This window comes from the organism of the source record quoted next, unplaced genomic scaffold (genome assembly GCF_019419815.1).
Source record: "Pyrus x bretschneideri cultivar Hongxiangsu unplaced genomic scaffold, Pyrus_bretschneideri_v1 Contig74, whole genome shotgun sequence".
Taxonomy (NCBI): domain Eukaryota; kingdom Viridiplantae; phylum Streptophyta; class Magnoliopsida; order Rosales; family Rosaceae; genus Pyrus; species Pyrus x bretschneideri.
Window position 1 is genome coordinate 575,153 of NW_025999814.1, and position 69,457 is coordinate 644,609.

The 69,457-nt window shown below is 37.6% G+C and overlaps 8 protein-coding genes, 1 long non-coding RNA gene and 1 pseudogene across 12 annotated transcripts in view; 7 read left to right on the forward strand and 3 right to left on the reverse strand.

The window, feature by feature from the left end:
• Positions 1-4,218: 4,218 nt before the first annotated feature.
• On the forward strand, positions 4,219-9,332 carry LOC103950404 (histone-lysine N-methyltransferase, H3 lysine-9 specific SUVH4). 2 transcript variants are annotated; one of them, XM_048574689.1, is made up of 17 exons: positions 4,219-4,368; positions 4,461-4,855; positions 5,299-5,328; positions 5,539-5,637; positions 5,753-5,809; positions 6,300-6,354; positions 6,520-6,626; positions 6,731-6,910; positions 7,133-7,231; positions 7,371-7,469; positions 7,590-7,639; positions 7,732-7,820; positions 7,920-8,079; positions 8,201-8,306; positions 8,390-8,572; positions 8,705-8,938; positions 9,030-9,332. In XM_048574689.1, exons 2-17 carry the CDS (start codon positions 4,487-4,489, stop codon positions 9,141-9,143), a joined length of 2,031 nt encoding a protein of 676 aa, XP_048430646.1. In that variant the 5' UTR covers positions 4,219-4,368; positions 4,461-4,486; the 3' UTR covers positions 9,144-9,332. The 2 variants fall into 2 exon arrangements, with proteins under 2 accessions (XP_048430646.1, XP_048430647.1); XM_048574690.1 differs by lacking the exon at positions 5,539-5,637.
• Positions 9,333-14,471: 5,139 nt separating this feature from the next.
• On the forward strand, positions 14,472-17,322 carry LOC103950405 (trihelix transcription factor ASR3). The gene is made up of 3 exons (XM_009361607.3): positions 14,472-15,430; positions 16,054-16,113; positions 16,757-17,322. The coding sequence occupies exons 1-3, from the start codon at positions 14,740-14,742 to the stop codon at positions 17,041-17,043; spliced, it is 1,038 nt and encodes a 345-aa protein (XP_009359882.2). The 5' UTR covers positions 14,472-14,739; the 3' UTR covers positions 17,044-17,322.
• A 5,599-nt stretch (positions 17,323-22,921) lies between these two features.
• Positions 22,922-30,565, forward strand: LOC103950406 (ADP-ribosylation factor GTPase-activating protein AGD3). The gene is made up of 19 exons (XM_009361608.3): positions 22,922-23,611; positions 24,472-24,548; positions 24,898-24,998; positions 25,085-25,155; positions 25,650-25,712; positions 25,792-25,836; positions 25,956-26,021; positions 26,137-26,184; positions 26,272-26,367; positions 26,448-26,489; positions 26,561-26,776; positions 26,921-27,052; positions 27,162-27,386; positions 27,532-27,618; positions 27,705-28,040; positions 28,603-28,748; positions 28,843-28,936; positions 29,760-30,250; positions 30,418-30,565. Exons 1-19 carry the CDS (start codon positions 23,567-23,569, stop codon positions 30,530-30,532), a joined length of 2,496 nt encoding a protein of 831 aa, XP_009359883.2. The 5' UTR covers positions 22,922-23,566; the 3' UTR covers positions 30,533-30,565.
• Positions 28,947-29,285, forward strand: LOC125472830. The gene is made up of 2 exons (XR_007254740.1): positions 28,947-29,046; positions 29,146-29,285. It is a non-coding gene; the product is annotated as an uncharacterized LOC125472830 (long non-coding RNA).
• A 2,223-nt stretch (positions 30,566-32,788) lies between the features above and the next one.
• On the reverse strand, positions 32,789-37,318 carry LOC103950407 (transcription factor TFIIIB component B''-like). Of its 3 annotated transcripts, XM_048574731.1 has the most exons (11): positions 37,218-37,318; positions 37,076-37,146; positions 36,658-36,995; positions 36,151-36,550; positions 35,965-36,065; positions 35,821-35,864; positions 34,837-35,020; positions 34,257-34,413; positions 33,884-34,017; positions 33,197-33,349; positions 32,789-33,096 (listed from the first exon to the last, which is right to left on the reverse strand). In XM_048574731.1, exons 2-10 carry the CDS (start codon positions 37,104-37,106, stop codon positions 33,200-33,202), a joined length of 1,539 nt encoding a protein of 512 aa, XP_048430688.1. In that variant the 5' UTR covers positions 37,107-37,146; positions 37,218-37,318; the 3' UTR covers positions 32,789-33,096; positions 33,197-33,199. The 3 variants fall into 3 exon arrangements, with proteins under 3 accessions (XP_048430688.1, XP_048430687.1, XP_048430689.1); XM_048574730.1 differs by having other exon boundaries at positions 32,789-33,349; XM_048574732.1 differs by having other exon boundaries at positions 32,789-33,349; positions 37,076-37,151; positions 37,218-37,295.
• Positions 37,319-42,313: 4,995 nt separating this feature from the next.
• LOC103950409 (inactive leucine-rich repeat receptor-like protein kinase CORYNE) lies at positions 42,314-45,226 on the forward strand. The gene is given in 3 exon segments (XM_009361610.3): positions 42,314-43,139; positions 43,141-43,907; positions 44,694-45,226. Coding segments are annotated over 3 exon segments (1,173 nt in total). The 5' UTR covers positions 42,314-43,043; the 3' UTR covers positions 45,004-45,226.
• Positions 45,227-51,503: 6,277 nt separating this feature from the next.
• Positions 51,504-52,325, forward strand: LOC103950410 (light-regulated protein, chloroplastic). The gene is made up of 3 exons (XM_009361611.3): positions 51,504-51,758; positions 51,843-52,004; positions 52,106-52,325. Exons 1-3 carry the CDS (start codon positions 51,571-51,573, stop codon positions 52,179-52,181), a joined length of 426 nt encoding a protein of 141 aa, XP_009359886.2. The 5' UTR covers positions 51,504-51,570; the 3' UTR covers positions 52,182-52,325.
• Positions 52,326-62,130: 9,805 nt separating this feature from the next.
• On the reverse strand, positions 62,131-62,745 carry LOC103950411 (annotated as a pseudogene).
• Positions 62,746-62,774: 29 nt separating this feature from the next.
• Positions 62,775-64,860, forward strand: LOC103950440 (F-box/kelch-repeat protein At3g06240). The gene has a single exon (XM_018648206.2). The coding sequence runs from the start codon at positions 63,676-63,678 to the stop codon at positions 64,858-64,860; it is 1,185 nt and encodes a 394-aa protein (XP_018503722.2). The 5' UTR covers positions 62,775-63,675.
• A 2,089-nt stretch (positions 64,861-66,949) lies between these two features.
• The window catches only part of LOC103950412 (aspartokinase 1, chloroplastic), a 4,228-nt gene continuing 1,720 nt past the window's right edge, over positions 66,950-69,457 (reverse strand). The window contains exons 7-13 of the mRNA XM_009361614.3: positions 69,138-69,254; positions 68,624-68,743; positions 68,419-68,511; positions 68,177-68,293; positions 67,576-67,692; positions 67,409-67,471; positions 66,950-67,319 (exon numbers count right to left, since the gene is read on the reverse strand). Of these exons, the coding sequence (XP_009359889.2) occupies positions 67,164-67,319; positions 67,409-67,471; positions 67,576-67,692; positions 68,177-68,293; positions 68,419-68,511; positions 68,624-68,743; positions 69,138-69,254 (783 nt within the window). The 3' untranslated portion in view covers positions 66,950-67,163. The remainder of the gene's footprint in view (positions 67,320-67,408; positions 67,472-67,575; positions 67,693-68,176; positions 68,294-68,418; positions 68,512-68,623; positions 68,744-69,137; positions 69,255-69,457) is intronic.

A 69,457-nucleotide genomic window follows, 5' to 3' on the forward strand; every position in this document is an offset into this window, starting at 1 on the left:
TTCCTCTTCCTAACAGGTTGAGATGCACTATATGTAGCAATAGAAGAAGATGGGGTAGGTAAAGGTGGAGGCATCTCGGAAGTCTCAAAATCCTAACTTTCCAAACCCATATTTTCGATTGCATCCGCTGCTGATTCAGCCATACTCTCCATGGCTCGGTCTCTCCCAAACACCGTACATAACCGTGGATACAACGGGAATGACTTATTTGGTTTGCAAGATGCATTGGGATGTTTCTACAATAAGAACCCAAAGAAATCAAGGTTAAGACTTTCAAAGCAACTAATTGATAAAGAATAAGAAACAAAATTTACCTTCACTCACTCTTGTAGTATTTCGTCACTATCCATAACAACACATTTTTTTCTCATCATCCCAACCAAATCCAGATGTATTCATCATTTCATATGCAGATGAATACTTTTATTTCAGACGCTTCAATTTGTTTTGTATATGCTTCGGCTCTATATTAATGCCAGGAATCTGTTCCCTTATCTTGAAGGCAACGATTACAAAAGTACCAGCCTTAAAATTGCCAGTCTCACACCTAACACCATCAACAACCATCTCCTCGAGGATAGTAAGTAGTACATCCTCCTCATGATCAATCCAATTACGTGAGGTGACTATATAATCTATCAAAGAAGCCATATATTACATAAGTAACACAAATAAACATATTAGTAATTCATTCAACACTTAAACAATATAACTCCTATATACAAGGAGGAAAGATAAGCGTATATGAGAACACCAAATAAAAGACACCAGGCTTTATCAGCCATAACATCCAGATAACTCCCAATTACCACATTACAATAACAAATATCTTAATAGTCTTGATGTTACGAATTTTCAAGCCAATTACAACAACTCCATTAAGTCCACATCTCAATAAAGATAATTACAATAACTACCATGTCAACCAATTTTCAAGCCCTTATTCTTCTCCACTCATCATATATTTCTCTTGCAAGATCATCCCTTCATTGAGTCCATGTTTGGCTTGACTCAACGGTTTCAATGTAGGCTAATACTTCTGGTAAATCTTCCCCTATAGGTAATTCATCAAATGCAAGCCTTGCATTTTCCTTAGGATCAACCGCCATATACATTCTGATAAAATTATGAAGTAAACTACATGCGGTGATCATTCGTCCCTAAATCTTGATTGGATAGTGGGAAGGATTTCGTAAGATAAACCAACATCTTTTGAGGAGGCCAAAACATCTTTCAATGACATTCCTAGCACTTGAGTGTTTCCTATTAAATTATTCTTCATGATTCCTAGGTGCATGTGAATTGTCTTCCCACTCTTGCAAATGGTATCTAGTGCCTCTATATGGTGCTAGAAAACCCTCATCGTTCGTATATTCGGAATCAACCAAATAATATGTACCTATATTAGTTGATAATAAATTTTAGTTGTTGGCCAACAAAGGTAAGGAAAAATACTAGGTACTTGTCTATCTTACCAGTTGGGACCTTGAGGCCATTAGCTCTAGTAACAACGTCAACAAGAACTCTCGAATCAGTAGTTGATCCTTTCCAACCGGATAACACATATTCGAATTTGAGGTTGTGTGTGCATACGCCTAACACATTAGTTGCTATATGACCATTCCTTGTTCTATATTTTGGTTTATCGACATCAGGCACAGTGACCCTATGTATGTTCCATCTAGCGCTCCTAAGCAACCTAGACAAAAGAAAAACTTATATTAATTAGCAACTACAATAATTATGTTATTAATGATTTTACTGTGATGTTTACCTTAAAGCATTTCCATCTTGATTCCGTGCAATCCTCTGAGATATGGGTTGGTTTTGCAAACAACACATCTTGCAAACTAAGCAATGCACACAATACTCTTCAGACATACCGACTAATAGTTTCACCATACCTAATGAATCAAACTTGCATTGACCTATTTTTATTGTGGTGGGCCAATATGTTAACAAAAGTAGCTACTTGCTCCTCTATCGTAACATGGCCATCATCTACCAATCCACCACGAGTTTGTAGTAAATCACATAAAACTGCAAATGCATTGCTATCCATTCGCAGCTCCCATAAACAATTAGTATCACTCAATCGCGTGATACGATTTATTTCCTCTCTCCTAACATGAAGTCTAACAAATGTCCTCTGCTCTAAACTAGCTATTTCTTGTTGTCTCCTTTGTTGTTGTCTATACCTCAGCAATTGTGCATTCATAGTAAAGACTTGTGCCATTATAATCCAAACGTTCAAAAGAACATAGAATTGAGTCTCATATTCATCTATACCTTCATATGCAAAAAAAACAACACATGAATGAGTGGAGCATCAACATATGCATGATTCAATTACAAGCGTATGATTAAATGGTAAAACAAAGTGGAGCATCATATCCTAATTGCAATTCTTAAAGTGGAGCATCAACTTTGGCATGCACTGAAAATCTGAGAGTGCTACCATATGAGGATTCGACTAATGCTATATGAATGCACTTCAGTCTTGCAAAAACCAAGGTCATTAAAAATAAATGCAAACAAAGAGATGTTGCAAAGTGAAGATTTTTTTTTATTTGGTAATATAACCTATTTAATTGTAGATATTAAGGTTTGGTAGAATTCTACGATAAGAGTTTGGCTTCTTCAAATTGAGTGAGGAATTTTTTTTCCATAAATAGTACCAGAACCTATTTAATTTTCACACCTTGGACTTGGTAAAATAAATGATAAGAGTTTTACTCCTTAAGGTTGAGTGAGGTATTCGAAAGATGCATTTGTTTGTGTCCATATTCAAGATATGTTGGGAGTGGTTCTTGAACATAGAAGCAATTTAATTTGGTTTTTTAAAAAATAACATAGAACACAATCCAACAGAGGAAAATCCAAAACATGTAACCCAATCCAATCCAACAGAACCCCAAGACACCAGATTTATAGATTTCAGCACATAAAAATTGAAACTTGACACTGAAAAAATGAATCCAGATGAAGATACGTGTGAATGCAATACTGCTCAATATGGGGAGTGGAGGCAGATAAATAGAGGCGGATCTTTGGTTGCAGATGTAGTATTGGGCAGATCGAAGCACTAAATACAAAAAAATCGAAACAAGCAAATCAAAAAAGAATACAAAGAAATCGAAGCACTATAAAATACAAAGAAATTCAGCAGAATCAGGAAAGGCTCAAGGATTTGGCAAAATGGAAAGCTCAGTTTGAGCAAAGCTCAAAAGTGATTTAAGGTTCTTGGAAGGGTATGCAGGTATATAAAATGGAAGTCCCAGTAAATTGTTCTGTCATGTTTTGCAAAATCTATCTACTATTGGACAAGAAGTATGTGTTCCGTCATGTATGTTTACAGTAGTTTGGTTCTGATGAAATTTCATCTTCTTTTCTTTTCTACAGGACAATTTTGAGGAATTAATGACATGGAAGGATAAAGTCGAGCAACAGGTAGTGGAAATTACAAATGTTTTGAATAATATGCAAGGGCCAAAGCAGACAAAAACAGGTAGTGGGAATTGCAAATGTTTTGCCTATTAACTGGGTGTTAATGAAATCGAAACAAGCAAATCAGAAAAGAATAATAATGCCACTTCAAATTTACATCAAAATTAGGACCTCCTGGAAGCAATTTTTTTATTTTACAAAGAAAGAGAGACCAAGAGGCTACACAAAAACATATCGAACCTGGAACGGAGATGTAGAGCTGAAGATGCTACACAGAAGAGGATGAGGAGGAAGGTTGCGAAGGGGAGATGCAGGGGTGAAGAGGTTCATAGCGGCTGAGAAGAAGAGAATATAGTTTTAGGGTTTGTTGTATGATTTAGATGATGTAAATTTTGAAAAAGACAAGGGGTATTTTTATCTTAAAATGTTATAAATTTGTGTCTCACGGACGTGGAACAAGTCGTTCCAGGGGGTGAGGCGGAGCGAAAAATCATCCAAAACTTGTCTCGTGGAAGAGCGTGTTCCACTAGTTTTAGGTGCACCAAACGTGGGACAGAACGTCTTGTCTCATTCCGTTCTGTCCCGTCCCACGTACCAAACGCGACCTAATCTCACGGTGGACTTATCTAAAACGATCATTTTTGCCTAGTTGGACTAGTCTCTTAAATAAAACGACCGGTCGTTTCCAGCCTTAATTTCAGAATTGGCGGTTCAATTACATCTCCAATTACTCTGAACCTGTCCAGTTTCCCGCCTGTATCGATATTTTAAACTTCCCCACTTTCGGTCCGTACTCCGACAACGTCTCTTTATTTTCAAAACCCTAGCGACATCTCGAACCCCGAGTATTCTCATTCTCTCCGAATTCTCTGTCTTCCCCGAGTTTATCGCTCCGCTCCAAATCCCTCCGTCGTCCAATCGGTCCGATTCTCGCCGTCGATCTCACTCTCCTTTCTCCTCGAAATCTTGATTCCTAATTATTTATTCACTATTTTCTGTATGTTTTGTTGCAGATTTTGGTGGTGGAAAGAGCAAATCGATGGGTGAACTGAACAATTCCGCCGCTCATCGCAGGGTTAGCCCTCGGCTGCAGAACGTTCCGGCGGAGAAGCGGCCATTTTACGGGAGTCCGAAACGGACGGCAGATGAGTCCGAGAACGACGCAGTCAGGACCAAGAGGACCAAGGTTGCGAAACCCCCCAAACCGCCGGCGCAGAGTTCTAAGCCCGAAGCAGAACCGAGCAAGGGAAAAGTGATACTGGAGAGCGGCGAGGGCAAGGATTGTGTGGATTGGAGTTGGTATACCGGTGCTGATTTGCCTTTGACTGATGGGAACGGAGTGAGCTACACTGCTCGCGTGAGGGAGACACTCCGAGTTTTCAATTTGCATTACCTTCACTATGTTCAGGTATGGATTTCATCACATGTGTTCAATGTCATTTGAGTTGACAAGACGATATTGCAAATTAATTGATTCACTGGTATGGGGATTTCAACTTGGGTGCAAGGGGGCCGGCACGCAGCTCTTCCCAACTAGCCTAACCCACATCTGCATTTGCGATTTTTCGGTTAAGCAACTTGTTTGAATCAGGTTGATATTTATATGGTTTTAAGCTCAAGGAGAAATCATTAGAGCACTGTTTTGTGCCCTGTTTCGAGGGATTCTAGGCTCTTGATTTTTATTGTGATATTATACTGTGATGGGTTTTGACGATGATTATATGCTATTTAAAAGGTGGACTCGTTGAAAATCTACTCTTTATAAGGGATTTTATTTGGGTCTTATTTTTTGAAAATTGACAAATGCAAGTTCTCTGCAAGTACTTCCACAAGTTTGTTGCTTTTCCGCAGGAAGAGGAGAAAAGATGCCGTAGGCCTGAGGTTAGTATGTTTTCCCATATTATTGTAGAGAGAAGGAATAACTTAAGCATGTAAGCGGTAATGATAGCGAGGGTCAAGAGAAAATAAGTTGTATGAACCTTATAGCATGTCTTGGATGCTTGAACGTTCCTTTCGATTTTTATTATCATTTTCTATGAAGTAAAAAAAAGGATAGTTGGAGATCGCGTTTGTGATTTTTATTTATTTTAGTTTGACAAACATTTGCAAAATGGGAGTCCTGTGAAGAGGCCTTCCAAAAAACCTCCCAAGGGGCCTTCGACGAGTCCTTCCAAGGAATCTGATAAGAAGGTAGCTTATGAGTTAATTTAGGTCCTATATGTAGATTCGGAACATGATTATTATCTATGAAGTATAGGAGTTAGACACCACTGATCACACTATCATATGTAAAAATCTGTTGCAGAAGGATGATGAACCTAAGAAGCAGTCCAAGAGACCTGATCTGAAGGCACTTTCTGAGGTGAGTTCTGTGCTACATGTAGGTCTGATACACGTAGTATTTCTATGAAGTTTAAGACCAGAAGTTATGAATGTATTCTAGAGTTAATTTCCAATTCCTTTTTTGCGGTTTCAGAGAATGGTGAAGCTGTTTATCAGACTTATATTTATGTCCTGTTGTAACTCATTATTGTAGAGAGTACTAAGAATTCCTTTTCATATTTAGTTTATCAATTGTGAGGAAACCTTGTTTCTTCTGGCATTCAAGCGAACACTTACATCTGTTTTTTTATTTGTGTATACCCTCATAAGCATCAGAATTATCATAATGTCTAGTTGTCTGCCTTTTGATATAGTTGAACTAGTATATTTTTAGTGGTAACCATGTGTTATATCCTTTCAGAAACATATAGTAACCTGGCATTTTAAGGTTTTAACCCCTCTATTTTTATGCTAACTGTGATGATTTTTTGTGCTTTTTTTTTTTGGTTTTGTCATTTTGATTATGACAGATGCTGAAGAAGAATCAAATTTTATTCCCTGAAAAGAAAATTGGTCATCTTCCGGGTTCGTTGTTATTGCTTTGCTGGTTGAATCACATGTTAACCTTTTTAGTGCTATCTTGTTTTATTTGGGTACACTGAGAGAATGTTGGCTCGTTTCTTATGCTTGATCATTAGGAGGACCATTTTTCAAAAGATACTTTGCTTAATGTAAATATAAATGACTCAGGTATTGCTGTTGGGCATCAATTTTACTCTCGGGCTGAAATGGTGGCCATAGGGTTCCATTCACACTGGTTAAGTGGAATTGATTGTGTGGGAGAATCTAAAGGCAAGGTAACAAATCTACTTTCATTGGAAGGTTGAAGCAATTAGACGCAGTAAGGTTGAAGTATTTTGAACCAAAGGTTGTGATCTTATTAGCCTCTTGGATATTGCAGGAGAAATTCCGAGGCTATGAACTTCCGTTTGCCTTAACAGTTGTGGTTTCTGGCCAATATGAAGATGATGTTGATAACTCAGACGAGGTTGTTTATACTGGTCAAGGTGGAAATGATTTGCTTGGTAATAAACAGCAAATTGCAGATCAAGTTATGAAACGGGGTAATTTGGCTCTTAAGGTGCGTCGTCTTGAAACTGATATTTGTGCTGCATCTGCTGATGTCGTCTCCTTTAAATGTTCATGCAATACGCAACAGTTTGTGTTGAAGTTCATAAAAATTGTCCAACGGCATATGATGCCAATGATCCAAGGATTCATTTATCTCACATACCCACTCATTGGATGTGTGACATTCTCCTACGTGGTGTTTACTTATTGTTTGTGTTTTATCTTCTTGCAGAATAATATGGAGCAGGGCATTCCTGTTAGAGTCGTCCGTGGACATGACTGCGTCAATAGTTATACTAGTAAGGTTTATACGTATGATGGACTATACAAGGTTGGCCATTTTCATGTGTATTTTGTTTTGCTTATGGTTAATATTTTACAAATGCATAAAGTAACACATGGTTAAAAATGGAAAAAGGAATACATTTAGCTGAAATGAATATATTTCGCTTATTTTCTTTTTCCGGCAGGTTAACAATTATTGGACGGATAAGGGTGTTGCTGGATTCACCGTGTTCAAGTATCGTTTAAAGCGACTTCCAGGGCAAGATAATTTGTGCAGTAAACAGGTTATCATTTCTTCTTCATTTCATGAAATCCAATAACTAAATACAATTTAATGACGAGGGAACAAACTGTGGGAAAATTTTGCAGAGCTTTTTGAAATGCTTAAGTGCCTAGTTTTTCAGGTAAATTTTGTTCGTGCGCGAGGGTCTAAAGTTCAAGCTGAATTACCCGGGTATGAAATCAGTAAGCTGTTCCCTCAATGTTCTGTTTTTCTCCCAATTTTGTTCTAACGACTGTAAACCCAAGGAACCGTTTTACATTTAGGTTGGTATGCAAGGACATTAGTAATGGTCAAGAAAATATTTGCATTCCAGCTACCAATGTCATCGATAAACCTCCTGTAGCGCCTGAAGGTCAGCTACGCTTCTTAACTTTTAGAAGATCATTCGTACTGTTCAGTAGGCATTATCCGTGCCACTATTAAAGACATGGTAAAATTTTAAATCTTGCAGGCCTTACATATACAAACTCTATTATAGTTGAAAAAGATGTGAACATTCCAACGAATGCTCCTGGGTGCAGCTGCAAAGGAAACTGTACTAATCCACTGACTTGCTCTTGTGCTCGACTGAATGGCGACGATTTTCCTTACGTTAGTAAGGATGGTGGAAGGTAAGGTTTGAATATGGCATACGTGTTGTTGTAAGACTATCTTGTTTGAGATCCACCGGTCCTTTTATTTTTGGTATAAAGGTTGTGTTGGTGAAACTCTCCGTTTCTCTCTATGTGTTAGATTAATTGAGGCAAAGGCTGTTGTGTTTGAGTGTGGTCCAAATTGCGGCTGTGGACCGGGTTGTGTTAACCGTACATCTCAGCGGGGAATAAAGCATCGACTTGAGGTCTAAACGCTACAACTGCCAGTGCTTCTTTTATGATACACGGTACTTTACAAAATTCATAAATCTACTATTCTATTGGACAGGTATTTCGTACAGATTACAAAGGCTGGGGTGTTAGGTCGTGGGACTTTATTCCTTCTGGTGCACCGGTATGTGAATACACCGGAGTTCTTAGGAAGACTGATGAAGTTGACGGTCTCTTGGGGAACGAATATATATTTGAAATTGATTGCTGGCATACAATGCATGGGATTGGGTCAAGAGAGGTAGAATTCCAGCTGTTTGATATGGACAAATTGAACTCCGAATGTTCTTTTGTCACTTGTGCATTGCGTATTTACATTTTCGGATTAGATGCGGTGAATTTGTTTTTGATGCGTTGGTCTGTACATTTGCAGAAGCGAATGTGCGATGTCACTATTCCAAATGGTGACGCGGAGTCAGGATTCAGCAAGCTATCAGAAAGTGAGCCTGAGTTTTGCATAGATGCTGGTTCTCATGGCAACGTTGCTAGATACATCAATCATAGTTGCGAGCCTAACCTCTTCGTACAGTGCGTTTTGAGCTCTCATCGTGATGTTAGACTCGCTAGAATCGTGTTGTTCGCTGCGGATAACATACCTCCCTTGCAGGTAAAAATAATCTTCTTCCCAAAATCATGTGTCCAACATTGCTTGGCATGAATAATTGAATAACGAGTAGATTCAATGTTTGCGTGTGCAGGAACTTACATATGACTATGGTTATGAGCTTGACAGCGTTGTCGGTCTTGATGGAAAAATTAAGCGGCTAGCTTGTCACTGCGGTGCAGTTGGCTGTCGGAAGCGTTTGTACTAGGAGGAGGAAGCAAAAGTAAAGGGTTAAATGATTGTTTTCCCCCACCTTCAGGAAGCAAAAGTAAAGGGTTAAATGATTGTTTTCCCCCACCTCAGGAAGCAAAAGCAACGGGTTAAATGATGGTTTTGCAATGTATGCATTTTTGTTGTACAATGAAATCATTTGAATGTCCAATTTTTTGTTATATAAGGTCATCTCCAATCAAAAAGGCTAAATATAGCTTCACCTAGAATTATAGTTACATTTGGTCGGCCTGTTGCCTCTTTGGCCGAATATAGTTTTGTGAGTTTAATAGAATTATAACTTAATCATTAGTTGGAGATGAGTTTTTGAACAAATCAGGTTAATTTTTTAGCTTTGACCTTTAACCTGTCCACTGGAGATGCCCTAAGGGTTATATTACATCACTGCAGAGTGCTGAACAGAAAAGTTTATTGAAAGGATTAATTTAATGATTAATATTTTGTCAATGAAAGGATTATTGTTTGATAAGCACTTTTATTTTATTTTTTTGTATGGTATGAACAACGTCAAGAACCTGACCTATTAAATGCTTCTCTAATTTTATTTATTTACTTTTTAATATATAATATGAATAGGTAATTTTTGTTTGTTAGTCACTTTATTTTTGGGTCAAAGTTTGTTTGCCACTTAGGGTAACTGTTGGTTAGACTGGGAGGTCAAGTGCGTGATTAAAGTAAGTAAAAACGTGATCATGCCGTAAGAGAAAAGAATAACCAATCTTACGCTAATTGGTTTGACTAAATTATATCCTAAATTATTTTAATATATGGAAAAATAATTTTAAATTTAGGTGCACATGAGGTTGACACACGTTTAATCCGACAACCTCTTGGTGAAAATGAGGTTAACGTCCCTAGAAAAAATAAAACAAAATCTTACAAATGAATGAAACTACATGGAATGATTTTACTGTCACGTGTTGTCTCGATTCAATAATATATTATTGTGTATAAGGTTTTCTATCCACATGATAATGCGTTAAGAGGAAATCAATACCCGAATCAAATATTCATTTATCTCATGGTAATCTTTAGTCTTGCGTGTATTAACAATTAAACAACTCAAATTAATTGTCACGTTAGAAAAAGTTAATTTATCCAAAACCTTTTGAGTCATAAAGAATAACGCATCTAAAACTAAAACCGCTTGATAAACATATATCAAACGGCCCCTTAATTAATTGTGAAATAAGTTATACTTTTTTTAGACATGAACTATTTTACCCAACCCTTCAAATTCAATCTCAAGAAAGAAGGAATGTTAGTCCATTTTTATGATATTATCAATTTAATTAATTCTCTCGTGCTCATATTTCTTCCATGGGTCCCTCCAAAAACATGCTAAACAGCTCTGCAAATAAATATTTTCACAATTAAATAGTGAACTGCGTGTAGGAAATCGACAAGTGTACTTAATACGTCTAATTACCCACCTAATGTGTACCAATTAAACTGTTGAAAGTGATCAGATGAGTCCGTCATGGAATCCTATTGAGGTTTGACATGTTACCAAATGCTGATAATATATACTTTCCAGGTTTTCAAAACCATTTGCCACTTTTTTCTATCACCAATTGGCTATTTGTAAATTGCATAAAGACTTTTGAGCAATTATATACTAAGGGGGTGTATTCAATTAGAATTTTGAGAGATTTTAATTCTTTTAATGAATCTAGGGAGATTCAATCATGATTTTAAGTGATTCTCTGAAATTCAAGATGTATTCAATTAGAATTTTAAGATAGTTTATTAAAATCCTTAGAAATCTGGTGTATTCAATTATGATTTTAAAGAAGTTTATAACATTTCAGGTGTATTCAATTAGAAATTAATTTTAAAGAATTTGAGAAAGTTGAGGAATTAGAGGGAATTGGAGAGATTTTGTAGTGTATTTTAAACATTCACAAATATCATCTTTCCCTATAAGATTTTGAGAGATTTGAATCAAAATTTTATATAGAACCTCTACAAATTAATTAAACTTCATAAAAATCCATGGATTTATAAATCTATTAAAGTCTGTCAAATTCTCAATTGAATACATCCCCCTAAATAAAATAACACTCCCAAATTGTATAGTTTAGAGTAATTTCATATTATTTAGTGATTAGTTTCTGTTGAGAATGAATTTACATTGATGAGATGAGAGATCTTGTATGAGCTTATAAGTAAGTTATGTTATCCTCTATATTACCAATTGGTTTTATAGTAGAGTCTTAACTTTATCCATGGTTATTGGCTCACATTTGAAGACCAATGACCACCCTTGCTCTACGGTACACCGTTTGTGTTGTCCACGTGTTAGGCTTGAAAATTCGTCATACGTGAGAGAGCGTGTTGAGAATGAAACTCACACTGATGAGAGGATGGACATTTCATGAATTTATAAATAAGTTGAATTTCTCCTCGTATTATCAGTTGTTCTTATGGTAAAATCCCAACTTTCATGTCAGCTTTTTGGACATTGGGTGATGTAATTAATTGACACAATTCTCACACTACGTACTCATTTGGCATGCATGCATGGTGTTAAAGTAACCAAAGCCATGCCCTTCCTTCTCTTTTTTTTTTTTTTTGTTTGTTTGTTTGTTTTTTTTTTTTTTGTAAGTGGGATCCAAAAGGATCGATAACGAGGAACTTTTATTAAAACACACACTTACAAATCAAACAAATGCCTACTTTATTCCTAGAAACAAACAAAAAACAGGCTTAAAAACAAAGAAAACACAGAAAATGAGCCCAACAACATTGAAGTCCAAACAAAAACGAACAACCAAGAACCATCCATTGTGTTCTCCATCACCGATCCGAGAATTAGCCAGCCACTCGATCCTCCGTCCATCGCTGATCATCCCCTCCATAGGCACCACCTGCACATAGTCAGCAACTCCTTCGAACCAACCGCCAGAAAACAAAAATAGAAGAAAGAAGAAATGAAAACATAGGCAAGCTTTGCTTGGCGTGTCGAAATTAAGTTGGCCTAGTAGTGTAGTTAGTTTATTTTCCAATTTTGTATTACCCTAAAATAATCAATTACGATATTTTTTTGTTGTGCTGTGGTTGAAATACAAAATTCGTTCCTACTCACGTTATAGCACGTGCAAATGTGTTACAATCACTTTAGGATTTTCCACACGGCACATTCTGTGGTTAATTTCTGGAGTTGTTGAATTACATGATAGTGTATAGGAAGAAGCTAAAATGCCTATATGAGTTTTTATGACTCCTGAAAAAATAGACTGCTTGTGATGAAGTCACCAGTAACTGATTCTTTTTTTTAAGGGAAAAAGAATATGATTGAGGGCAAAGAAGAGAATATTATGGAATAATATGGAAATTTACCGTGAGAGCGACCTAATTATGAAGTAAATGAGGTAACTAGCAATGAGTCCGTGCAAGTGCAGCCATAGGCGTGAAAAAAGAATAGTACCATAAATTGGCAGGCCTTGGCAAATAGGGATCACCCTTTGTCCCCGGTACATCACAAGCAGAATATGACCCTCCTCACCCTCTCTCTCTACTCACAAACCCTATAAGATAATTAAAAAAATATAAATATAGTATGTTTTTCTATAATATGATTATTTACTAATCCTAGATTATTATTAGCTAAAATAACTTGATTAAGGAGAGAGAGGAGTGATTTGGGAGTGTGATGCATGTTTTAGTAGTAGGATGGGGCAGTCGTTAGTGGCCTACCCTCAATAATTTTGTTTGTCCAAACTTCGTATAACAAAAATAAAAGTGGTTTTAGCCGACTAAGATTGATTGAGTTGGTAAATATCGTTCTCTTTACTAGACGACGGCCCAGATTTGAGTCTTATTGTCAACAATCTCTCTTGATAGGTGATCTTTAAAAATTAAAAAAAAAAAAAAAAAAAAAAGAGTTACGACCCTCTTTGTAAGTCCTCAAAGGAACTTATGGTATGCCTTAATCCTGAAATATGATAGCGTATCCTTCCGTCCCCCAAAACTTTCGTCGACCAAAAAAAAGTGGCTTTAATATTGGAGGGGCCGTCCATTATCATAAGCATTAGCGATTAACTAAAGATTAGGGAAAATGATTAAATGGGATAAGAGTCTAATAGAGGTTGAGAACGAAAGGAGAGGTGGGGAAAATTTTAGTTAAGTGGTAGGGTAGGATGCCCTTATCACCTTTCTTAGCATCTATATCCCAAACCTTGGAATTGTCAATAAACAATTTCTTTATAATTGTAACCCAAAATACCTATTTATTATATAGGAGAGATTTTTGTGCTAAGATGATAAATCGCAGAATGTTAATGTGTCAATAAAATTTTACACATATTTAACCAAAAAAAAAAAAATTACACATATATGGTGCTGATTTTCACATATTTTTAGCTTCTATTTTTTTTTTTTGAACAAACGGTATTATCTATACTAAGGGGTGTGTTTAGCCTCGCAATGAACTAGTAATAATGTGGTTCAAATTCATCTTTAGCGAGAATCGAACATAAGACCTCTCACTTACAAATAAAGAAGAATACCACTAGACCATAATACTAAATGGTTACGACAAGATTAAGCAAAATGTGCGTTTATCATTTAATTAGATATATTTCACCTCTCACAAGTGGCTTGCAGTCAGTTGATTAAGAACTTTCACCCTTGCATGTGAGGTCCGTATTTGAATCCTCACTGCATAATTTGATATAGATATCTATCCTTTGTCAAAAACAAAAATATATTTCACCTCTCCAAATCAAAATCCCATGATTTTTGTTTTAAAATAAAATCAGAGAATTGTTATTGGCACTTCAAAATTCTCATTCTACACTCCAAACTTTCTATATTTAGAAAGAAAAATATTTGTGAGGAGTGTAGAATGAGAATTTTGGAGTGCCAATAACACTTTCCTAAAACCATTGACCAAAAGTTTAAGAAACATATCCAAAAATATTAAATAGTTTAGTAGGACAAATTAAATAAAAGAAAAGGCAATAAAACAAAATTAAAAAGAAGAAACAATAGGATAAAGGTGCCCCAAAAAAGAAGGCGTTTTATGGACCATATTTTACACAGAAGAAAATGACATAATGCAAATAAGAGATTAGAGTGGTTGTAATGCCTCGAGTGAGTGCCCTTAGAGATTCCAAGACAGATAATTAAAGCTAATTGGATAAAAAAAAGATAATTAAAGTTAATTAACCCTTGATATGGTAACAAGTTAAAAGATGAAAATAAATCCCCTATTGATTAATCGAGATTTCACAAATTAATCTGTATATTTAACAGTAAAAACACAGAGATAATAAGATAAACCCCACCACTCTCCCATAACAATCCCAACCCAAAAGCCCTCTAAACCTCTCTCTCTCTCTCCTCCCTTGCCTCTCTCTCCCTCTCCCTCTCTCTCTCTCTCTCCTCTCCTCCCTAATTGTTTTAGGTATAGAGAGATAAGAGCAAGGTGACCCCCTCTAATCTCTAAACGCCGTTTAGGGGGGACCTTTTGCCTCCGAAAAAACGCCGTTTACCTTCAACGTAAATCACCATTGTGGCACGTGCGTTTCAAATATTTTTCTCTTATTTTTCTTCCGTTTTTGTTATTTATGGTCATGGCCTCGGTGCAGCAGGTAACCCTGATCCCCGTTGACGGCGACAGTAACGGCGTTGACGCCCGCAACCCCACGTCAGCCGACACCGGTGGTGATGACTCCAGCAAGGCGCCGAGGCTGCCACGCTGGACGCGGCAGGAGATTCTCGTGCTGATAAACGGTAAGCGGTACGCGGAGGGCCGGGGCGGGGTGCGGGCACCGAGGTCGGACTTCGGGTCGGGTCAGTTGGAGCCTAAATGGGCGGCGGTGTCGAACTATTGCAAGAAGCACGGGGTGAACCGGGAGCCGGTCCAGTGCCGGAAGCGGTGGAGCAATTTGGCGGGGGACTTCAAAAAGATAAGGGAGTGGGAGGCGCAGAGGAAGGACGAAACGGAGTCGTATTGGGTGATGAGGAACGACCTGAGGAGAGAGAGGAAGCTGCCGGGGTTTTTCGATAAGGAAGTTTACGATATAATGGAGGCGGTTCCAGGTACTCCGGTTACGCTGGCTTTGCCGGGTCCGAACCGGGTGGAGTCCGAGGAGGTGAAGGAGGAGGGGACGGCGGAGGAGGCTGAGAAATTGTTCGATAGTATACAGAGGCCGACTGAGGAGGGGTTGTTTTCTGATGACGAGTCTGGTCGGAGCCCCGAAAAGGAAGTCCGGTTCAAGGAGGGTCCGGGAATTTCAGCTCCCTTGCCAATATCAGGTATATTCGAATCAAATACATTTGACTCCTTTTGGATAAAAAAATTTGATTTTTGGGGTGGAAGCTTCAAAATTTGGTACCAAATTTGGCTGCATTTGAGTTGGGTTTTGATGAATGTCTTATCGTTTTTGGTGTTTGTAATTGGTTTGAATATTTTTTTTTTTTTTTCTTACAGCGAAGTGATTTCGAACTCCCTCTTTCTTCCATGCACTCGACTCGTGTTTTGTAGCCTTTAGATTGAAGAAATCAAAGGCGAATCAAGGAACACTTCTTGTTTTCTAGACAGTGAATCGAGAAAAATGAAAATGGGGACGAGTGCAAAAGGAGAAAACGGGAGTGCGAAAGTTACTACCTTTGCATTGTGGGTTGAAAAAAAGAATGATTTTGGGAGTGAGTGATGGGTGATGGAAAATTTAGTGGTTGAAGCAGGTCCATTGTGTCTGATATGCTTAAAAGTTAGATATAATTTGTGGTGGGGGTGGAGGTGGGGGTGGAGGTGGGGGTGGGGTGAAAAATAATCAAAGATTATGAATGCTTTCGGGTCTTGAGAATTATTTGGGGTTTTAGGTAGACAGCATTACTGAAATTTCAAATGTTGTTTTGTTGGATGTAATTGTTAACAGAGAAGGCGTACAAACCAACACCACAAGGACATCAAGAACCTCAAGCACATCAAGGACAAGGTAATTCTGTCTGCCTCAACCCTTCCCACGAAAAATAAACTAATACTTGAGCCACAAACAAAACATCGTATTGGGCATTAGCTGTTATGAAACTTGCCAGGTTGAAAATTGATGAACCTTCTCATCAGACTGAAGCAACTTCGAAAATTTTGTTAGTTTTGTCGATGGAGTATGATTTTCTTTTCTTTTCATGCCTTGTCCAGCTTCCCCGTAAATACAGTTATGAATGAATGCACAAACATCCTCTTTGGATTAATTCCGAGATATAATGTACATGTTTTGCCGTTTTGCCGTTTTGCTTTGTGTTCATCTGCTTCATAGGTTTTCTTTTACTTTTGTTCTTTGTATGTTCTCGCTTAAGCTTACCACCAAGAACCTGTTAGCTTATGATGCCGGGGTACAGTTTATTGCTTCTTTTGAATTTAGTTGAGGCGATTAGTGGAACATGGACTTGGTTTAAGTAACATTGGTATCTGCCGAAGTTAGGGTTAATGCATCTTTAAGAGGAAACAGATCAAAGTTTAAGCAAGACCAATTTCTCTGTTGCAATTCACATGTTCAACATATTTCAGCCAAATGTTAGGGCAATTTGTAGATTACCAACTCTATGTGGTCACTGAACGCTGAATACTATTGTCTACAGGTGCAGTTGGCCCAAAACAGCCGGCTTCGATCCCAGAGGTTGGATCTACCTCTCAAGACCGAAAGCGGAAGCGTTTTGCAATGGAAGGAGACGAGGAAGGATCCACTCTGGAGAACCAGTTGATTGATGTCATGGAAAGGAACGGCAAAATGCTGGCTGACTACCTCCATGCTCAGAACTCCCATTCTCAACTCGACCGGGAGCAGAGGAAAGAGCATTCCGACAACTTGGTTGCCGTTCTTAACAAGCTTGCAGATGCATTCATGCGAATCGCTGAGAAATTGTAGCACAGAAGTCAGTGTATATAGAGAGAGTCCTCTTCAAGAACCCCATAGATGTTAGCGGAGGCTGAGAAATTGGTGGATTAAAATTTGATCATTTTATATCTTGGGATGGCAGCGTCCAGTAGAGTATTTACACCTGTCATTCCTCATTTTATTTTTCAATTTTTTTAATTCTCCTATTTTTCTTTTCGGTTTGTCACCTTTGTGGCATATATTCCCCATTTATATTTTATAGGCTCCATACACACAAGGGTTTACAAAATTTCACAGGAGTTAGCACAATGTTTAATGTTTTTCTTTCATATAAATGCCCCTTGTGGTTAAATTCCGCCCGTTACCAATCTCAATACATGCGCATCACTTGCATTTGTAAATGGCATCCAAACATTTTTAATTGGGTTGATGTGAGGTTCGATTTGAACTGAAATTAGTAACGAAGTTACCACGAGGGCGTCTTGTGGCGTCATTACGAGTTTTTACCACGAGTAATATTGACATTTAGAATCGCACCATATGCACACCAATGCAGTGATAGCACTCTTGTCGGATAACCCATCACTCCCCAAAGCCATGGGACTACATGATTGCGTGGTTTCAAGCACGAGAGAACAAAAATTCCAGAACATAGACAATCGGACTCAATCAGATACTGGTTTTTTCCGATACTTCCGACCGGATTTCTGTACACAAGCACATGCAACTGCTGCACTTGGTTGCGACCCTTCTTCCTCGACTGCATTGACATCACTTTGGACTTCAACAGCTGCAAAACCGACTGGGATGCCTCGTGAAATTCTTTGTTTTTAGTTTCCTAGTCTGTTGTGGTTTGGGCCGGATGTGTGAGATTGGGGTATATGTACACCTGGTTCATCAAATGGGCTGAATATTTAAAATGGGTTACTTCTCAATTCTCACTCACTCCTCTCGATTTTAGTCGGATCAAATGAACTGAATAAATTGACAAAAATTCACGAGTGTTTGGGATGTAAAAAGATTTGCGTGAGTAACACTACCCTTTGAAATTAATACACACAATCAGTGGGTCCCACTTATGGGTAGCTGGATTTAGATCAATATGGGTAACTGAAGTTAGATCAAGCAGGTTCACTGCAACGTATCGTAACGTCTGACTCATTATTAGATTAGAACTCTACGATGGCGGCGAATCCATTTGTAAATTACTCTCTGCGAGGAGGCTTGATTTCTGGACGGATTAGATCGAAATCAAGATTCTAATTTCAATTCAAAAAAATTGCGGAATAAAATTCAAACTATTTCTGTACACCATTATTGGTTTAGCGGGACAATATTTTTACACAAATCATGTACGTTAATGTCAAATTTAGATGTCAACTATCTAACTATTTTATGCACAATTATTGGTTTATGGTTAACATTTTGGTGCATTATGTTGACAAAATTTGGAAAACCTAATGAAATGGGGAAGGAGAATACGACCTCCAACACCTTTACCAAGCCCTAGCTAGGGTTTTGGTTTTGGAGTTTTGCAAATAGGCTCTTGTGCCAAAACTGAATAACGACAATGAGACTCATTGGTTTGGTCTCTGAAATTGTCCCAAAACAAAAAATATATAAGGTGAGCCCTCGTTGTTTTCTTGATGAGATATGAAATAGACTTCGGATGGGCCTAGCTCTTGCTCCACCTATTGTCTACGAACGACAAGCGTTGGGATTCTTTAGGACCCCATACCCTTAGTGAATAGGGTCAAATATTAATGGGTCACAAACAAATTCATTTGCCCATTTCTTCCTCGTTCGTTTCGAAAATTTGTTTGATACTTAAATAGCATTGGATGATACGAGTGAAATTGAAAATTGAAAATCTTAATAGCTGTACAAATAAAATCTAACAGTTAAAATACTTGTAGAGCATTGAAGCCACATCATTTCTTCTAGACGAAAAAAAGGACTTTGAATGACCAGTCATTTATTTATTTATACTAAATGACGGACTTCTGATATGGTGTCGTTAGGGGTGCAACTCAATCTGGTTAGGCGAGTTAGATGGTCAACCCGACCCTAAGCAACATTAATAATTCGTGTTTTGGTTGTGTTGGGGTTCATGTGGTTTATTTGGGTCCGAGTTTAGATTATATTTGAGTCTCCTCTAGTTAAATTTGGTAGTATATCCTCTTTAACAACTTTACTTTATTTGGTGTTTAATAATAACAACTCGTTTAATGTAGGTAAAACCAAAAATAAATATTTAATCATCTCAAAAAAGATAGGAAGCAGCGAATCGAAATATTAGAGCCTGATTAAGCGGGGATTAATAGTTTAAGGATTGAAAGCAACTTGTTGATCATATTCTTTTCATATACAAGAGCCAAAAAAGCAACACCATGTTTCACTTTAGTTCCTCCTCCGTAGGCCATGTCCTTATCTGTCGGTGCTTTACCTTTTTCTTTTCCTTATTTTTCTTCCTCCTCCCTTCTTTTTTCTCTCATTCCTCAGCAATCTTGGTTGTCGCATAATGCACCACCTGTTTAAATTTCAATCCTGGATCCTCCTCCCAGGAGTTCCAACCAAAACAAGATTTTTTAATCCATCGTTGCAGTATGTATACATATCTTCTTTTGTTGTCCGACCAAATTTTGCATGCAACTAAAGTCGATGCCAATTTTGCATGCAACTAAAGACGGAAGAGTATTGTGGTAGAAAAACAAAAATGGGAGAGTAAGAGACTTGTAGTTCAACTGGTTAATAGTTTATTTTTATATCTAAAGTCTTTCGTTCAAATCTTTTATGCTCAATGTTGTTTGTACGAGAAACAACTAGTGGAAATTGGAAAATTGCATTGAGTGATACAAAACTAAAGGGAGCGCGGATTTGTGACACCACTTTTTTTACACAATTTTTGACACAAGTTTTTGTAGACAGTTCAGATCGGTCATATAGTTTCAGATTTAGGTGATTTTTCGATAGACATAATCTTTGAGGAATATTTTAGGTAGACTGTTCAGATCGTTAAAATACATTAGAAGTGAGTCCCACAAAAACTTGTGTACAAAAAAAGGTGGTGCCACATATCTGTTCCTAAACTATAATTGGATAAACTTATTTCATTAATTAAACTACCACATTTCTACACTAGAATTGGAAAAATAGTCTAATATCATGCTATACGTGAGAAACTTTTATGAATAGTCTTGTATATACAAATTGGGAAAACCGAAATACGTACGACCATTGAGCTTTTCAAAAATGATACCATACTTACATACCATAACTAAGAATGTTGAGATTCCATAACTTATAAACACTCGTACAAACTCTCTTAATTTTCCAACGTGGGATTCACTTTGAACAATTTGTTTGTATAATTTGATTGATGATTAGTCCCCTACATGCCTAGAAGGCCACGACACTTGTACCTCATAGGCAGCTTTCTGCTTAGGTATGCAACTATGCATGGTACAAATTAAAGATTCTCTACTCCATCACATGGTTTGGCTAAACTTGTGTCTGGCCCGTACAAAGTGGTAAACTTATTTTACAAGTATTTACTGAGTTAATTGGTAATTTATTTTACAATATTAATATTATTACAGGAATCTTTGTAATGCTAAATGATAAATGCAGAGCTCCATTTGGAGTGGACGATAATTTTTATTCAGAAAGTGAATGTGTACATATAAAATTAAATATATATATATTTTTTTTATAAATAATGCAAAAAAAGAAATGCAAATGGTCAAAAAGTGAAGAAAAAAGGCCACATAAATAGTCACATTCTTTACTTTACTTTCTTCCTTTATAAGAAAAAAATGCCATCCACTACTGTGAAAAAATGAAAAGCAAAATACTTCACCATCTCCAGCAAGTGCTTCTCCACATTGAGACAATTTGAATCCTGTACGGAAAAACCATGCTCAATGATAAAGGAAGAACTGGTCTGAAAAAAATTGAACCATATTCGGATATTCCTTCAGGAATCTATACCACACTTGTAGTTCCAATGGTAGAGTCCCATTTTAATTAATGATGAACATAGGTTTCAGTCTCGACAACGTCACTATTCAATAAACGCTTGTCGCTTTTTTTTTTTTTTTTTTTGAAACTTTAACGAAAAGCTTCCGGTACTATTTATTTTAACGAAAAATCACATTTTTACACTAAAAAATAAATCTTGGTACTATTTACTTTACCCCTTATTTTGTCCTTATAGTTAAAATTTAAAGTTTTCAAATCATTTTCATTAGTTTTCCCCTTTTTATTAGTACTTGACAATATTACTTGTTGGTTGTCACTTGTCATCACGGCAACTCAAGTTTGAATCCTACATGCAATGGTTGAAGAGAAAGACCATACATATATATAATTCAGTTTACAAAATTTAATTTAAAATTTTGATATCCCAACATTATCTAATAAATTAATAACAAGAGAAAATCTCTTGGCAAACAGACCATACTCGCGGAAGATTTTCCAATCCATGTACGTGGAAGTGGTCCATGGGCCACCTGATCAATTTCCCAATCCCCCAAATTTCTAAATCTGAAAAAAATGAGTGATATCTTTGCATTTTAATTAATATATGGGAAGCGTTATTGATATTTAAAAAATTTCATTCTATACTCCTTACAAGTGTATTTTTTCTAAATATAAAAAGTTTGAAATGTAGAATGAATAATTTGAAATACCAATAACAATTTCCTAATATATTGGTAATTGCATAACGCACTAAATTTTTTGGGTGTCTGCTACAGTTTGAAAGTCCACTGTTGTCGCCAATACATGTTTGTTCAGGTGGTAAGGTTTTTATTTTGTGTCGCCTTATCAAGATTCGAGTCTCGATACCAATAAATTTATAATGAAGGACGATCTGTAAAAATCAACAAAGAGAACATGAACTCCTCGGTAAACCCTCAAAGAGATTTGTGTGGCGCACCTTCACCCTGAACGAGGTAATCTCTCCTCCTCCTAAACTTTTTCTTACCCGATCAAAAAAAATTGCAGTGTTCTCTGTCGGGCATGGATGCGGAGGGAAATTTACGGCGGGCCCCACCTTAATGAAGTGGCCATAGTGTGCATGACAGAAGCATCCCTTTCACTCCCATTCTTCTCAACAGCCGAATTCGTAACAGCCGTCGGATCCTAACAACAAGCCATGGGTAAAAATCTATCAGGACTCAACCCACGCGCCAATAAGGCGCGTTGGTACGACCAGTTGTCCGCGTCTCCCGTACCCTGTAAAGTTAACCACTGTCGGAGAAACTTTGAAGACTAATCCTATGCACTGGTGAACCCAAAAAGCCCAAAACGACATCTTACGCTTAGCAGCGGTGCCGCTTAAATTCTCTTGTAAAATTGCCAAAATCGTTTGATTGATTTCAGAAAGTTCAACAATTGAGCTTGTAAAGTAATCGTTTCAGCCTATTTTTATGAATTTTACATTTAAAAAATTAATGTACAACCAGACTACAATTTATACGAAGAAGAATGACTTGTTCTCTAATATTATTGAAGAGTTATGCGTTAGACTGTTATTTAAAAGAAGTTAGGCGTTACACTAATTACAAGAAACCGCTTCTTCTACATAGATGCAATATGAAAATTTTGAAACGGCCGATCTCAAGCCAACAAGCTCCCCGTTTTACGAGCGTTAGGCTGGAATGTCTATCGTACGTAGTCTTACTCTTCTTTTGCAAAAAAGTCATTTGTACGACTCGAACGCGTAACATTTTGATTACAAAAAAACAATTTTTCTGTTTCGTCAAAACACGTCCTCAAAATATCACACATCCTAAACTACTCTATGCTTAAATTTTAGTGTTCTGTTGACATGTGAGTTAGTAACAGTATGATCTCACTCTACCAACTCCATCCTTTCCAACAAGCGACAAGTAAGTCAAATCTCGCAATTAGCAAAAGAGGGAAGAGAGAGAGAGAGAGTAGAGAGTAGGGAGAGAAGTACCCAAGTATTGTCAGGTGTCTGTCGCACTGTCTCTGGCGACGTTTTCAGGTTAATTGAAAAATGGCCTAATCGCAACCGGATCGAACACACACACACACACACAAACAGTCGCTCTCAATTCCCAAGGCTCCGATCTTATGTAATTATAGGTGTATCTATATGCGGCTTAAGCTTAACAAAGACTCAAACTTTCGTGTCAAATGTCTTCTGGCCTCTTTCTTTCTTCTTAGGGTTCCTTCTCTCTCTTCTTTTGGGGTGGGCCGTACTGCTGCTTCTTCTAGGGTTTTGAAGCTGAACATTTAAAATAGTGAAAAGGGTAAAATAAAAAAGGGTTTTTGGTTTGGTGGGTGCTCTGTAGCTCTGAGGTGGGAGTGAAATTCATGCAAGCTGGAGGTGATTTGAGAGATATAGATTGATTTGGACTTGGGGTTTTCCTAAATTGTGGGGTTTGATTGGACTGAATCTAAAATGTGCAAAGATCTTGGTGACCGAGATTGAGTGCTTGGACTCGGCGGAGAAGATGGAGAATCGCATGAGTTGCTCTACTGATTGATATTTTTGTCGGAAGAGAAATCAAAGCTCTCAAAAATGCATTTCACTAAGCTCGATGACTCTCCTATGTTCCGCAAGCAGGTTCTCTCTCTCTCTCTCTCTCTCTCTCTCTTCTGGGTTGTTTGGTTGCATGGTTTTTGTTCTTTCTTCCAATGCCATGTTTGGTTGCTGAGAAATCCGGGAGAGAAACGAAAGTTCGCATTTTGAATCTCGTTTGTGATTTCTGAGCAGAGAAATGGAGCATGTGCTGCTAATAGTTGTACATGTGATAGATTTAGTTGCATTGGTTACAATCATCATATGCCGCATCCCTTAAATTGCTGAATTGTGTAATTTGGAATGAATTGATGGGAGTTGTGGAAGTTAAAGTTGAAGAATTTATAGTTTGCTACTGTTGTTTCCGAGTTGTAAGACGGTCCGAACTTTGTTATGGATAGATTAATTATCTTCCGATTGCTAATTGCTTGCATTTCTGTTTCCATAGTATTGTATGTCTGTTAAACTTTCAATGATTTCGGATCCCATTGAAAAACAGAAGGTGATTTAGCACTTGTATTCTAGACAGAGGGCCGAATATATCAACCTTTGGAAAGATGTATGTTTCGATAGGATTGGATATGGTGTTATATAACCCCGACTTGTTAAATCTGCTTATGCCCTGCTTGGCTTTAGATTACTCAAGCTCTGAAATCATCAATTGCAGCCTATATTAAACGGCTCCGCCCTCCCCCTTTTAATCATATTTACTCTGTGATGCATGCGATGGCCTACATCACCCTTCCTGTCATTGCATTCTGGTTATACCCATTATACATGAGCAGTGAACTTTTGCTAACAGATATTGCTGATGCTATTCGTACTTGTGTCTGTGTTGTGACATGATTACTAGTCATAAGCTTGGATGGGGTATGTAGTAATTGATGAAACTTTTGTTGGTGCAGATACTATCCATGGAGGAAAATGCGGAAACTTTGAGGGAGAGAAGTTTGAGGTTTTACAAAGGATGCCGAAAATACACGTATGCCTAATCTTTTGATGCGTTTTTATATTATTTCATCTACAAAAAACTCGGGGCAGAACTTTTGAGTTCGTCAATTGTTGTGTATTCAATTACATTTCTGATGATGTCAAATGCAAATTTAGCACCCCAAAAACTTGACCACCCAGTATCTTATGCTTTTGCACTTTTAATAGCTCTCAAATATGGAGAGCATCCAAACTTTGATACTAATATAACATGTGATCAAGTGGTTCTGGATCTTCCTTTGTCATCCTTTTTTCTGAATGAAATTAACCCTCACTAGACTTGAATGTTGAGTTTGTCAGGGAATTGCTTAAAGGCCTTTTCTTTTTCTTTTTGCTGGCAGTGAAGGGCTTGGGGAAGCATATGATGGGGACATTGCTTTTGCTAGCGCCTTAGAAACTTTTGGCGGGGGGCATAATGATCCAATCAGTGTGGCTTTTGGAGGTATGCCAAATTATCAGCATAAAGAGTACCAAATCAAACATTGATGATTAAAATATCAATAATTGAACTCCTTTCTTCTTCACTAGGTCCTGTTATGACTAAATTTACTATCGCATTGAGAGAAATTGGGACGTACAAGGAAGTTCTTCGATCCCAGGTAATAACTTTGTTTTATTTATAATTAACATGTCAAATCTATTGCTGCAAGCTAATTGGCTTCACTATGATCTTGCAATCAAAATAATTTTGCCTGTAGTTCATGGAATATCATTTCAATATACTATTTGAGAAACAGATATTAGTTGAAACTTAAAATGGTTTGTTCTTAATTTTGGCTTGCGATGAATTCCTTTTTGAAGCTTGATATTATTTCCATCTTTCAATTTTTGCTTTGGAAAGTAGTTTTACTTGAGATAAAGGAACTCAACTTTGTACATGTCATGGCTAACCGTTATACATTGCGGCTTATGCAGTCACTACAAGCTTTAGGGGGATTAGCTTCTATAGTCCTTACATATATCAAATGCATTCCATGCTCTTCATTTCCAAGCTCTCTGTGTTTTTCTGCCCGTTGGATGAATAGTTTATTCTTTATCATGGATAAGGTGAAGATGTTATCTTGTATAACCTGTTTTTCTCTTCTCCGTACAGGTTGAGCATATGCTAAATGACAGACTGTTACAGTTTGTGAATATTGATTTGCATGAGGTCAAGGTATGGTGAAAGAATTGTGGGTTAGACCATTTGAGTTTATCTCTTAGTTTTTTCAATATTGAGTATTGTCCTTGTGCAGGAAGCGCGGAAACATTTTGACAAGGCTAGCCTTGTTTATGACCAGGTGTGCTTCATATTCTTAATTAATTTAATACATCTTCCAGCTATATTGAGGTTAATGTAACAATTTGATTTTTGTTTTGGTATTGGACACTTGGTTTGATACTTTAATACTATTTGCAGGCTCGTGAGAAATTTCTCTCACTGAGAAAAGGCACAAAGAGTGACGTGGTTACCCTTCTTGAGGAGGTAATTTGTGGTGCTAATTTCTCTTTTTTATTTTATTTTATAGACCTGTGTTCTTGTCTATATTATTGGAAACTATCCATTCTTACATTCTAATACGACTTAAGAGATATTGCAGGAGCTTCATAATGCAAGGACTACATTTGAGCAAGCTCGTTTTAGTCTGGTAACTTTCTTGTCCCATTCTTCCAGAAATCAATGAGTTCATGCCATTGAGACCTTGGATTTGTGATTTGGACCTTTCTATTCGCAGGTGACTGCTCTTTCTAATGTTGAAGCGAAAAAGAGGTTTCAATTTCTGGAAGCGGTCAGTGGAACAATGGATGCACATCTTCGTTACTTCAAACAGGTAGACTGAAAGTCAGGTTTTCTCTACGTTTCACTTGCTTTATCACTACCATGCTGACCTTAAACTGTTGCCATTTGTAGGGTTACGAGTTGTTGCATCAAATGGAGCCATATATTAATCAGGTTTGTTCTGAACTTTTTTCGTATGTTTGTAATAAGAATCATTTTAAATTGGACCTCTTATTATTTCCTAGGTCTTGACATATGCTCAACAATCAAGAGAAAGATCCAATTATGAACAGGCTGCTCTTCATGAAAGGATGCAAGATTACAAACGACAGGTTGATCGAGAGAGTAGGTGGTCTTCTAATGGTTCTAATGGATCTCCCAATGGGGACGGGATACAAGCCATTGGTAGAAGTTCGCATAAAATGATAGATGCTGTTATGCAGTCTGCTGCAAAGGGAAAGGTTTGATGAAGTTTCATATTATTGCCTTTAATTTATTAACGTGACCTATGTTCAACTTCTTTATGCATTTTGATGTTGCAGTTGTTTTTATTTCATCACTACATATAATACTATAGACAAAATTTAACAGTAAGCAATAATCAGGTTCAAACCATTAGGCAAGGTTACCTCTCAAAACGTTCCTCTAACTTAAGAGGTGACTGGAAAAGAAGGTTTTTTGTTCTTGATAGCCGAGGAATGCTCTATTACTATCGGAAACAATGCAGCAAACCATCTGTAAGTAATTTTTACAAGAAGTTAGGATGCAGAATGCTTGAAGTTTGTCCTGTGTTTTTTTTTTATATTAATATCACGTTTTGTTATTTTGTTTGTCTATAACTTTTAGGGATCCGGTAGTCAACTTTCTGGTCAAAGGAATAGTTCTGAGCTTGGTTCTGGACTGCTGAGTCGGTGGCTTTCTTCTCATTATCATGGTGGAGTGCATGATGAGAAATCTGTTGCTCATCACACAGTGAATCTGCTTACATCAACTATCAAAGTTGATGCTGACCAGTCAGATCTGAGGTTTTGTTTCAGAATCATTTCACCGACAAAGAACTATACTTTGCAGGTTCGATTCAGCGTAGCTGGTCCTTGTGAGCTTAGGCTTGCTATGTATTTATATTGTTTTTGAACCTGCCAGTTTGGCGAGTTTTTTATAGTTATTTTTATCTAGTAGTTCCTGCAATGATATTGATTTATGCTTGTCAGTGCAGGCAGAGAGTGCACTTGATCAAATGGATTGGATTGAAAAGATAACAGGGGTTATTGCTTCATTACTTAGCTCTCAAGCTCCTGAGAGGGTAATTGTGTTTTGAAAGTTTTACATGATTATGTGGCCATTGATTTTCGTAGTCTCATTGATGAGTTTGGTCCAATTGTATTTCAGTTTCTGCCTGCTAGTCCCATGGGAAGCCATCGTCATTCTGCCAGTGAGAGTAGTTCATTTGAGAGTTCTGATTTTGATCACACTGGAGTTGAAGAACTTGTGTCCGAGAGGAGCCTTACTTCTGCAAATTCTGAGCGCCCATTGAGAAGCTCACAACATCAAAGATCATCTTTAAAAACCGAAAAGACAATTGACATGCTACGACGAGTATGTGGGAATGATAAGTGTGCTGATTGTGGTGCCCCAGAGCCAGATTGGGCATCATTAAATCTTGGTGTTCTCGTTTGTATTGAGTGCTCCGGTGTTCATCGTAATCTTGGTGTACATATCTCAAAGGTTAATCACAATATTTTTCGTACTTAGCCTTTTCACATTATACATCTGCAAGTCATGCACTCTCTGAACAAGTGTTGTGTAACGCCCATCAAATAACTATTATATTTTTCATGTTCTTGCTTGCTCTACTTTTCTGCAGACAATTTCAAGTATTTATCAAGTAGGAGTCTAAAGAACCTTACTCATATGATTCCTAATTGCCTAATAGTAATGTGGTTTACTTTTCAATAATAGCAATAATGAAGTTTTGAGATTTTCATTAACGTGGAATGTGTAAACTGGCCAATGGTATGTTAAATCTTTTTCCAAGGTTTTATTTTTCTTTACAATGAATTGTGAGTGCGGTTACAGAAGAATTAAGGATTATACAAATGATAACTTGGTAAAGTAGTAAATATGCAGGAAATTACCAAATTTTGTTTTGGATTGTATATTTGTATATTGACAGTAACATTTTCGTAATAGTTCTTTTTGTTTATATGTACTGATCCTATAAAAAATTTAGTGTCTGTACCAGTTACTGAATTTCTGCAACTTTTCTTCTCGGTGTCTTTTATTGCAGGTAAGGTCTCTTACACTGGATGTTAAAGTGTGGGAGCCTTCCGTTATAAATTTGTTTCAGTCTTTGGGTAATGCCTTTTCCAACTCTGTCTGGGAGGAACTTTTGCAATCAAGAACTGCCTTTCAGGTTGATCTGATATCCACAGGGTAGGGGATTCTCTGTCACAACTCTTTCGAGTATTGTATATATTTCTTCTCTACTGGACTGTTGCGATATTTCAATTGTATTCTTCTGGTGAAGGTCATACAAGTCCGATAAAAAACAGCTAGTTTTTATCAGCAAACCCAGTCAGAGTGATTCTATACCAGTAAAGGAGAAATTCATTCATGCAAAGGTATGCCTTTTCATACCTCACAGTTACTAGTTGGATGACTAGAAAGCATTTCAATATTTACATTCGAATTATCAAATTTTTTATTCTTACACTTGCTGTTTTGAAAATAGGTTTTGGTTGAATTTTTCATTTCACTGAAATTGAAAAAGTAAACAATTGAATTGGATTCAGTTGGATGGTACCAACGAAACTTGCTGTTTTGAAAATAGGTTTTGGTTGAATTTTTCATTTCACTGAAATTGAAAAAGTAAACAATTGAATTGGATTCAGTTGGATGGTACCAACGAAATCGAGCGCTAAGGCCTATTTCTTATTGAATTAACCGACCAACTTAACTTGTTTTGCTATCGAACATTTATAAGATTGTAGTATTAAATTCGAAGTTGATAAGGAAGCAATAGTTTTAGAACATCAGCCCAATCTAAAGAACACATATTTTCTAATACTAAAGACAAAAAAACAATTTTGTTTAGACTGTAGTTTGAGACTGTGAACCTTTATCGGCTTGTTGGAATACTTGTCGTCCTCTCTTTTACTGCTTTTAGTGATCATGTCTTATGGTCTTGCAATAACGACTGTACATAGTGTATAACGGCATAACAGTATTGTTCCTGTATGACATGGATGAACCTTGCTTGAGTTCATCTTAGTTTTTACAAGACTAATGATTTGGGGACTACCAATTGTCAACTTATGATACATGACCATTCTTGAAGATCTCCTAGTATATAACGAACTGATCTCCTTACTACCTGCTACTAGCGGAAAATCTAGACTGCTTCAGAAATGTGGACGTTAATGTGTATTCTTTTGTTAATCACAGTATGCAGAAAAGCTTTTTGTCCGGAAACCAAAAGATGCACAATATACTCATTTGGTAGCACAACAGATTTGGGAGGGTGTTCGTGCTAATGACAAAAAAGCTGTATATCGTCACATTGTTAATTCTGAACCAGATTTGAATGCGGTGTATGAGCAAGCATCATGTAACTCTTCATTAACCCTTGCCAAAGTAATGCTGATGCATGAGCAGACTAGCCATGACCAAGGCTCGAGCTGCTTAGCTGGGGATTCATTAGACAAGTCGTCACATAGCTCTTCAAACTTGAGTGGTACAAGTGAAGGCCAGCAAGTTGAGGATCTAGATGGGTGCACTCTTCTCCACCTTGCTTGTGAAACTGCAGACATTGGCATGCTTGAACTCCTCTTACAGTATGGAGTGAATATAAATGTGATTGATTCAAGAGGTCACACACCACTCGACCGTTGTATTCTGAGAGGCAAAAACACATTCGCAAAATTGCTTCTTACAAGGTGAATATCTCATAGTTGGATCTGCAGTTTTTTAAAACCCATGCATTACATTTTCCTAATCTGTGCATCCATATTGAACTATCTAGCTGTCAGCTTCTTTCACAAGGCTGTGTTTCCGCCTGTGTTTTTATGATTCGCTACTGAAGGGGGTTCTATTGCATCTGCAGGGGAGCTGATCCACGAGCATTAAATGGGGAAGGGAAAACCCCCCTTGAACTGGCAGTGGAGTCAAACTTTGATGATAGCGAGGTCCTTGCTATGTTATCGGACTCCAATGGATGAAACCCTCATATTAGCAACCAAACTAAACTATCCGAGTGCAACTTCATAGGTGCTGGATGATGTTTATCCAAAGAGACAAAGGTTTCACATTTGTGTAATATAGTCCGTAAATTTGAGAGTTTGTTATCCTCTGAATGAAATATCAGGAAGTGTTTTGTGGGTTTTGAGAGTGGTAGGGTGGTGCCTACCGATGGGGGTGCATTGTTGAACAATGTCTGCCAGGGTTGTAATGGCCGAAAGCATGCGGTAGCTTTCAGCCAAGGGGCTCTGTAATGTGTTCTCTTTTGTTCATTCAGTTTTCTGCTTCCTTTCGGGGTGAAGCTGTTGTGAGGATTTAGGGTAGGCCATTGTGTATTTGTACATGATTTCTTGTAGTGGAAGCTTTTGGTGGCTGTAACTCTAAGAAGCTCAAAATTTCGACCCTATTATGTTATTCTAGGTTTAGGGTTTCTGAAGCCGCAATAGAAATGGTTGATCCTATATTCCTTCTTATTCGTCTTTCAATTGTGTTAAAGAGTTGATTATAAATAGCAGGTACGAGTTAAGCTAGTTAATTTGGACAATGTGATCATAACTTTGCACCAAGTGAAACCGAAACTTGCATAAAAGCTGTATCACTCGTGTCATTGGTCGGACCCATACATTTCGCATATTCTTTCAAAAGAGACGAGGCAAATGAATTATACAGATTTGGAATGAAGAAATTTGATCCATGTGAGAGTGAAAAAACAAAGTGAAATGAAATGTCAAATGTGGTTGGAGCGGCACTGACATTTTGTGAAGGTGAAGGGTGATGATGTTACGCTAGCTGTTGGAGTTGGCTTATCAGAGTCAGTCAAATGTAGCAAGTAGGCCAAACCCATAACGTCCCATACCAACTTACCAAGAGTGAGTCTCCCTCCAAGTCAAAGTAAACCATATATGTTATGTTTAGTCGAATCCACTATATTTTTTCAACATTATTGCTACTTGAAAGGCATGTGTGTGGAATTATTCTTTTTATTTTTAAGGGGATCAACTGATGGTTTCATCACGACAGTCCACTCTTCTAGGATCAGTAAGACGTATGATTCACAAGCACCAAGATCGTATGATTCACAAGCACCAAGAATCAAACCCAGAACATACCGTATAGAATAGGAACTTGAAATTCGTCTTGAAATTCGTTCCCAACTACTGGGTCACCTCATGACGATTCATGTGTGTGGCATTTGTTAATTTGATTTTTAATATTAATAATACTACTACTGCTACTGCTGCTGCTACTACTACCACCATTGTTATGTTGGTGCAAGTTTTATAGCGATGAGTTCAAATTTTCCTCTACTTTCCGAGCAACCAAACAGAGCAGTATTCAAAATTTCGGCCTCGACGAATAAAACCACATGGAGTAGAAATTCCACAGCAAACACAAGAACTTTTATACCTAGGGTCGTCGTCGAAAAGTAGCCGAAAAAGGGCTCGAAACCAGCGATGCTGTGAGACTTCCCGATTTCGATCTGCTCAACTGGGTGGCCGGTGACCTGCCCTTTGAAGGCCGGCCGACGAGGAGAGGTGCGACACTGTTCGCCCAAGGAGAGAGGAGAGGGAGGGGACGGGTGCAGGTCTGACGCGGTATTGTGCCAATTGATGTGCTTATGTAAGCAGTTAAATCCTAAATATTAGCAAAAAGGTCATGCTATAATTGGCATAATAATATGGTTTGGATTTTATGTGAATTTCAATAAATACGTAGACGTCAAGGTTGTCTTTTGATTGCATACAAGTAACTACTAGGAGTAATTTGCTTCTTAGGTTATAGAAAGTGTCAAATTTTTATTTATTTAAAATACCGACATTTTTATTTTAAATTACACTAAGGAGAGGTGAAGAGTATGAACCCGAGATTTAGTGGATTGAAAAGTAAGATTCTAACCATCAGTACAATTCACCACTTATTTTAAAAGACATGGTCTGGTTTCTTTACAATTCATGCTCTAATGGTTTATCTTTGTAAACCAACAAATGCTTCTAAGAGAGAGAAATTATACACAATATTATCATGCGACGAAAATAAACACGTACCTCATGAACACTTGGACAAATAAACAGCTATTTTGTGACCTTTGGTAATGTCAAACAGTGCTGGCACCAGCCATCTCTTAACAACGAGACCCACGTTTGTCAGGTTATCATTTAACGGATGAAGTAACATACTAATTGGCGCACACAGTAAAATGTAGTATTCTTGTGGGTTTGGGCATGAGTTTGTGCAGATGGTTCTAAGCATAAACATTCATTACACTGTTAACAGGCCTAATTACAATACTTGTTCACAAAAATCTTTAGGAGAACGAAAATTAGATACGAGAGCAATCAATATTTAAATACCAAAACCAATGTTACAAACTTACATACAAAAATGGTTGCAACACTATTTTTGTGCCCCAGATTTTGGGGAGCTCAGGTATCTGATATCCCATTCTTGCCAGTTGAACTTGAGCTGCAACTATGTTGGCTCCTCGATATAATGTATTCGTTTTTATCTCCACACGCTCCATAGTCCACACTCTCAATAACAAGTACTGAATATCCTTAAATTTTGTTAGGACAATATCTTCTCGTTGAAAGTCACTCATCAATGGCTAGAGAAAATATAAGGGAGAGAAAAGTAAAACTCCTCACTTGTCAGTCGGACCATGTAAAATCATCATCATCAATTTCATCGGACTTCAAGGGATTGCTCACTTCAGCAGCAACAGCTTCTTGATCTTGAACTTCAGCAACATCAGCTTCCTGATCTTGAACTTCTTCCGACTTGGGTTTCTCCATTCCCTCCTGCAAGCAATAAGAAGCAGATTACTTTTTATAGGAAGGAAAAGAAAAGAAAGGAAAAGGAAGGCAAATAATAGAAAGAGATGGAAAAACATGAATGATTATAAGTTATTTATAATAGACCACAAGCTGCACCAATCATCAGTTAAAAATCTAAAAGAAGATTGCAAATACATGATCCTTTCACAGAGGAGGTCGAAGGGCAAGAGAGCCATGTAAACACATCCAACAGGTTGGTTCTATGAACAGATTAAAGGGCATAAATTAATAAAGTTGCGTAATCGAAGATCAGTCAATTTGAAATTTCATCTAGATCCTTTATTTCATGAATAAATCCTAAATCATCGGCAATTCCCATATGCAAATTCTTCCAATTGACATACTACCTACCACTGGAGAAATACAATTTCAGGAAACGATTTGTCTGTAGATATGAATAGCCTTCTTCATGAAGGTCTAAATAAATATAAATACAGACAAACACTAACATTAGCATCTCAGCAGAAGAGAAACAAAGAAAAGACAGGAAATGCATACATCAGTATCCCGAGTCTGCTCTCTTAGTCCTTCCTCCTTGCCTGTCATGTTAACTGACTCATCTGCATTAGATTCCTTGTTTGCCCGAGCAGCTTGTTGCAGCTTCTCAATATATGAAGTAAATTGGGAATGATCTGCATGAGAAAATTACTTTATTGTACCACTGTATATACAATTTTCCTGCATCCTTCATCACATAGACTCCAATCTCCATTCATATACGACTCAACAAAATAATGAATAGAGAGAATTTCATATGTACAGGTAGGCAAAAGACGATCTTGGGTATGGTTCTTAATTCCACCCCACCACCCTAGAAAGGGAGAGATTAAAAGAGTAAATATATATAAAAAAAGAAAAATTAAGGACTGACCTGTGGAATGAGTCAAGCGACTTAGTACGGCTTCTGAGATGCGTAATGGATGTTGACGCTCTTCCTTCTTGAATTTTAGCTTGACTTGATGACGCGTTCGACTAGGAAAATAAAGTTCTTGAATCATAGTAAAATCTGATCCACACTGCTGAATAGCCTAAATCACATGTGAAGGGAAGATTTAGTTTGACCTATTATACAATTAGCTTAATCAGGCATGAAATCTAGTTTTAAGAAAAATTTGGAAGCAAAGAAAACATTTCCAAACAAGAGCACATCCTAGGGTAGTTAAAAATTATTGGCAGAGATCTACAGATTGATTCCATGTGTTGGTTCCATTATGACTACTCTCTTTGAATTCCCATGATGTCCATAATTTGACCAAGGAGATCATGAATTGACCTAATCATCTAACTTCTAAGTCCACGGATACCACTAACCTATAATCCCAGTTCTAAACTGATTGACCAATCCACAAAATGAGACAGATATGAGATTTTTCCATTAATAATTATATGGTATGTCAAAGTTACTTGTGATTGATAACCAGTTAAATGTAGTGAATTTATAGGTACATTACCTCATAGAACAGTTCTGTGTCCTGCTTAGACCATCTTGCAGTGGGTGCTTTGTCCATGTAAGTTTGATAATTGAGGAGAGAGGAATTAACATGATAAGTGGCTTGGTTTTCATCAGTGCCATGTTCTGAAGGATAGAACTCCTCTTCATTGTGAGAACCTTCCTTGTGAGAATCACTGTTCGTACTGCAAGGAAAGAATACTAAGAAATGTGGATTAATGGACTACATATGACTCCAACAATCATACAAACGATACTCTATTCAGAATCAAGCATGTCAACCTTTGTGTCGTGTGTGTGTGTGTGTGCATGTGTGTGTCTGTCTCTGTGTGTGCGTGTGTGATCTAAAATATAAGCCACAACAACAATGGCAACAGTTCTTCACAAATAACAGGTTTTACTCAAAGTCAAAGTTGTACGTATCATCAAATATTTTTCACACTAAAAATTGCCCTATGCTTACCAGGCTCCCACCCTCCTGTCCTAGAAAGAAAACATAATTATATTCAAGAAATCTGCCATGACACATTGTTCTAGCCTCAAGTGGGCCCAAATAAAGTTAACAACTGGTGAAAGCATACTCAATCAGAAGGCCCAATTCACAATCATTCTATTCCATCATATTAATAAATTTATACTTTCAAACAGTACATCTTGGATGGCCATTTTATACAAGAGACAAATGAAACATCTTTCAACTACCTCATCCTATTCACTTAACACCATCTATGGACAAATGACATCAAGTGTTTAGAGCTCGTCACACAAAATACTGTAGATTTTAAGAGTGCATCAAATGTGATCAACATAAAGATCTTGTCATAAAACTTGCACTACTTTGTGTATAAAGATAAGAAATTCAAATCAACCATCATCAAGATCTCCAGGAACGTCATGATATTGAATTTGAAATTACATAACTTAAACAAGTATGATCAACATAAAGATATTGGCACTTATGGCTTCTGTATAAGAATTCCAGTACCTTTCATTGGGCTGTCGAGTTGTCAATTTTCTTGCCTCCTTAATCTGCCCATAGGAACAAACAAAGAAGCCAATGTTAATGTTGGAAGTGAAACCATATAATACTTCGTCATGTGAAAATTTGACCACGAAAACTAGATGATACCTTTAACAGCTCCTTATGCTCTGCTAGACGAATGAGATCCTTGAGAGAGAATTTACAGGGGTCAAATTCCTCCTCTGGGATTTCAAGCAAAGACTTGTCCACTACAAAAGGTAAGGAAATTAAAATGATGATAGAGACATCCAAATTTTGTGTCACACAATCTTAGATATCCAGATATTCATTTACCTTGTCTTCTGTTTCTACGAGTTGAATGGGAGAACTTTTTGGGAGCGTCTTTGGTTGACTGATCAGATGCTTCCTTGGTCTTCTTATGCTTTCGAACTGGTTCTTTTTCAGATACAGGTTTCTTGGACTTTTTGGGGGCTCTTTTCCTCTGCGATGTCTTATGCTCCCTATATTCATCAATATTATCCTCATCTTCGTTGATCTTAGAATCACTAGAAGGTTCAGCAGTGAAACTGTCATCACTGGCCTCATCTGCCAGCTCATCAACTTGTTTATGAGGTACCCGCTTCCTCAGCTGCCTGGATGATGTCTCACCTTCAGCCTTCTCAGTTGCAGAAGATTTGCGCTTCTGAGGAAGATCTGATGTAGTAGAAGTGTTTCTATTTCTACTCTTACGACCCTGCCCAATCCAGAAAACAAAGAGAAGCAGGTATCTTAACACAATTAATCTTTATATCCAGTCCCATACGAAATGCATGGACAAATATTATAGTTAAAAAATTTTACCACTTTTTCAGTTGTTCCACCAACATCTTCTGAATGCACAGCATCCCCCAAAATGGCACCATCCGAGTGGTTAGTTTCAGCCAGGTTTTCTGTATTCACTTGGCAATCAGACGTTGGATTCAGGCTGCTAGAATCATCAAGCCTTGGAGACGCGTGATCAATAACATGTCTAGTAGGGAAGGCAGGAAGCGAGCTCTCATTCATGTCACCAGTTTCAAAATGTACCAAATGTGCAGCTTGTGAACCCATGTTAGGCTCAACTTCAGAGCAAGGGATGTGCATATTCTCCTTTCCTTTTTTCACTTTGAGCTTGGGTTGATGTTTGCCAGCATGTCGTTCTACATCAATCCAGATTCAATTGAATACCCAACATATAATACGGTAGCAAAATACAAAATTCAAGTGATTGTGCACAAACCGGATGAAATGGCGACAGTCAGACCCAACATCTAGAACTTCACAGTCAGAGAAAGCCCCATCTACCTGACACTATACTGCCCAATTAATCAAAATCAATAACTCAACAAGAATCAATTTTCTGTGATAGTACAGGTCTTTACCTCAGATTCTAACTGCATTTCACCCTCTTTGTTAGAAACGGAAACTTCTCTGCAGGACATTGGATCTTGGGTTGTACAATAATCAGAACAAGTTTCAGCTTCTGCAACATCACACACCACAAATGATGAGGACTTGGCAGAACAATGTGTGGTATCATCAAAGTTTTACTATTGAGAAAATTGCCATTTCTAAATCATGATTAACAGAAGATGAAGGGAAGAACTTGCCACCTGGTTTGGTACCCGTATCAGCCTTATCACCAGACTTATTGACAGCAATCTCTGCTGAAAGAACAAGTGCTTACCGCAGTCAACAGACAGTACTAATGCAATTTTCAACTGTTTAGAAAAATTTTGCATTTTGCAAAAGTCACCTGTACCCCTTGTTGTTTGACTGATAGAATCATCAAGACATTCCAATCCGGAGAATATGTCTGCATTCTGGAAAACATCATAACTTATTAACTTATCAACAAGAAATGAAAAACAATGAAACCAGGAAATAGATAAATACTCTTACCTCCCCCAATGCCTTTCCATCAGAACCTGCAACATCTGCAGTTGATTTGCAACGTCCGATGTCCTTCTTGTCATCAGACAATGGAATCTCATTGTTTTCTGATGGCTCTATGCTCCCAACTTGATCTGTTAGTTTACTGTCTCCAACATCAACAGATGGGACACTATCTGAGACAGTGGTAGATAATGTTACAGGTATTTCTGTTATGACAATCGGAAGAGCAGGGGCGGCTGCTGTAGATGCTACCCTGCTAGGCCGTGGCTTTGCTTTGGGTCGAAATCGGCCACCAGCACGAGCTGCAAATAAAGAACTTGAAAATCAGTTGGCCATCTCTTGAAGTAATTACAAATGGAAAATATGACAAGTTTTTCGAGTCCTAGATGCACGGCTTACCAGGGACACCAGCAGGCGCAAGAAAAACATCGTCCCAGTCCGACATTTCGATTATAGCAGAAGCCTTGTCTTTAAATAAGGAAAGGGAAGAAAACTAACAAAAAAACCAAATTCAGTTCAATGGATACAAATAAAAAAAATAATATTCACGTTTCCCTCCTCCCTCCCCGAACGCTGGTCCTATTCATCGCCCTTCATCCTCACCTCACACTCCCTCCTCCGTTCCCCTTCTTCCTAGTCCTCCTTAAACACACCCAACTCTCTCCGCTGCCCAACCCACCGATGAACTGATACCCAAAAGCCACCGATGAACTGATACATCTCAGCAGGCTCCTCTCTCTTCGCTGCCAACCGAAACACCACCTCGTACTTCCTAATCGATACCATCTCTTTCGGCTTCAACCCCTCCGACCAAACCCCCCACTTCATCCCCTTCTTACATTTTTCTTCCAATTACTTAAATTTAAACAAACAAAACCTACTCCACCACAAAAAAAAAGGGGAAAATTCACAATTCTAATATAGTAGCACAGCAATCAAATACGTCAAATTCCAATTCAAATGCAACATCGCGCCCTCTAACAATCAAATTTCAAATTTAAACATGAAAATGAAATTGCGTACCGTTTTCTTGAAGCAGATCAGCAATCCTACTCGCAACCGTGCCCAGGGCAGTTCAGCACGCACTATTCCGACTCGGCTTGTCGAACAGCCGGAGATGATCAGATGCGCCGCAGAACACGGGCAGCGATGGCAGAGGCAAGCAAGGCGCGACCTCCGAGTGCACTGCGTTGGAGAGGCTGATGCCGCCGTGACCGGAGCCGGAGGTCGAGCTCAAGTGGCAGGAGTCGTAATTACGCTGGAAGAAGGGGGTCGGAGGGGATGAGGCCGAAGGAGACGGTGTCGATTGGGGAGTGCCAGGTGGCGTTTGGGTTGCAGCGAAGAGAGAGGAGCCTGTTGAGATTGTTTGGCGGCGGCGCAGAAATTTTTCAGTGTCACCGGTACAGCAGAGCAGACGACACACCACATATTATTATTATTATGTGTGCTAAAAAAATTAATAACTTAAAAAATAAAATTTTACAATATTTTTATTAAAATATGTGGTATACTACTTATGTTTCCGTCATAATTAAAAATTTCTCGCGGTAGCATAAGGGAGGAATAGTTTTTTTTCAATAATTATTGTCGATTGTTAAATAATTTTTTTAATTAATTAATTAATTTTTTATTCCAGTTGCCAAAGAGTAGGTCTCGCTTCTGTCATGTCATTATTTAACAGTTAAATTGATAAAAAATTAATAGATGTATGATATTGCAATGAATTTATAAGTAAAGATATAACATTGACATGTATAAAACATGAAGTATGATATTATAATTTAATCTATAATTAAGGTAGTTTTATATAATTTACAAGGAAGTTCTGTTTGCAGTCCAAAGTTATAAAAAAAAAACAAAAAAAATTAAAAGAGAGAAAGAAACACAAATTACTTTAATTTTAACCCAAGGAGAGAGGCAAGGGAGGGGACGGGTACAGGTCTGACGCGCGGTATTGTAAGCAGTTAAATCCTATATATTAGCAAAAAGGTCGTGCTATATTAGATGGTGGAAGCGACAATTCCTTCAATTGGCACAATAATAGGGTGGTTGCTACCGATGGGGGTGCATTTGAACAATGTCGGCCAGGGTTGTAATGGCTCCGGTGGTCTTAGCCGAAAGCATGCGGTGGCTTTCAGCCAATGGGCTCTGTAATGTGTTCTCTTTTGTTCATTCAGTTTTCCGCTTCCTTTCGGGGTGAAGATGTTGTGAGGATTTAGTGTAGGCCATTGTGTATTTGTACATGATTTCTTGTAGTGGAAGCTTTTGGTGGCTGTAACTCTAAGAAGCTCAAAATTTCGACCTTATTATGTTATTCCAGGTTTAGGGTTTCCGAAACCGCAATAGAAAGGTCAATGCTATATTCCTTCTTATTCGTGTTTCAATTGTCTTAAAGAGTTGATTATAAATAGCAGATACGGGTTAAACTAGTTAATTTGGACAACGTGATAAGAACTTTGCACCAAGTGTAACCGAAACTTGCATAAAATTTGTACCATTCGTTTCATTGGTCGGACCAGTACATTTCGTATATTCTTTCAAAAGAGACAAGGCATGAATTATACAGATTTGGAATGACGAAATTTGATCCATGTGAGAGTGAAAAAACAAAGTTAGCGAAATGAAATGTCAAAGGTGTAGTTGGAGTGGCACTGACATTTTGTGAAGGTGACGGGTGATGATGTTGCGCTGGCTCTTGGAGTTTGCTTATCAGAGAGTCAGTCAAATGTAGCAAGTAAGCCAACCCCATAACGTACCATACCTAGAGTTTGAATTTAAGGATACTGATTCCTGACTCTGTTGCCTAATTTTTTCAACATTATTGGTACTTGAAAGGCATGTGTGTGGAGTTATTCTTTTTATTTTTTTATTTTTAAAGGAATCAGTTAGTGGTTTTGTCACGACAGTTCATTTTTTTATGATCAACAAGACTCATAGAGGTATTTCAACGTCCTTGTCCACCATCGTATGATTCACGCAAAGAATCAAACACAGAACATACCGTATGAAATATGACCTTGAAATTCATTCCCAACTATTGAGTCATCCCATGATGATTCATGTGTGTGGCATTTGTTAATTTGATTTTTAATAATAATAATAATAATACTATTGTTATGATGGTGCAAGTTTTATAGCGATGAGTTCAATGTAATTAACTATGAGATCCATTTTTTTCTATTTTATAATTGGTTAATTTGTATTTTTTTTATTTTTTATTTTCTATTTGAGATGTTTTTCTATGAATCGAACACAATAGTTAGACACTCTCACAAAAGATTGAGCTCAACTACATAAACAGAGTTCGATTCCACTTAAAATTACAATTCACATGAGCCCATGGTGGCTTGATCATTGATAGAAACTTTCATTGTATTGAGTACAACACCACAACTCTGCGTTCCGTACTAATGATGCAATGCACTTGAAAAGAAATCGACACATTAACATTATATTATCAACACGAAACATCAAGCATTTAGATTCTCTATATTATGAAAGTCCTATGGACTGGCTGGCCTAGTTAATATTTTACATCCAGTGATTGACGCCTTGATGGTGCTAACTCAACTGCCATGAGTAATACTTCGTTGATTTATGAACCAAAACATGATTAATTAAATAAATAAATTTTCCATAATTATCCGAGTATATCTATTTATGAAATTGGGTGTGGAAAAGCCCATGGTGGTTGATGCTCATGTTGGGCCTGAAAAGGCAGAGGCCCACACGTGCACGCGTGTTGCTCTTTCGCGCGTCCCCAGACACACCATATCATGGTTTTATAGACACAACTGTACTGGAAAGCGAAAACCGAGCCAACCATGAAACAAAGATTATTCCCTTCATCCCCCACACAAATTATTAATTAAATTATTGATTCAATAACAAACCCTAAAAGCAAAAAAAGATAATCACTTTACTAATCACAATTCGTTAATCTGTAATCCCTGAAAAAGATTTCTATGAGACGAGATATCGGAAGTAAAACAAAGACAACACATGATATACTCGAGACACACTTTTTTTTTTTAGCTTTTTCGTCAAGTATTTCTTATAAAGACGAGATATCGAAAATAATTTATATGAAATCGAATTCAAGGAAATTATAATGTATGTATGAGAATACTATGCGAAAAGAGGTCCTTATATATCATTTTGTTAGGAGGAATAACAAACACATATTTTTTTATCTCTCACACATTGTTATTTAATTTTACCGAGTTAATTATGTTTGATTATTCAATAAAACAGCTAAAACTACTGAAAACTGTGTGGAATACAAATACGAATATAATATTGAGACGTCACGAAGATTATGAACCCGCTCTAGCATTATCATTCTCCACAATCCCCCATCCATTTATAATAGGAATAAATACCCGCTGTTGGTTCTTTATAGACGGCCAGAATCTCCTCCGTCACCAACCAACGGCGGAGATGCGTTTGGCGTTTGCTAGGCCTCGTCTCACACAGTTCGATGTTTCGCTTTCGGCCCCTCGTGATAGCAACAAGTGCCAACGTGGCGGGGTGGACCCCACCGCGTACGGGGGTTAGTAGAGCCTCTCAAAGGCGGGAAGCCCAGTTTTGTCCTCCGCATCCGCATGAGAGAGAAAGAAAAAAGAAGCAAACAGTCACAGAAAGTGTCTCTCTCCTTCCCAAACCCAGAGAGAGAGAGAAATACAGAGTTTGAGAGAGAGAGAGAGAGAGAGAGAGGGATTTTTGTGCACTTGGGTAGTTTGTGAAGAGAAAGGGACTCGCTTTCTGTGAGAAACCGGCAAGTTTTGGAAGTTGCTTTTTGTTTGGTTCGCCATTTTTGGCAAGCATTTTAACTCAGTAGTGGGTTTAAAGAGTGCAAAAACAAAGAGGGGTTTGATTTGAAGAGAAAAAAAAGACGCGACTTGGTGACGAAATGATTCGTTGCGTCCTTTCTCTGAAGATTTTCCCGTAAAAAAATTCGACTTTTATCTGATATGCTCTCTCTCTTCATGCCTGTTGGAGCTCTCTCTCTCATGGGGTTTCTTCTCACTTTCCGCGGAGCTCCGAGCGTTTCTGGGCGGCGTTGCATTTTCTGCGCCTCCAAGCTGCACAGTGGCTGAAGCCCTCAGAAAAACAGAACAAAATTTGAGCTTTTGAGGCCATAGCAGCTGCTGCTCTGAGTATTTTTGGTCGGATTCTGAAGAAAGATTGCAGCTTTGATGTTGGTTTTGGTAATTTGCGTCTGGGTTTTATAGGTTTTAAGCTCTTGGGATTCCGTTGAATTTTTCTGGGATTTTATGTGATTTTTTATTTTATTTTTAATTTCTACTGGAATGGATAGAAGAAGAAGTACCTCAGTAATGAACAGTCCAATCCCAAGGCTTCTCCTTTTGGTATTGGTTTTGTGCTGCCGGCAAGGGGCTGTGCAAGTCCCAAGAAATCGAGCCTCCGTCGCCGGTGAAGCATCCCCACTCGAAGAACGAGCACCAAAGAATTGTTCTGAGCATTGTGTTGGGAGTCCTGACCGGACTAATTTGTGCCATCCTCACTGCACTCTTAGTCCGGTGCTTTGTCCGCTACATCAGCAGAACACCAATTCTCAAAGGCCCCGTCATTTTCTCCCCGAAGATCGACCCCAAAACGCTCCAATTAGCACTGGCTAGCGAAAACCAGTTGCTGGGTTCTAGCCCCATTGGGAAGTACTGCAGGACTGTTTTGGACAATGGGCTGATTATTGCAGTCAAGCAGCTCGGACCCTTTTCGGAGTGTGGCTCGCCGGAGGCTCAGAGCAAGGCGGCGAAGCGGCGGATACAGCAGGAGCTTGAAGTGCTTGCTGGCCTAAGACACAGGCATTTGATGAGCCTGCGGGCTTATGTTCGCGAACACGATAGGTTCTCTTTGGTTTATGATTTTGTACCGAATGGGAGCTTGGAGGATGCTATGAACAGACTTAGAGAAACCGAGTTGCAGCTCAGTTGGGAAGTTCGGCTTCGGATTGCAGTCGGGGTGATTAAGGGACTTCAGTATCTGCATTCGTATGTTCCTCAGATTATGCACTACAATTTGAAGCCAACAAATGTTATGTTGGATTCGGAGTTTGAGCCGAGGTTGGGAGATTATGGGTTGGCGAAGCTTGCGCCTTATTTGGATGTAGCAACATCTGAATACAGCGCTCCAGAGTGTTTCCAGAATGGCAGGTATACATACCAAACTTTGGTAATATCCGAAATTCGTAATGTTTCCTTTTACACAATAACTATGCAGTTCTACTGAGAAAGCTGTATTGATTATCTGAGGAAACTATTGTTGTTTTTTGTTGTTGATATTTTTGTATAGCCCTCATTAATTTCCTTGCTTTCAGAATACTTATCAATAGTTCGGTATTCCACATGCCTAAGTGTTTTTAGATTAAGGGCAGGATTGGCATAGGTTTGGTTCCTCTTGATTAATGTTAGACATTTAGGTGCTCTCTTTTAAATGGCTTGTTCTCCTGCACAAGGCCATGGTTACTCAGGCCTTGCCACCAATACCGCCGGGGGGTGGGTGGGTTGTGAATTGGATTGCAATCCCACTCCCTCTTTTTTATGCAATGCTCCCGCCCAATACTCTTCTACTCAATGACTTGGGATTCAGATCATCTGTCTTTTGACGTAGCAGAAAATTACCTCTTGATGGTTTATTGATGTTTTACAGTGAAATGCTTGTTAGTTCAGATTCAAGGCCTTGTAGAACTTCAGAAGATTGTTTGTTACTTTGTTTATTGATGTTTGCCTTAGATTTTGTGCAATGGGGTTCATTAGTAGCAGTTTTGTTAGTAACTTACTAGCGTTGTAGGCTAATCGAAAACAGAAATTCTGCGTAGAAACAAAACTTTAGCTATTGATAGGTGAATGGAAAGAACAATTAAAACATGAGATCATTTCTATGCTCTTGTTGAAAACAGATTGCTCTTTTACTAAAGGCAACATATTCAATTTCGACAGGTACACGGATAAGAGCGATATTTTCAGCTTTGGGATGATATTGGGCGTTTTATTAACCAGAAAAGACCCAACCGATCCCTTCTTTGGGGAAGCAGCTCGTGGCGGAAGTTTAGGGCGGTGGCTGCGGCACTTGCAGCAAGCAGGCGAGGCACGGGAAGCATTAGATAAGAGTATAATAGGTGAAGAAGTGGAAGAAGATGAGATGTTGATGGCAGTGCGAATCGCCGTTGTATGCCTATCAGATTTGCCAGCAGAGAGGCCCTCAAGCGATGAACTTGTTCACATGCTAACCCAACTGCACAGTTTTTGAATCAGATGTAAGTATTTTACTGAAGCTGCTATTTCTGTAGATTATTGGGAACTTTTAGACTTCAGAAATATTTGCTTCTGCAATCTGCACATTTCTCTTAGAATTGTATACTTTTACTGTTTTAATCGGTGGATATTCACTGTGGCGAAGAAGCTGGAAGTCAAGGAAATTTCTGACTTTGGAGTAAAGGTGAGCAGATTAACAATGTGGGGGCACATCTCAATTATTTTCGTTTTTCACCACCGAATGATGGTAGGGCTTTACTGGCTGTCTTTTCTGGACAAAACTTTTCCAAAAATCACGGGTCCTTTCAAACCTGAAGCAACTAGATAACTCTCATGTCCTTGTTCTGTAATGCTTGAATGCTTCAGTGTTCATGTATAACTCTTAATTGGGTTTCGATCCGAGTTCTGTGGAGAAAAAACTTATACGAAACAGGATGACTCTCTCTCTCTCTCTCTCATCAACAAATTCTAAGGTAACTCATCACGTGATGAGAGAGGTAGAGAGTGGGAATAATCCCGTGATAGCTAAGTTTGGATCAATTCTCTGAGTATTACAGTCTTTTGGTAACGATGCTTGTGACGTGATGAGAGCGGTAGAGAATATGGGGAAGTGTAAGGTGTAAGTGACGAGAATAGAAGAGATGAAGTCCGTCCCTTAGCCTAGTCTATATCTACAGCCGACGCAACTCCGTGCGACGCCTATTTCCCATTTTTTTATGGGAGTACCATAGTCTTTTGCTAATCCTGCTTATGACATTAACAATTCTCCCATCTTTTTATTTATTTTTTCCCCTTCTTGCTTGTAATCCGGATAGTTGTGTTGTGGAAGATGTAAACCCCAGCATTAATTTAGTTTGTCTTGCCCAAAGTGTGTCACAAAAATGCATCCACATGTGATGTACAAAGCCTAGGAAGCAGGAAAAGAACGTAAAAAGCATGTGGTGGGGGTACTGAAACCTGGCAGCTCATGCATTTGGGGCCAAAATTAGCATGCTTGCAACAATGAAAAAATGAAAAGCAAAGTGAATGCCAACCAAGCCTATGATTCCATTGCCATAATCCCATGTATTTGGTGGTGCACTTGACCTCATATTACTTTGAAACCTTATACAATGTATTTGAAATAACCATACAGGATATATACAGGAACTTTCCTGAAGAAATCTGATGGGAAATCCTGGTCCCCCCCCCCCCCCCCCCCACCCCACACACCCCAAAAAAAAAAAAAAAAAAAAATCTTTGCTCAAATGCTGCTTGGTGTGCAAGTCACAGTGCTCTCTGATCAAAAGCTCTGCCTTCATTCGGATACATCTCAGCCGCACATCATTAATCCAATCCAGCCGCAGAAAACCAAAACGATGGTTTTGATCAGCTCCTTATTGATACTAGAGCAGCGACGTTAGTTTTACACGTTGTAATATGGGGATGACCCTAACCCTAACCCTTCAGTTGGGTAAACCAGGATTACGAAACCACCAATTTTGGAGAGTAATACTATTCATATCATGTTTTTATACCATATTTTCATACCACCTTAGGTGTGATGTGGACAGGACAGCCATATTATTTGAATTAATTAGATTTTTAAATTTAGTTTATTATTTAATAAACTAATAATTAAGAAAAACTAATTAATTAAATGATGATTGTGGTATACAAGGAGCCTTTCTTATTCCTTTCCTTGGGTTTTGCAAATTTTTCAAATGATATGGTTGTCTACATTAGATGCTACCTAAGGTGATATAGAAATGTGGTATAAAAACGAATAGCATTACTCCAATTTTGGGCATCGTAAGTTTGCCTATGGTTGGAACTTGTAATGGGCTTACATGCCTTGCTACTAACGGGAAAAGGATTCTTGCCAGATACTTTTCCTAGGAATTCCGTGATCGTGATTGTTTATCATATATCGTGCGATCAGTTTTCGTTAGATACTATTTATATTTAATTTTAAAATTTAAATTTTGAAATGATTTCTGATCACATAATGTATAATGAACGATCACGATCACAGAATTTCTAGGATTCCTAGGAAAAGAATCCGACGATGATCATTTTCCCTACTAACGGGCCAGCAAAAACCCATCCTTCGCCGGATCCTTTTCCCTGCTAACGGGCCAGCAAAAACCCATCCTTCGGCTACGGTTGTCGAACCAATGGCTATAATTTCTTGAGATGTGTGAACAATTCTGTTCGGCTAACCCCATCTGAGGATGAGGCTTACTCTTTGGGCGAGGGCTTCTGAAAAAGTATTAGTTCTGATGGTCTTCCTGATTACAGACTCTATCCTTCCAAAAGTGGCTTTCGATCAGCCTGCTGACATAGAAAGACGAACCATAGCAGTGGTGATTTTGAAGACCAATAAAGCTAAAGATATTCAAGCAGTTGATGACTTTTGCATCCCGTCAATAAATCTTTTGCGTTTGTAGAGAGCTGAATCTTACTCGATGAGCGCCCAATCCAAAGTACATTATGTTTTCTGGACAAAACTGTTTTCAAAATCACGGGTCATTTTCGAACCTCAAGTACTTGGACAATTCTCTTCATGTTTGCTTCGGTTAGCATTTTGATGTCTAGAGCATAATGGAGAAAATATTTGCATGTAAAAAAGGAGGACAAGGAGAGAAGGGGGGGAGGGGGGGGGGGTCGGTCTCTCTCTCATATTAACAAAGGATAAGGTAATTACTTGTGAGTTGTCACGTGATGAGAGTGATACAGAAAGTGAGGATGATTCCAGTGTGGCGGTTGAGTTTTGATCGATTCTATGAGTAACTCAATCCTTTGATGCGATCAAACTGCCTGATAGATGATTTTCTCAAATCAAGGACATAAGGATGTAATTTGGGAGCTTTTTGGGCCTTGGCTTCCATATGTCATTTTCATGAACAATATCCTTGGGCGTTGCCTTAATTACGTACCTATATATTGCCATGTTTCTCTCTCATTCACCACAATCACCAGAGCAGTTTCGGCGCTGCCATATTTTGGAAGCGTATCGGAAACATGGATTCCAGAAAAACTCACAAACCACCCAATAATTGTAAGATGGAAAAGAAATATGGGGACTTGGGAAACCGAAGGAAAAAAGCAACGTCAGTCGAGTACTACTACAACAACTACTTTCCTGTAGAGATCTTATTCGAAATCTTCCTGAGGTTGCCCTTAAAATGTTTAATCAAATGCTGCAGGGTCTGCAAATCATGGTGCTCTCTGATCAAAAGCTCTGCCTTCATTGCCATCCATCTCAGCCGCTCATCACTGATCCCATCCAACCACAAAACCCAAAACGATGGTTTTGATCAGCTCCTTCTCATAAACCAGGGCAATAACTTCTACTCGTTGTATTATGGGGATAATCCTAACCCTAACCCTAACCCTAACCCAAAACCTGCATTTCAGTGCACTTGCAGTGGGCTTAATGTTCCACTAGTTGGGAAATTCGGAGTTCCTGCGCGAATGGTCGGAACTTGTAATGGGCTTACGTGCCCTTCTTGGTACCCCCGTGGCCGCACAATAATTTGGAACCCTTCAGTTAGAAAGTATGTGGTTTTGCCTTGGCCTTGGATTACTAGTACGCTGCGACCTTGCCCAAGGGGAAGGAGACCGCGACGAAAGTGTCCAAAGAAAGTCATTACTTTGGCTATGATACTCGGAATTATGGCCGTAAGGTATTGAGAACTGTGAATAACTTTTGTATTTGCGGTTGAGGTTTACTCTTTGCCCGGGGCTCTTGGAAAAGCCTTAATTAGTGCTGCTGTTCTTCCTGGTTATGGGAAGCTTGGTGGGGTTTCTTCCAAACGTGTTTTTGTGAATGGTACTCTGCATTGGGTTCAACTCCGTGGCAAAGAAGAGCAAGAACATGGCCAACAACATATCAATATCATGTCTTTTGATTTGAGCACTGAATTATTTGGCGAGATTATGATGCCGGAAGCTTTCAGAAAAAGAGGTTCGAACTGTGTCTTTCTGAAATACGGAGAGTCGCTTGCCTTGATTGAGATTGAGATTGATTATACAACCTACGTGAGAATATGTAGGCTTCAGGTGTAGGTCATGAAAAATTATGGTGTGGCGGAATCGTGGACTGAATTCAATCTTAGTGTAAGACTGCAAAAGCATTATAAAACTCTTGATTTTGAAAGGCAGGATTGGATGCTTCTTGGTTTTAAAAGTCAGGATGAACTGGTGTTTGTTGATTCTATTAACCTGCGAACCATCGTAGCGGTGAATTTGAAGGCCAACAAAGCTAAAGACATTGGAATGTTTGGGAGCAGCATCCAGTTAAGGAGCCTTCCTTTTGTAGAGAGCCTTGTCTTACTTGACCACCCTAATGCAGTTTCCTACTAATTAAGTAGCAAGCAAGAGACAACAGCAAGAGGTGTGATTTACAGATTTTTATTATTTCCTTCGTCAAGACTTAATAGAACCAATCATTAGTTACTTGTTAGATTTCTGGAGCTTATACTCTGAAGTCGTTTAAATTAAATCCTCCATTATGCGCCCGGTATTATTTCAATGCTTCAAAAAATGGGTATGGCGAAGAATATTTCTTTTTTTTTGCTTTGATTTGAGCACTGAATTATATATTTGGTGAAATGGATGCCGGAAGCTTTGAGAAGAAAATGTTTGAACTGTGTCTTGCTTTGATTGAGATTGAAACAATAAAAATTCCTATGATGGGTCGTGAAAGAGTATGGTGTGGCAGAATCGTGGCCTAAATGCGATAATAGCGTGCTCTTCGTCTGGGTTGTCTTCTTGATATCAAATGCCGTGATGAATGAGTGTTCACAATGCCTTGTTCGCTTCGCGGCCAACCTTCCTAACAGTGGATTTCCAACCAAACAAACTTGAAAAGTTTCAACGGTTTTACTCGGCAGTGAATCTGCAGAGAGTGTTATCTTACATGATCATCCTAATGTTGTTTCCTACTAGCTAATTACTAGTTAAGGACGTTGTCGAGCAATCTATTCATACTGTTACCTACTTACGGACTTTGTCGAACAATCGATTCATATTCATGTTTTCCTTCCCAAGAGTGTGCAAGTCTCCTTAGCATTTCTCTTTTTAGAATCGCCACCCTTTGGCTGTTTGATTAATGGTTGTCTCCGTTTGTTCAATCTTTTCGATCATTTGCAGTTTCAACATGGTAGGTAGCCAAACTGAGTCATCCTTTTGACCTAGGATGCAGCTGGTTTGAGCACCCTCCCCTTTTCTCCAGTCTGCCTTTATGAATGATCTTTCTGAGGTTTCTGGACAGAGAGCTATTTGTTTAGTCTTCGGTTTGTCTTTTGATTCGGGCTTGTATAGCCCCGCTGTAACACCAAGAAAACAAAAGTTCCATATGGGAGGACATGTAAGTCTCTTTTTCCTTTTTTTCATCGCCTACATAGTTGTTTGGGCCTCAGCGCGGTATATATAGGGATGGCAACAGGGTGGGGCGGGAATTGGTGCTCCGTTCATCTCCGTCTCTCTGTTGGTGATTTTTCTCCCCCTAATCATTTTCATTTTTCGTACATCGTGAATCGTGCAGTTAGAAATTATTGTAAATTTTAAATTTTAAATTTAATATAAATAGTACCTAACGAAAAATAACCGCATAATGTACGATGAACAAACATGATAACGGGATCCCCGAATCCTTTTCCCTAAAACGCATCCATAATCATTATTTTTGAACGGGAATTCCCCATCTCCGCATCCACATGGGAAGAAACCTCTAAACAGCACCCGCCAACCCGCCTATGATAAAAAATTTATCTCTAAACTATAACCATGCAAGAAAAGTTAATCAATAACCAAACTAGTGTGAGTATGTAAACCTATTAAAATTAATAAAAAAGTAGATAACATTAAAAATAATTCACGCAACTGTAAAAGCAACCTATAATCCGTTGAATGATCATCATTCCACGTCGAAAGACTTACTGAACAAAAAAAAAAAAAAAAAATTCGAGACACTAAAAATTATAGTAATACAAATACATAATCGGGTCGGGTTCAAATTGAGAGATGCCAAATCATCACCACTCCATATCCAGCTCCATATAACCACCTCATTAGGGTCGGGTCTCGGCCAATATCCAAAGCCATGGAGCTTTTTGTCACCCTCATGGCTTTCTTTTGTGGGTTCTATCTAATCCAATTACACCTAAAAAAATGTTAGGTGATTTTCACACTCTCCCTTCGCTTTCTGCCTTGTTTTGATCTTAACGAAGTATCAAGTGATTTGCTTCCAAAAAAAAAAAAAAGAAGTATCAAGTGATAGTATAATAAACATGATGTGCGAAAAGAGAAAAAAATAATATTGCATAAATTAATTCCCAAAAAAGGGAAGATATGGAGAAGAAATGAGGAAGAAAAGTCCAATTTCGTGGGTATTTTTCAACGTTTAATGGTGCACCAAGAAGTTGTGACCTTATCTTTTCTCAAAAAATCTTTGCCACCTTATCCAATATCCCATCCAAGTCATGTCCCAAAGCTGATGCTATATAGTTTGGCTGGAACTTTGCCCCTCTTTAGACTCAGCAAATTAAACCCAACTTCTAAATTACAAGCCATCAAAATGCAGGCCACTCTACGTCTCTCACCAATTTCATCAGTATCACCTCTTGCTTTTGTAACCACCAAGTCCCCGGCCTTGCCATGCGGCTCCCTTCCGAGGCCACTACAGCCCTCAAGGTGCCCTCCCCTGAGGGCAACCAATGTGACAGGCGGCGATCCTGCATCTGTCGATTACAGCTCCATCACTTCGTAAGTCAATTCGTTTTTTTTCTGAATCTGTCTTGGTCTTAATTTTCGATTGATTGTTTCAAACGTTGATTGTGGATTCTGCAGTGTTTTCCCTGCAGAGGCTTGCGAAACAGTCGGAGGAGAAGCTTGTGATGCTGAAATGTATCCCGAAGTGAAGCTTAAACCGGAAGAGGGCAGGAGCAGCACAGCCAGGACTGTTTCTGAGCAGCTGGATAGAGATTATCTAGAGTATGACAGTCCCAAGACGTAAGAGCGATCAATTTTAGTAAAACTCATCTTCAAAAGGTTTAAGATCTTGAATTTTCGTGTTACGGTTAACTGGTTAATTATCTTAATGATTGCTGCAGGGTCTTTCCTGGGGAGGCTTGTGATGATCTGGGAGGAGAATTCTGTGAGCCAGAGTATCAGAGAGGGGTAAACTAGGCCCCTCCATGAGCGTCTCTTCTCAGTTTTTACTGCTGACTGTAATATTCTATGAATAATTACTACTTGGAAGAGTAGTTGGCATGGTTCTTGAATATTATGTACATGAAACAGTAATAAACCCGGTACAAACTATTAGCTCCATACTTTTGTTGTTCAATTTTTGAAAAATTACAACTCTCCGAAACCGTATAAATTGATGAATCAGTATGTTCTCCATGTATTTGAACTAACAAAAGATGTACTAATTTGCTTCTGGAAACTCGAAAAACTGATCAGATCATGTTTCAGAGAACGCACATCACAGAGAACCCAAAGGATTTTTACAGAACTCACAGTGTGATAAAAAATAATGAAGGTGAAGCTGATATTAACTCTGACATAATGCAAGGATCAAAAGTCATGGAGCCTGGACCAATTTTGAGCCTGAGTTCGATACACTACGATTCACTTGCTTCAGTGATCTCCTCTAGCAAAAGATTCTGGAGAGCTACGGAGTACTTAGCACTCTTTCTTCCCCTGAATTGCCATGGTCCTTTACAATAAACGATCCAAAGCCATCACCTTCAAACTGAGGATCCTCCTGACCAAGCTCATCGAGCCGTTGAAATTTTATCCAACGGCTACAATTATTGTAACTTTTAGAGGGGCCCCTTGTTTGTAGCCGTTGGATAAAATTTCAACGGCCCGATGAGATTGATCAGGAGAATCCTCACCCTTTGCTCAGGAGAGGATCCTGATCCGCATGTTTTGATATGGGTCTAATGTATTGCACAGTCATAGGTAGGGTCTAATAAGTAGAGCAATTAAAGTGTCCATAATTTGAAAACAAAATTGCATTGACTGTCGTTGAATGTTTTATCATGTCTCTTCCAGAATTAACATAGAACTTTAAGTTACACATCAAATCTCATCATTTCATAAAAAACTCTCATCTTTTTTAGTGTAAAATATATCGTTGTATTAAAATAAAAAAAAATTACTCATCAAAAACTCTATCCGACTCATGTTTTGAATTTTCCTCACGATTCCTGTAGATTAGTATCCAAATTTGAATTTGAATTCACATGAAGCTATGAGAACTACAAGTAATTTTATATGTTTTCGTTGAGTCGTTTACAATAGTAAGCTTCATTTTTTGCTGGTATTTATTACATGATTCGCGAGCATTATACATTGATTGTCTTATGTAAGTAATTGCTCAAGAGGCTTTTGACATTGATTGTGTTAGCTTCAGGGGATTTTAACATTACCAAGATGGAGGACTACATCTTACTGTTAGAATCATGTAAAATTACTTATTCCACCATGATAGTTAGTTACAATACGATAGGTAGTTTAGCTTGTACAAGTACTTGTATGACAGGTAGTTCAGACTGTAAAAATACTTATATACTAGGTAGTTTAGCTTGTATAAGTACTTATATGACATGTAGTTTAGACTGTAAAAGTACTTATATGATAGGTAGTTTAGATTGTAAAAGATCAGCTGAAATCTAGGTTTATGCCGACTAATAGGGTACCTAAGTTGAAAAAAAAAATAGAAAAATAACATAACTAATAGCGAGGCCTCCCAAGAGATGTATAGGTGTCCGAAATTTTGGAAATGTCCTAAATTAATTTTAGAAAATATGTGGTGCAAATAGAATGACTCTAACTTTGGCTTATAACACACAGTTTTTTGTGAGAAAAAAAAATTTGAAATTTTTAGCTTTAAGAAATATTTTGCGCTGGAGTTAAGAAAAATATTCCAAAACCTTTGGATGTGATCCTACCGATTATTAGGTCCTAAAACTATTTTTTATTGATTCTTAAAGTGAGAAAATAGAAAAATATCTTTAAATTTAAGTTTTAAATCACTGATTACAAGTGTTTAAAAATGAATTATAATAAATTTTGCACGGAAAAAATATATTTTGAAAAACATAAATATGATAGTAAGAGAAATAAAAGAAACATTAACAAAATTAAAAATTAAAAAAAAAACTGAAAAAAAAAATTGAAAGGGAGGGATCGGTATTATTTTAGCGACTTTTTCTTACATAAGTCGCTATTTTTGTAGCGATTATTATCAAATATAATCGCTATAAAAGTACCGATCGTATCATTTTTTTTTTTTTTCTTTTTCCATTGAATAGCTATAGTAGAGTAAAATTAATAGTAATCACAATACAAAGTATTAACCTAACAACAAAAAGTGCTGACACATGGAGTCCTATTCATGGACCTAAATAAAAAATAACTAAAAATTGGACTAATCTAATTGTTAGGCCATAAAATTAGGAAAGAGATCCTTTCCGGATCTCTTTCACCAAATCCACCTAATCATCTAATTCGGACCCTTGAAATTTAGTCCAACGGCTAAAATTATTATAACTTTTAAAGGGCCTCCCTGTTTGTAGTTGTTGGATCAAATTTCAAGGGCATGGATTGATTGATTGGGTGGATTTGGTGGAAGGGATCCGGATACGACATTTTTCCATAAAATTGGACCTATTTCAAGTTAGTTTATTTACAAATAATAGATTTGTAAGGAACAAGTTAATTTAAACCACATATTAATGAAACTCTTTTTGTCAACTTAAGAGGGTGAAAAAACATTTTTATCTTCTATCACAAAATAAAATTATGGACAATAAAGTAATTTGCACAAACTAAATTTTACAGTTGTTTTTAAAAGCATCATCTACATGTAATCTTAACAAATCACCTACAAGAACTTTGGATTTTTATGGGTGTATTGTTTTATGAAACTTTGAATTTCTATGGCACATATTTTCAAAACTTCAAGTTCGAGTTTAAGTACGAATCTAGGTTCATGATACTTGCAAACAAACACAATATACATATGTAGTGAACGGGAATAACTTCGGGACCTATGTGTGAAAATAATGAGTGACGACCCAAAATATGGGGTTGTCGTGGCTTGCAGCGCCAAAAGAGTGGTTGTTGGGTTGCTAGACAACAAAGAAGAAGTAAATGGGTTAACATATTATATACCCAATTATTGGGCTAAGAATGAAAAGTGAAAAACAAGGCCTAACCCATGAGCTTGTTATTTCATGCGAGCTAAAAATAAAACAAGGCCCAAAAGAAAAAAAAAAGAAGTGGGACGGTTTGGTGTATATGCCCAATTGGGTTGCAGGTCGACTGCAGGCAGTCGAGGTCCGTAAGAAAGATGATGCAAAACAGCTTTGTGTTGGACCTTAGAGTTTTGGAGCAGGAACGACTTGGTGGCTCGGGCAGCGCGGCTTCAGGCTGCGGCTCCTATGCGTGTAGGGTTTGAAAAATCCCATTTTTTTTATTCTCTTATTCACACATATTCAATTCACCACAATTATAAGAACAATAAATTTAAGCTGAATCTATAATTTGAAAAAAAAATAAATAAATAAAAACGTAAAATTAGAGTTCATGTTTCATGGTGAATGTTTCACGCAATCATTGCTGAAAAATATTGAAATTGAAACCATGTTTTATAGATTGCATGAATAAGAGAAGAACAAAATGGGATTTTTCAAACCCTACACATATGGGAGCCGCATCCTGAAGCCGCGCTGCCCGAGCCACCAAGTCGTTTCTGCTCCAAAACTCTAAGGTCCAAAACAAAGCCGTTTTGCATCATCTTTCTTACGGACCTGGGCTGTCTGCAGTCGACCCGCAACCCAATTGGGCATATACACCAAACCGTCCCACTTGTTTTTTTTCTTTTGGGCCTTGTTTTATTTTTGACTCGTGATAGGAGCATATTCATGCGACTTAATTAGCTTGTTCTCGTGCATTTACGTTGTGTTTACTTAGTTGTTTTAGTGTTTAAGGCCACTTTTGTGTATTTGCAGATTATAAGGCCAAAGTGTGCAAGAAGATGCAAATTGGAGCCTTTTGGAGCGAAAGAGGAATGAATGAGTTGAAGACGTGAAGAAACGACGAATTCCTACTCCAACGATGAATTCTTACCAAAACGAGAAATCCTATTTAAACAAGGTTTCCTATTTGATGTAGGAAAGTTAACCCTAAGTTTCCCGTTTTGGTAACCTTGCCTAATCTAAACGTCCGTATTTTCTAGCCACTTTGAAGACCTTGTAGGTACTTAAGGACACAAAACGAAGACCCTAGGCTCCTTATCCATCCTTGCCGTGCCCTTTTATTTTCTTCCTTTCCCTTGCCGTGCAAGGGAGGGCAATTTTGTCTTAGGGTTGCACTTAAAACACATGCTTTTAAACCCTAGCCGCACCTTTATATTTCTGTTTTAATTTCCTATTTTCGTAAGCCTTTGATTTAATTTTAAATAAGCTAGGGTTAGTTTTCTGAATCCGTGGCCTTTGATTCATCCAAAATCCATCTCAGCCATTCACCCAAATAAACCCTAAACTACATCCACCATAAGCCGTGCATTCCAGGATATTTTTCAACTTAATTTTAACCCTAAGCCGTGGCATATTTATCCTAATTCTCCCATTCATTCATAACCCGCAGCAGCCACCATATTCCCATTATTCTAATCAGCCACCATAGCATCCAATCTCCAATATTCTATTCCATCCGTAGCCACCATATTCATTCCAGCCGTGGGTTCCCAATTCATGCCATTTATTTTATTCAGCCATTAACCTTTGTTCTCCATTCCAGCCGCAAATCTCATTAATCCCACCATTCCATTTTTTTTTCCCATTACTCCCCTCTAATCTGTGCATTCCATAAGCCGCAGCCATTTTTTCCCATTCCTTCCCATTAGGCCGTGATTATTCCATTAACCCTAAATAAAATATTCAGCCATTATCCCATTCATCTTCTCCATCAGCCGCACCATCTCCCCCTCCAATTCCCATTATTGCCGTGCCTTCTTCCACACCTTCACCACCTTGCCGCACCACCACACTACCCTAAACCCATTCCCAAACCAGAAAATCAACCAAAAACACCATTTAACCTCACTGTTGCAGCAAGGAGAAGAGGAAAGAGGAGCTTCGACGCGCAGAAATTCAAGTGGATTCGTTGGGCGTTCTAGGTGTAATCAATCCTTTGTGCTTTATGTTTAAATTCAATTGTATTTCTCTTTTTGTGAACATGAGAGGCTAAATCCCCCTAGTTAGCTAGGGGGTGATTCGAAACCATGTTTATGCTTGCAATATGATTTGATTACATTCAGTTGTTATTTCATAAGTTGTGGATTCAATTCGTTCATCTATTTGATTGATAACTTATTTGTGTATGTTGATTGAGAGTGCACGCTTAGTTTTCATGCATGAATATGATGCTAGATTATGAGGGAGTTTCACCTAATAGTTACAATCTTATAATCACAAGTAGTGAAGGTCGCTTGAAAACGATCGCGTTGAATGAATTCTTAGCATAAGTTTCATGCAATTCATAGTAACGAATGCTTCGTCAATGCTTATGTTTTTCATAGAACTTAATGATTCTTGCTTGTATCTCTATTATGCAATTCAGGTAGGGAACTTGTAGGGAATGTTTTGGGTTGTCGTATGCAATCATCCAACTTAATAACTTGTGGAAAAACTGAGGGTTAATTAGTGCAATTCACGGTTAATTTGGGGCGTTGAGTATTCATAATTTATCGAAAGACCAACTGAAAATCAAAGTATATGCAAGTGTGGCATGTGTGGAGAAAAACCCCTTAGCTATTCCATCATCCATATTTTCATCAAAGTTATATTTAGAATCTGCCTAATTTACAATCTGTGCATTTTAATTATTTTCGTCAAAACCTCAATCCCCCTTTACTTTAGTGTCCAATTTAGTTAGAAAGTGTCTTAGTTTGTGTTTTTAAGCATTTTGATTCATTTTATTACCCAAATTCGTCCAAAGTTGTCAAAGTGCTCAAAACTGCCCAGAAAGTGATTTTAAGGCAGTTTTGAGTGTTTTGGGGCTGTTTTGAGTCTTTTGATTTGTTTGAGTGTTTTTATTGTTTAGTTTTGCATTCTTTGAGTCTAGTTTAGTGTTTCAAACTTTATTTTACGTTTTTGAGTCAGTTTCCAAGTGATTTTGCAATCCCTCCTAATCCCCGGTTAAGAACGATCCCTACTTATTTATATACTACAATTGTCACAAGAGCGTTTTAATTTGTGTGCTTACTTAGTTCGCATCAACTCGCATGAAATAACAAGCCTATGGGTTAGGTCTTGTTTTTCACTTTTCCTTCTTAGCCCAATAATTGGGTATATAAATATGTTAACCCATTTACTTCTCCTTTTTGGCCTAGCAACCCAACAACCACTCTTCTGGGCCAGCAAGCCAAGACGGCCTCATATTTTGGGTCGTCACTCATTATTTTCACACATAGGTCATGAAGCTATTCTCGTTCACTACATATGTATATTGTGTTTGTTTGCAGGTATCATGAACTTAGAGTTCGTACTTAAACTCGAACTTGAAGTTTTGAAAATAAGTGCCATAAAAATTCGAAGTTTCATAAAACAATACACCCGTAAAAATCCAGAGTTCTTCTAGGTGATTTGTTAGGATTACATGTAGATGATGCTTTTAAAAACAATTGTAAAATTTAATTTGTGCAAATTACTTTATTATCCATAATTTTATTTTGTGATAGAAGACAAAAATGTTTTTTCACCCTCTTATAGTTGACAAAAAGAGTTTCATTAATATGTGGTTTAAATTAACTTCTTCCTTACAACTCTGTTATGTGTAAATAAACTAACTTGAAATAGGTCCAATTTTATGCAAAGAGATCCTCTCCAGATCTCTTCTACCAAATCCATCTAATCAATCAATCCATGCCCTTGAAATTTGATCCAACGGCTACAAACAGGGGGCCCATTTAAAAGTTATAATAACTTTAGCCGTTAGACTAAATTTCAAGAGTCTGAATTAGGTGATTGGGTGGATTTGGTGGAAGAGATCTGGAAATGATCCATTTCCCAATTTTATGGCCTAACAATTAGATTAGTCCAATTTTTAGTTATTTATTTATTTAGGTCCATGAATAGGACTCCATGTGTCAACACTTTTTGTTGTTAGGTTGATACTTTGCATTGTGATTACTATTAATTTTACTCTACTATAGCTATTCAATGGAAAAAGGCAAAAAAAAAAAATGATACGATCGGTACTTTGCTAGCTATTCTCCTTGAGGATAACCGCTAAAATCATAGCGACTGATACAAGAAAAAGTCGCTATAATCATACCGATCCCTCCCTTTTCAATTTTTTTTTTCAGTTTTTTATTTTTGTTAATGTTTCTTTTATTCCTCTTACCATAACAACAAACTATCATATTCATATTTTTCAAAATATATTTTTTCCATGCAAAATATATTATAATTCATTTTTAAACACTTGTAATCAATGATTTAAAACTTAAATTTAAAGATATTTTTCTATTTTCTCACTTTAAGAATCAATAAAAATAGTTTCAGGACCTAATAATCAGTAGGATCACATTCAAATGTTTTGCAATATTTTCCTTAACTCCAGCGCAAAATATTTCTTAAAGCTAAAAATTTCCAATTTTTTTGTCTTCACAAAAAACTATGTGCTCCAAAGTTAGAGTCATTCTATTCGCACCACATATTTCCTAAAATTAATTTACGACATTTCCAAAATTTCGGACACCTATAAATCTCTTGGGAGGCCTCGCTATTAGTTATATTATTTTTCTATTTTTTTTTCAACTTAGGTACCCTATTAGTCGGCATAAACCCAGATTTCAGCTGATCTTTTATAATCTAAACTACCTATCATATAAGTACTTTTACAGTCTAAACTACATGTCATATAAATAATTATACAAGCTAAACTACCTATCATATTATAATATTAGTCGGTATAAACTTAGATTTCAACTGATCTTTTATAATCTAAAATACCTATTATATAAATACTTTTATAGTCTGAACTACCTGCAATACAAGTACTTGTACAACCTAAACTACCTATCGTATTGTAACTACCTATCATGGTGGAATAATTAATTTTACATGATTCTAATAGTAAGATGTAGTCCTCCATCTTGGTAATGTTAAAATCCCCTGAAGCTAACACAATAAATGTAAAACCATCTTGAACAATTACTTACATAAGACAATCAATGTATAATGCTCGCGAATCATGTAACAAATACCAGCAAAAATGAAGCTTAGTGTTGTAAATGACTCAACGAAAACATGTAAAATTATTTGTAGTTCTCATAGCTTCATTCGAATTCAAATTCAAATTTGGATACTAATATGCAGGAATCGCGAGGAAAATTCAAAACATGAGTCAAATAGAGTTTTTGATGAAACGATGAGATTTGATGAGTAACTTTTTTTTTATATTTTAATACAATGATATATTTTACACTAAAAAAGATAAGAGTTTTTTTATGAAATGATGAGATTTGATGTGTAACTTAAAGTTCCATGTTAATTCTGGAAGAGTCATAATAAAACATTCAACGACAGTCGGTGCAATTTTGTTTTCAAATTATGGACACTTTAATTGCTCTACTTATTAGACCTTACCTATGACTGTGCAATACATTAGACCCATATCAAAACATGCAGATTAGGATCCTCTCCTAAGCAAAGGGTGAGGATTCTCCTAACCAAGCCCATCAGACTGTTGAAATTTTATCTAACGGCTATAAACTGGGGGCCCCTCTAAAAGTTATAATAATTGTAACTGTTGGATAAAATTTCAACGGCCCGATGAGTTTGGTCAAGAGGATCCTCACTAAGGATGGGCAAATACCCATTGGTTATGGGTAACCGCGGTTGTTCGCCCATTTAAATTTGACGGTTACGTTTATAGGTAACCGTTTAGATAAATAAACGGTTATAGGTATAACTATTTACCCGTGAAATTTGAATGGGCAGTTATGGGTATTACCCGCAGTTATAAATGGGTACCTATTTAACCATTTATTTTAATATATGTAAAAGTAAAAAAAAGAAAAAATAGTTTCTAACTAGGTTTAGTATCTCGAGATATATTTGGTTACAAAGGGCCATATAATATATATATATATATATATATATATATATATATATATATGCCTCATTTGAGAGAAAAATATAGTTGATAGAACGGGCTAATGTTTAATATATGTGATTGAATGTGCTAAAGCATTAAAGTGTTTAACAGTTTTGTTTTGGAGTCATTTGGAGTTTTGACCAATTCAAGATAATGATTACCTTGAGCATTTAGAAACATGTTATTATCAGATGATGCGTACCTACATATATATATATATATATTTAATTGGCCTCGAGTTTTCAATAAATATTCGACCCCAAAATTAGAAATTGATTAAATGGCTTGGATGGATGAACATATGTTTTTAAATAAAAATCCAAATATTTATCAAATTAGCTTATTAGCAGACTAATGTGTACTTACATATATATATATATGAAGACTAATGTGTACTTATATATATATATATATATATATGAATGTATACAAGAATATTAATTAACCTACAACCATGCATGATTCTTGTAATAGATTAACCATTAAATAATTGGGAGACATTGCATATATTCATAAATAATATTGCCGTTAATATAAAAATACATGTTAAATGTACTTATAATGGTATTTAATAGTTAGAAAAAAGAAAATTATGACAAATTTCTTTTTGATTTTCAAGTTGTTAAAAAAATAGGTAGATGGGTTAAAAAATAAAAAAGTAAACGGGTACACGGTTATAGGTAAATGGGTATGCAGTTATGGGTAAATGGGTATGCGGTTATGTGTATGATTAACCGTTTATAAATGGTTATGGGTATGGGTATACCCGTTTATGTAAATACCTAACGAGTAAACGGTTATACGGATAAAAGCTTAAACTGTTATGGGTAAATAACCGCGGTTACCCGCCTACCATAACCGTTGCACATCCCTATTTGCAAGGCCTTATTTCGCTACCATAAAAAATCAAACCATAAGAGAAAGATAAGTCACTAATTGTAATTACAATAGTCACTCACTTGGCATGGATCATGGCATTGTGACACAAAGCCAGTGTCCGAACCATTGCCAAGTCTCTTCCTCGTGGGTTTCCGTATCTTTCTTGGCGGCTCCTTCAAATTGCAAGCAGAAAAGAATTAATCTTTGTAAATTGTTGAAAGTCCATGAAAGAAGAAGAAAGGAAGCACCTCATTTCAAAGAAATCTCCAAAATCATCGATGACAACCGCGACCGGAAATGTGTCGTGCAGATGAAATGCAGCAAAGTACTTTTTAATTCCTTCCACGTCGTCCACATACCTACGCAGATCACAACCTCAAGAACCCCATTTTTTGCATCACCATTGTTCATTCTATTAATGGTCTATTGACTTACTTCATTTGTATTCATTGAAATGCTTCAGACGATGAAACAACGCCCTGAACAGTTCTAACACAATAACCTATGAAGTTGAGGTCCACCCCACAACCAATTGGCGGGGAATGAGCCAACTCCTTATAAAAAATGAGAAGAGGAAAGGTACCTGGGAAAGATAAGGGGGTTTGGCCTCTAACCTGCGGCGGTTGCAGATGAAAATTACTTGACCATTTGTGCATTGGTGGGCAGCATCCATGGCGGAGTTGAATGCAAACTGGAATAGTAAGGAGGTCTTTCCGCCGCCAAAAAAAGAGAGCCCACTAAGCAATCACAGAGAGAGAGAGAGAGAGAGAGAGAGTTTGAATTATGAAAAGTAACAGGAAGGAGGGCCAGAGAGCAGTAGAATAGGGTGGCATTGGTCGTTTTGTTGGAGGTCCATTTGCCACACACGGAGAAAAATCTCCGCACCATCGTCGAGAGCTGCTGAGAGCTGAAGGCTAGAGGGTGGAGGTGCGTCGTCAGCCGTCTGACGGAAATTTATTATATCGGTTCGAATCACAATGCCGGGGCCTAACAAAAACTTTTCTTTGATTTTACGGGCCTAGCATATAACCAGCCCACCGTAGTTTTTTTTGTTTTTTTTTGCCACAAGTCCTTCTCAAAGTTCGATTCTTATTAAATACAAATTAAAATCGTATTATTATTAACTCATTGTAAAACTTAACTCATCTTAATTCCTCATTGTAAATAATATTGTTTGTAAAAAAAAAAAAAAAAAATACTGAACAACACAATTTAAAAATAAACCAATCCGTACACAAATTATGTCAAAAACATTTATAAAATATTATGCAAGACACCAAGTTGTATGCATTTTTATTTTTTCTAATAAAAATCACTATCGTTTGACTTTTTATTTATTTAATACAACGATATATTTACATTGGTGTATCATATCTGATAATATTTATTGTATATAATTAACATCCAATAAGATAAATTCATTAATTAATGTGACATAGGCATTCATGAAAATCCTAAAACCCAAATCCTTGTTATACATTCACGAAAACCCTACCTGTAAATCGCCAAAATTTCTCCCTGCACCCTTTCAACGAGAATAAGAACCACCAACTCTCTTGCACCGCCGCCATCTCTTTGAAACAGTCGAAACATGGATTTGTGAAATCAAAGTAAAAAAGCAATGTCAATCAATTGCTTTCCCGAAGAAATCGTAGCAGATATCTTGGTGAGGTTGCCCTTCAAGTCTGTAATCAAAGTTAGAAGAGTGTGCAAGACGTGGAACTCTGTGATCAAAAGTTGCACCTTCATTGACACCTATCTCAGGCGGTCCTTATTGATACAATCCGAACACGAAAACAACAGCGATGGTCGACACCATCTTCTTCTACGAAAGAAGAATGGATGGTATGGTAATAGTTACTACTCGTATTATGGTAATATCCTTAGTTCTCCATCTGGTTACACCGAGCTTATCAAACCAGCAATTCCAGACGTAATAAAACGTTGTTTTAGTCACCTGTCAATGGTCGGAACTTGTAACGGGATTATATGCCTTGCTCATGACGGACTGTTGCAGGACGAAGATGCCCCCACGATCATTTGGAACCCTTCAGTCAGAAAGTATGTGATTTTGCCTAGCCCTAGTATTAAGAAGAACAACTTTAAGGATACACAAACCTATTTCTTTGGCTATGATTCACTGACCAATGACTACAAGGTCTTGAGAATTGTTACTGTGAGGAATTCTTTGTTGGGGGTTGAGGTTTACTCCTTGGCCAAGGGATGTTGGACAAGTCTTAGCACTGCTGCAACTGCTGTTTTTCCTGCTTATTTGTGCTCAGGGTTCTTGAGGAAATCGAAAGATGCATTTTTTAACGGTGCTATGCATTGGGTTCTACCCCGTGACAGAAATTCCAATGAACATGTCATTGTGTCGTTTGATTTCGGCACTGAACTCTTCCACGAGATCGCGATGCCTGAAGGTTTTAGAAAAACAGGTTGCCCTTGTTACATTTTAAGATATGGAGAGTCTCTTGCCTTGGTTCAGATTGACAACGGAGGAGAACATTTTGTCTATGCGCTTCATTTATGGGTCATGAAAGCATATGTTGAAGTGAAATCGTGGACTAAACTAGATAACAATAATGTACTCTTCAAAGGATATCGTCCTACTACCCCTCTTGGTTTCAATGGCTCTGATGAACTGGTGATGAAAATATTGGTGGGTGGCGATAGGCGGGCAATAGTGGTGGATTTCAAGACCGGAAATAAAAATGCTGCAACTGCTCTAGATGGCTACTCATCAATGAATCCTTTCGTAGAGAGTCTCATCTTACTTAGCCAGCCCAATGCTGTTTCCTACTAATCGATTGGCCAGCTCCATGGATAAAGTATCAGCAGGGCAAGGAACAATATGTTACAAATTTTCCTTTCTCCTTTTATTTTCTAAGTTTTATGCTTTTCTTCCCAACTTACATTTGGCATGCTCGAATTGAATTTTATACCAATTCCCCAACTTTTCCCATTCCTAAGCTATCCGATTCTTTACATCTCCATTATATGTTCCCTAAATGCATTTTGTTGGTTTACTAAAAAATTTTGTGTGATGTTGAATCATCTGTTGTTTGCATATCTACGCCAATTTACTACATATCTGTTTAGATTTAGTGCAAAATGTGTTAAGCTGAATGAAACAAACAGATCATGCCCAAAGGTATTGCACCTTTACTGTAAGAATAAATTCCAGTTGGTCGATCATATCATGGTTGGAAAAAAAGTTAAAATAAAAAGGAGCATAATTTAAAGAAACATAACTTTTCAAGGTAATAGGCTTCACTTGAATAGGCTCACCTAAGAGGAAAAGAATAAATTCTCGTTGGTTGATCATACCATCTTCTTTCACCCCCAATCATTTGCATCTCGAACTTGAACAGGCTCACCTAATAGGCTTCGCTTGGTCTTGAACCATCAGATTGATCTGCAAGTAGCGCATCGAAGTAATCCTTGAGACGCGAAGCGTTGTCCCCTACTATTAGGAATTCTTAGGCTCCCCACTGCACGTAAAGACCAAGGATTTAAAATTCTCCTTAATCACTATTTTCATGTAGACAGAGTGTTCATAGGATCATTTTATGAATCCATTTTATTGAAGATAGTTGTAACTTGTAACGCAAGAATTCCAAGCTCATGGTCGTAGGCTATATACAATGCCATCTTTAAACAATATATCTCCTTCTCTTTACACACTTCATCTCCAAGTACTCTTTAATAGAGCTTGTAAGTGTTTGAATCTTCACTATTGCTTACAAGGATGCACTTTTGACCACGATCAACAAATCTTCTTTCTCTTGTGAATTATTTTGAATACAGTTAAAGCTGGTGACTTCACTTTGACATACTATATATATATCTATATAGCGTTGCTCCTTCAGTCCTTTGTTGAAATGTGAAGGTCTATGGGTGTCGAATTCGAACTCGGTACTTCTTCCAACGTTGAAAAGATCAACCAATAATTAGTTGATCAACTTCAGCCTTATACCCCCAAGACGTAGTTTGGCAGCTTATTCGGCCTCGGCCTCCATGATCCGTCCATTTTGAATATACCATAATTTAGGTGGTGCCAGCGTTTTATTCTTCCTTGTTACTCACGAAAAATAGAGTCACCCATCCTTACTACCCTACCTATAAATTGTCATAGTTTCTCCCTTCACCTTCCAACAGAAAAGACTTGGATAATTGATCCAGTAGAAACTAAAAAGGCAATGTCAATCGACTACCTTGCTGAAGAAATCATAGCAGAAATCTTGCTACGGTTGCCTGTCAAATCTTTAATCAAATGTAGAAGAGTGTGCAAGTTGTGGAACTCTCGGATCAAAACTTGCCCCTTCATTGATACTCATCTGAGCCGCTCCTTCCTTGTTAATCGAATTCGACCACTACAGCAGAAACGACGGTCGTCAGCTCTTTCTGGTTCTGCAGAGTGACCGAAGTGAAGATACGTATCACCCATCGTATTATGCTGAGTACTGTATCGAGCTTCTAAAACCACCAATTTTGGATGGTCCCCTTCGGGTTTTGCTCATCTTCGGAACTTGTAACGTGCTTACATGCCTTGCTCCTGCTTATTGGCGCTCTTAGGTCGCTTCCACTAATGTACTTGCGAATGTGCTCTGCATTGGGTTCTACCGCGTGACAGGAACGCCTGAAAAATATATCATCGTGACCTTCAATTTAAGCACCGAATTATTTCGCGAGACAAGCTTTCGGAAAATCAGGTTCAAAACAGTAGGTTGTAAGACGGGGAGTCTCTTGCCTTGATTGAGACTGAGACGAAAACTAACAGCCTAATGCCTTATGTTGAATTATCTCTTGTTTGCATATCCATGACAGTTTACTGGCATACATCTTTTAGAATTAATGCAATAAGTGTCAAGATGAATGTAACAAGGAGATCATGCATACAAGTGTCTCGTCTTTCCCGGATGAATAAATTCCAGTTGATCGATCATATCATATTTGGCAAACGTAAAAATAGCAAAAGAAACATAATATTTCAAGGAATTCGGTTGGAGATGACTCGTAAGTTTGCAAGCAACTGCAGTATTCAAGAATATGAGCTTAAGTCAGCTAAGAAGAAAATTGTGTTCAGAAGATTAGACTGCCTCATAATCACCATGTTTCTACGGGTAATGGCGAGGCCGACCCATTTCCAAATCCAAATTCTGGTACTAGCTCAGACAGGTCGCCGCTCTCAAAAAAGGCATGGTGAAGGGCCTTCACGCATTTTTCAGCCTCACTATCATTTACGATCAAGGAGATGTTTACCTGAATTATAGCAAATCAAATATTAGAAGCAAAAAAAAAAAAAAAAAAAGAATGAACGAGTGAAATCTTATTTAATCGGGACAAGAGACCTTGGATGCCCCTTGCGAGATCATTTGAACATTGACTTGATTGGTTCGAAGAACATGGAATACCTGTGCGAAGGGAAGTCCATGAGTTAAGAAAGAAGAGAAAAATAATACACTACTGAAAGAAAACATCAATAGATACTAGAACATTGCAGAGAGAAATACGACACCTTTTCTAGTATCAGTGAAGAATACTGAACATTCCCTATGAGCGAGATGATTGATCTGTGCTGCAGAAGATTCACAAATGCAATTTTTTCGAGTTCTTCTTCCATGTGGTCAAGTTCCTGTTACGTATGGCACCATTTCATGGCATTTAGAAAACTAGAAAGAGCATTTGGGTGTTGGAACATGAAACAAGAAAAAAAAAAAAAAGGCTTTTCAATTTTGTACATCTGAAAAACATACAAGGGTACTTGCATTAAGTATGGGGACTATTTCTAAGTTTTAGTCCCATGCCATTAAGCTGGATCCCCATCATTCAAATTGTCATCCCCTATCCAAAAAGTTTTGAGTTCCAGACAAGTCTTTCAACTCAAGATGTATCAAAAATTGATTCTTAACAAACATGAAACTTGAAGCCGACAATGCACATCTATTTTCTATGTATTTTGCATGCACATCTTTATGTATTTCCCATCGTGGATACTTACAACCGGATGCATCTTCTCCAGAGGTACCTTAGAAATCATGCACAGCTTTGAAAACATTACAACTAAGCACGCATGACAAGTAATTCCTTGACAAATGATATAAGATTTATATGCTTACCTGCTGAATTAGTTCCCTACTCCAAAATTTTGATGGATCCAATGTCAAAGATAAACTAACTTCACTTGTTGCAACAACATCCACGGATATGCCCAAATCTTCGAAGGTTGAGAACACCTATTTGGATGATGAATCCCAATGGAGGAGGGAAATCATGCCAGTTACGATCGGAAATTTCAAAACCAAAAACCAATAAGGGCACGAAGTGGAAAACAAAACCAAGGAAACAAAGATTCACTCACCTTTGCAAGGAAACCAACTTGCCCAAGCATGCGTGTACTGACAATATCCAACAGGGTGACATTTTGCTTCAGAACTATGCTAGTTAGAACAGCCTAAAGTTCATTTGAACGGATAAGTTGGGGAAATAAATAAAAAAGCAAGAATGTTCGAATCCTTACACATGCTTCACTTCTCAAGTAAAAGAAAGGATTAAGCTGCCCACACCTTGCTCATATCTCTTGTTTTAGTGATGAGGGTACCAGGAGCTTTGGGATTATAGGAGTTCTTGACCCTAACAGGTATTTCACCATCTCTAGCTGGTCTCATGGATTGAGGATGTAGAACCTGCACAGTTGCCGTTGTGATTATATTTCTTTTTCTACTACTCATTCTAAATGGCAAGCTCTCATATGGACTCTTATCTACGTTTCACCATACAAATCAGACGATGAATGCTTTGTCTCTCTAGTTACAATATATACATGAAACGAATGAACCGACCATGACGGATGCCATCCTAATCATCTCAATGACAGATGCTCATGCAAAAATAAGCTGTAGTCTGCAAACTTAGTCTAGAGAACTTCATGGATTGGATCCCAAAGTCCATTGCCATTGTTTCTCTCATTAACAGAGACTGCAGATATAATATCAAGACTAAATTTCAACTAACTGATTGGGTCCATTTAATTAGAAATAGAAAATAACATCTAAACTGAAAGAACAAACAAAATCTAACCTGAGCACCAAAATATGCAAGCTCAGCTGCCTCATCGAAAGTCAAATAAGGAACAGGTTCTGCTACAGGACATATACTAGGATCGCAGGTCAAAACACCATCAACATCCTTCCACACCTGCTAAAAATGTCAAATTAGCTTCTGTATATGCTTGTCCAATAATTGAAAGGTAAAAATATTAGCATTAGTTCTAATTAAAAAAAGAAATGAACAAAGTCTCCAAAAATGGCCGTAATATTAGCTAGATCCATAAAGTAACAGACAACAATCAGCATAATTGTGGTGAATGCATGCATGATAGGTGCATATCTGCAGATGAC

Coding starts and splice junctions, on each gene's coding strand:
- LOC103950404 (XM_048574689.1), top strand. CDS start 4,487: ATGGGTGAACTGAACAATTCCGCCGCTCATCGCAGGGTTAGCCCTCGG. Junction 5,810..6,299: donor ATCTGAAGGCACTTTCTGAG/GTGAGTTCTGTG, acceptor TGATTATGACAG/ATGCTGAAGAAGAATCAAAT. Junction 8,307..8,389: donor GAATAAAGCATCGACTTGAG/GTCTAAACGCTA, acceptor TCTATTGGACAG/GTATTTCGTACAGATTACAA.
- LOC103950405 (XM_009361607.3), top strand. CDS start 14,740: ATGGTCATGGCCTCGGTGCAGCAGGTAACCCTGATCCCCGTTGACGGC. Junction 15,431..16,053: donor AGCTCCCTTGCCAATATCAG/GTATATTCGAAT, acceptor AATTGTTAACAG/AGAAGGCGTACAAACCAACA. Junction 16,114..16,756: donor TCAAGCACATCAAGGACAAG/GTAATTCTGTCT, acceptor TATTGTCTACAG/GTGCAGTTGGCCCAAAACAG.
- LOC103950406 (XM_009361608.3), top strand. CDS start 23,567: ATGCATTTCACTAAGCTCGATGACTCTCCTATGTTCCGCAAGCAG. Junction 25,837..25,955: donor CTAGCCTTGTTTATGACCAG/GTGTGCTTCATA, acceptor TACTATTTGCAG/GCTCGTGAGAAATTTCTCTC. Junction 27,053..27,161: donor AACAATGCAGCAAACCATCT/GTAAGTAATTTT, acceptor TATAACTTTTAG/GGATCCGGTAGTCAACTTTC.
- LOC103950407 (XM_048574731.1), bottom strand. CDS start 37,106: ATGTTGGGTCTGACTGTCGCCATTTCATCCG. Junction 36,066..36,150: donor TCGTAGAAACAGAAGACAAG/GTAAATGAATAT, acceptor TACCTTTTGTAG/TGGACAAGTCTTTGCTTGAA. Junction 34,414..34,836: donor ACACAGAACTGTTCTATGAG/GTAATGTACCTA, acceptor CATGTGATTTAG/GCTATTCAGCAGTGTGGATC.
- LOC103950410 (XM_009361611.3), top strand. CDS start 51,571: ATGCAGGCCACTCTACGTCTCTCACCAATTTCATCAGTATCACCTCTT. Junction 51,759..51,842: donor GATTACAGCTCCATCACTTC/GTAAGTCAATTC, acceptor TGGATTCTGCAG/TGTTTTCCCTGCAGAGGCTT. Junction 52,005..52,105: donor GAGTATGACAGTCCCAAGAC/GTAAGAGCGATC, acceptor TGATTGCTGCAG/GGTCTTTCCTGGGGAGGCTT.
- LOC103950440 (XM_018648206.2), top strand. CDS start 63,676: ATGTCAATCAATTGCTTTCCCGAAGAAATCGTAGCAGATATCTTGGTG.